This window comes from Triplophysa rosa, linkage group LG23, assembly GCF_024868665.1.
Source record: "Triplophysa rosa linkage group LG23, Trosa_1v2, whole genome shotgun sequence".
In the NCBI taxonomy this organism is placed as follows: Eukaryota; Metazoa; Chordata; class Actinopteri; order Cypriniformes; family Nemacheilidae; genus Triplophysa; species Triplophysa rosa.
This window is the reverse complement of record NC_079912.1, coordinates 6,336,360-6,408,448: the sequence shown is the minus strand read 5'-3', so window position 1 is coordinate 6,408,448 and position 72,089 is coordinate 6,336,360. Positions and strand designations below refer to the sequence as shown.

General features: G+C 37.9%; 4 protein-coding genes across 11 annotated transcripts in view; 2 read left to right on the top strand and 2 right to left on the bottom strand.

The window, feature by feature from the left end:
* Positions 1-9,366, bottom strand: part of LOC130547228 (NLR family CARD domain-containing protein 3-like) — a 10,602-nt gene extending 1,236 nt beyond the window's left edge. The window contains exons 1-11 of one of the 5 annotated variants that reach the window (XM_057322997.1): positions 9,307-9,366; positions 8,841-9,102; positions 8,136-8,209; positions 7,849-7,965; positions 7,488-7,595; positions 6,824-6,904; positions 4,509-6,299; positions 3,539-3,712; positions 2,618-2,791; positions 441-614; positions 1-23 (exon numbers count right to left, since the gene is read on the bottom strand). The exon at positions 1-23 is cut by the window's left edge and continues 151 nt beyond it. In XM_057322997.1, coding sequence (XP_057178980.1) covers positions 1-23; positions 441-614; positions 2,618-2,791; positions 3,539-3,712; positions 4,509-6,299; positions 6,824-6,904; positions 7,488-7,595; positions 7,849-7,965; positions 8,136-8,185 — 2,692 coding nt within the window. In that variant the 5' untranslated portion in view covers positions 8,186-8,209; positions 8,841-9,102; positions 9,307-9,366. Of the gene's footprint in view, positions 24-440; positions 2,309-2,617; positions 2,792-3,538; positions 3,713-4,508; positions 6,300-6,823; positions 6,905-7,487; positions 7,596-7,848; positions 7,966-8,135; positions 8,210-8,840 lie in introns of those variants that run through there. The other 4 variants (XM_057322996.1, XM_057322998.1, XM_057323000.1 and 1 more) reach the window with 4 other exon arrangements.
* Positions 9,367-13,650: 4,284 nt separating this feature from the next.
* ccny (cyclin Y) lies at positions 13,651-62,562 on the top strand. 4 transcript variants are annotated; one of them, XM_057323004.1, is made up of 12 exons: positions 13,651-14,232; positions 42,266-42,340; positions 42,783-42,803; positions 48,663-48,697; positions 49,016-49,039; positions 49,372-49,475; positions 49,741-49,776; positions 52,623-52,680; positions 52,769-52,888; positions 55,376-55,542; positions 56,571-56,733; positions 58,805-62,562. In XM_057323004.1, the coding sequence occupies exons 1-12, from the start codon at positions 14,079-14,081 to the stop codon at positions 58,919-58,921; spliced, it is 1,074 nt and encodes a 357-aa protein (XP_057178987.1). In that variant the 5' UTR covers positions 13,651-14,078; the 3' UTR covers positions 58,922-62,562. The 4 variants fall into 4 exon arrangements, with proteins under 4 accessions (XP_057178987.1, XP_057178988.1, XP_057178989.1 ...); XM_057323005.1 differs by lacking the exon at positions 42,783-42,803; XM_057323006.1 differs by lacking the exon at positions 49,016-49,039.
* Positions 62,563-65,140: 2,578 nt separating this feature from the next.
* On the top strand, positions 65,141-67,563 carry gjd4 (gap junction protein delta 4). The gene is made up of 2 exons (XM_057323002.1): positions 65,141-65,204; positions 66,380-67,563. The coding sequence occupies exons 1-2, from the start codon at positions 65,141-65,143 to the stop codon at positions 67,561-67,563; spliced, it is 1,248 nt and encodes a 415-aa protein (XP_057178985.1).
* A 3,975-nt stretch (positions 67,564-71,538) lies between these two features.
* fzd8a (frizzled class receptor 8a) overlaps positions 71,539-72,089 on the bottom strand; it is a 2,582-nt gene continuing 2,031 nt past the window's right edge. Inside the window, exon 1 of the mRNA XM_057323001.1 lies at positions 71,539-72,089. This exon is cut by the window's right edge and continues 2,031 nt beyond it. Coding sequence (XP_057178984.1) covers positions 72,023-72,089 — 67 coding nt within the window. The 3' untranslated portion in view covers positions 71,539-72,022.

Genomic DNA, 72,089 nt, shown 5'->3' with positions numbered 1-72,089 from the left:
CTGTGATATTACACTTCCTCAACCTGTAGAGAACAGAGACACAGATAGATCAAATCTACAGTGAGTTGAATATGTTTCTCTTCTTGTGATATTTAGTGTTTATGTACATTTTTATTTTATTTTCATTGATGTGTGTTTGTTTTTTCATGAAACACATTGGTGAGATTTTAAAGTAAATGAACTAGTCTCTATGTTTATATTAATAGTAATCAAATTGGATTCTTTCTATCAGACATCACAACATTTTTTGTTATATGTGTCTCATTCTGAATGATTTTGAATAATGTTTATGAATAAAATTACGTTTCTGTTATCAAACACTAATACTAATCACTGAGATTTAAATGATACACTGTAAATCCATTACAGATGTTATGGTCTCCAGAGTCTCACTATAATCGTTATGTGATTTCTGTCTGAGCATCAGAGCATACTCTTACTCCAGTTTCTCCAGTTTACAGTGAGGATTCTCCAGGACAGTTGAGATCAGCTTCACTCCTGAATTTCCTGGAGAGTTATCAGACAGATTCAGTTCTCTCAGGTGTGATGGGTTTGATTTTAGAGCTGAAGTCAGAGCAGCACAACCTCCATCTGTGATAGAACAACGCTCCAACCTGTAAAGAACAGAGCCAAACAATTCGGTCTGTCAGTTCAGACACGCAGATGTGATGAATGATGATTCAGACTCTGAACTGAATCAGACATGAAGATGATCACAGTCATGATAAGTGTAAGACAGCAGGTCATGAGAAATTAAAAGTCTTTAAATGTGGACATCGTCTGTACTGTATTCAGGTGATCAGTCTCTATTTCTCTTACCACAAACTGCTGAGAAAGCTGCCCCTCATAGGCCGGACCCCCTCAACTGAACCCTCCTCATGACATCTGACCCCCTTTTTCAGTTTGCAGAAAATCACCACAGAAACATTCTTTCACTTAATGCACGGAAAACTGCAGGGCCAGACAGCATCCATGGACGCGTCCTCAGGACATGTGCTGGTGAGCTGGCATGGGTTTTGACAGACTTATTCAACCTGTTCCTAGGCTGAGCTACGGTGCCCACCTGCTTTAAGACTACTTCTATCGTGCCACTACCAAAAAACTCTCCCACAACAAGACTTAATGATTACCACACAATAGCGCTTACCTCCATCATCGCTGAGTGCTTTGAGCATCTCCCATCCACACTGGACCCTCACCAATTTGCTTACCGTGAGAACTGGTGGACGGAAGATGCAATTTCCATAGCGCTGCACTCTGCCCTCTCTCATTTGGACAATAACAACATTTTAGGCCAGAATGTTGTTCCTTGATTTTAGTTCAGCGTTCAACACTGGCATTCCATCCACGTTATCACCAAACTTAGAGACTTAGGTGTTAGTATTTCACTCTGCAATTGGCTATTGGATTTTCTGACCAACAGACCCCAGTTCATTTGGACCACCACTGCTCTTACTCCCTCATTCTTAATGGTGTACCACAGGGCTGTTTGCTGAGTCCTTTCTTCTTTTCCCTTTTCACTTACGTCTGCGATCCTGTACATGGCTCTTATATCATTGTCAAGTTTGCAGATGACACCACAGTGATCAGACTCGTCAAGAACAACGAGTCAGCCTACAGGGAGGAGGTGGACCGTCGGGCTGCATGGCGCACTGATAACAACCTGCTGCTCAATACTAAAAAACCCCAAAGAACTCATAGTAGACATCAGAAAGGAGAACAGTGATGCACCCATCCACATCAATGGAGAGGTGGTGGACTGTGTCACCAGCTTTAAATTCTTAGGGATTCACATCTTCAACGACCTTACATGGTCAACTAATAGCTCCACACTGGTCAAGAAGACCCATCAGCGCCTGTTCCTTCTAAGGACTCTGAAAAAGAACCATCTCTCTTCAGAAATTCTGGTGCACTTCTACCGATGTGCCATCGAGAGTATCCTGACCAACTGTATTACCATCTGGTATGGAAACTCTTTATCTGGTGCACTTCTACCGATGTGCCATCGAGAGTATCCTGACCAACTGTATTACCATCTGGTATGGAAACTCTTTATCAGTCTGGAAAGCACTGCAGAGGCTGGTGAAAACTGCCCAATGCATCGTTGGCGTGGCACTTCCAACCATGGAAGATATTTACAGGAAACGCTGTCGCAGGAAAGCACACAACATCATAAAAGACTTCTCCATCCCTGCTCATGGACTGTTTGACCTCCTACCCTCTGGGAGGCGTTACAGGAGCCTCTGGATCAGGACTAGCAGGTTCAAGAACAGCTTTCTTCCCTCAGCTGTTTCCATGCTAACATGAACTAACAATGAACAATAAGTTTAAAGCAACCACAGTTAAATATGAAATTGAGTCATTTTAAAAGATAATAGTTTTGTTAACAATTGTTAATGGACAATAAAATGATCAACTGCATTTAGATTTATGAATGTTGTAAGAACGTTTTCTATTGGTAGTTTATGTTAGTTAACGCATTCACTATTAACAAATAGAACCCTAATGTAAAGTACTGCCTGTTTAGTTTTATTCACTTATTTACTTATTTTTAGTTGTATTATCTACTAGTCATTAGTTGAAGGAAGAACAAAGAGAATGTTTTATTCAATCTTACATCAGTTTCTCCAGTTTACATTGAGGATTGTCCAGTAGAGTAGAGATTATCTTCAGTCCTGAATCTCTCAGATTATTATCAGACATATTCAGATGTGTCAGGTGTGAGGGGTTTGATCTCAGCGCTGAAGCCAGAGCAACACAACCTTCAGCTGTGATAGAACAACCACACAATCTGTGAAGAACAGAGACAAACACTTCAGTCACATACTATAGATAAGATTGGTAATATATACCAATGTAAACATCATTTGAAATATAACTGAAAACAGCATTTATGTGGCAAAGCCTCACCTGGACCGAACCCATTTCTATAGCCCTTCAAATTCAAAAAACCCCATAAAGACATAATGTGCTATTTTTATTTCCCCTAGGAAACACTTTATTTACCTAAAGTTATGCAATACCCATATCATCTGGTTCTAATGACTGACACTTATGACAATGACCAAATAATATTTATTAATATTATCTTTACGTATTTTACAGTGCTGCAGAATACTTGATTCAGACTGGTCAGTCATAACATTCCAAGGTATGTTAGATATTCCGCTATACCAACCACCTAAATCTAATCCAATTATTGCCTAATTAAAAACATTTATTTGAATATATTTACTAATAATTAAGGAATATTGCATGTTTATCATAAATGTGTGTCTAGGATGTTTTTGGTTGTAGGTTTGCATTAGTTACAAATTAGCTAATATTTCAAATTGTTACACTTTACACATGCCTTATTAACCAGCCGGTTGTTATCGCAAAATAAACCCCTTCAGTGTCATACAAGATCCTTCTCTTCGTCTTGGGGTCGTGATCACCCTGTCTGGGTTTATTCTGCAATAACAACCAGCTTTTTTATCATTCACTTCATAGTGGAAGAATGCTTGAAAAGGGTTTTGAAAGATTTATACAATCTGACCTGAGTGACGTCAGTTTACAGCGAGGATTCTCCAGTACAGTAGACATCAGCTTCACTCCTGAATCTCTCAGATTATTATAAGACAGATTCAGATCTGTCAGATGTGAGGGGTTTGATCTCAGCGCTGACGCCAGAGCAACACAACCTTCAGCTGTGATAGAACACCAACTTAACCTTTAATGAAAGGCAGTAAATGAAAACATAGTGGCTGAAAATTAAAAATAATGAATACAACACTGAAGAGTTTTGAGTTGTTGTTGAAGAACATACAGTCTTCCAAACAAAACAAAACTGTTGATAACACAATCTAGATAAACAGCTTCAAACTGTGATGTGAGATCTTTACACTTATCTGCTTATAATTCACACATCATATATACTGAAAAATTCACATCAAATCTCTGAAATAATTCAAAGAATTGCTATTGAAGCTATTTTACACCCACATCAGAGAAACAAGACCCTTGATACTCTTCTGTTCGACGAATTCGCTTCAATGTCCGGTGTGTCATTTTTTGGAGGATCTATTGACAGAAATGCAATATAATATACATAACTATGTCTTCAGAGGTGTATAAAGACCTTACATAATGAAGCTTTATGTTTTTATTTACAATCAGTCATTTCTATCTACATACACAGCGGGTCCCCTTGCATGGAATTCACCATGTTATTTCTATACTAGCTCTAAACGGACAAACTGCTCTACAGAGCGTGTTTCGTAAATATATTATCTCATTCTGCAAAGAAGCGAAAACGCGACCACCCTGTGTCAGCCACCGTAGTGCTTTGAAAGGGAGGGGGAGGGGTGGAGTGATCCGTTGGTTGCAATTTACAACCTCACCACTAGATGCCGCGAACTTTCATCCACTGGGCCTTTAAACAGCGAATTATCCAAATAAAATCATAATAATTAAAGTAATTGTATTATTATCTCAACAGTCAACTGATTGCTGTAAGTTTTACTCACTCAAGCTTTTTAGATTCTTTAATCACAGGCTGCAGTCTCACAAGAACCTCATCTGCTGTATTTTGTCCTCTAACAAATGTACTTAGATCAAATTCGTCCAAATGCTGCTCAGACATCAGCAACACAAAAACCAAAGCTGACCACTGTGAAGAGGAGAGTTTGGACTGCGCCACCGATCTAGATGTCACATAATGTTGAATCTCCTGAAGCAGTGAATCATCATTCAGTTCATTTAGACAGTGAAACAGATTGATGGATTTCTCTGGAGACAGATTCCTCTTGATCTTGTGTTTAATGTAGTCAATGGTTTCCTCTTTCTTGTACGAGCATCTTCTCATCTTTGTAAGTAGATCCCGTAAGAGAGTCTGGTTGGACTCTAGTGAGAGACCCAGAAGAAAACGCAGGAACAGGTCCAGATGTCCATTCTTGCTCTGTAAAGCTTCATCTACAGCTCTCTGATGCAGCTCAGATAGTAAAATCTCATTTTTTATCATATCCAAAATCTTAGAAAACAATCCGGGTTTAAACACATTTCTGTTGTTGTTTGTGAACGAGAGGTGAGCATAAAGAGCTGCGAGATGTTCCTGAATGCTCAGATGAACAAAGCAGTAAACTTTCCCCTGATACAAGCCAAACTCCTCTCTGAAGATCTGAGTGCACAATCCTGAGTACACTGATGCTTCTGCTACATCAATGCCACACTCTCTCAGGTCTTCATCATAGAAGATCACATTGCCTTTCACGAGCTGCTCAAAAGCCAGTTTGGCCAGTTTGAAGATCATGTCTTCATCATTCTTCTCATAGTCCTTCTGATGTTTGATGTGTGTCTGAACGATCAGGAAGTGTGTGTACATTTCAGTGAGAGTCTTGGGTATCTCTCCTTCACTCTCTGCTTCACTCAACATTCTCTCTAGAACGGTGGCTGAAATCCAGCAGAACACTGGGATGTGACACATGATGTACAGGCTCCTGGATGATTTGAGGTGTGATATGATCCTGTTGGCCAGACTCTCATCGCTGATTCTCTTGCTGAAGTATTCCTCCTTCTGTTTGTCAGTGAAGCCTCGTACCTCTGTGACTCGATCAACACACTCAGACGGGATGAGATCAGCTGCTGCTGGTCTGGAGATGATCCAGATGATAGCAGTGGGAAGCAGATTCCCCGCCATGAGGTTTGTCAGCATCACGTCTACCGAAGCCGATTCATTTACATCCAACAAACTCGGATTGTTGTGGAAGTTTAGATGTAGTCGACACTCGTCCAGACCATCAAAGATGAACAACACTTTATATTCACCACTGGAGATTTCTATTTCTTTTGTCTCAGGGAAGAAAAGATGAAGAAGATCTAAAAGACTGAGTGTTTTGTCCTGCATCAGATTCAGTTCTCTGAAAGGAAGTGGAAATATGAGGTGGACGTCCTGATTCGCTTTCCCTTCAGCCCAGTCCAGAATGAACTTCTGCACAGAGACAGTTTTTCCAATGCCAGCGACTCCTTTAGTCAGCACACGTCTGATGGGTTTGTATTGTGCGGGTAAAGGTTTAAAGATGTCACTGCATTTGATTGGTGTGTCCTCTGTTGCTGCTCTCCTGGATTGTGTCTCAATCTGTCTCACCTCATGTTCATCACTGATCTCTCCACTTTCACTCTCTGTGATGTAGAGCTCTGTGTAGATCTCATTTAGCAGTGTTGGGTTTCTCTGCTGTGATGTTCCCTCACACAAACACTCAAAGTTCTTCCTCAGATTTGATCTGAATATGTTGAGGACTTCAGTAAGATTAGACTTATGGCTGTAATATAATAATACCAAATATTTACATAAATTGTAGAAGTAAATGCAAAAAAATGGTACTATATAGTAGGTTGGTACTATATAGTAGGTTATTGGCTTATAATCAAAGGGGAAGCACTTTAAGTGCTATATAGAACCATATCTTGGTGCTTCAGGGGTACTTCAGTGGTTCTTCAGCGGTTCTTTGGGATGACTAAGGCGCTCTATAGAACCGCTGAAGAACCATACCGGGGCTTAATGGGTTCTTTATACAGAAGCGATGCTATATAGCACCTCAGTCATCCCAAAGAACCGTGGAAGAACCTCTAAAGAACCACTGAAGCAGAAAGATATGATTCTAGATAGCACGTAATGTGGTTCCCCTATGATTACGAGCCAAGAACCACTTTTAGTGCTATATAGCACCATTTTTTAGAGTGTATTTTTGTTGCGTCTTAAAACATTGGACATCAGCAGGTTTAATAAATGTGTTTGAGTATTGTGTGTAGCATCTCACAAAGCAAATCAAATCCTACAATTTACCTGAATCCAGCATTCACATCTTCATTAAAGTCTTGTGGTTGATGTTCCAACTTCCTACAGATGGGTTCTGTTACGAATGGTCTGGAGGTCAAACAAGAAAATCAACACAAGAGGCTTTTTGTCAATATCTTATATCTTTTAGTCACAGTATGTATACATTAGTGAATGTACATATTCGGGCACAATTGTAATACAATTAATCCTACTCTTTGTGGTTTTTTTTGAAGATTTACTGGATGTCAGCCAGTCACAGAAAGATTGCTTGTTTTTGATAATTGAATAATCAACATAATCTCATGGCAAAAACAGAATTATTTTACAAGGTGGCTAATTTTGGCTAATTCGTATGAAATCGTATGATCTCGTACATTTTAGTAGGATTTGCTTTCGCGCCAGTGACATTAAGTTTAGGGGAAGTGTTATGGGTGGGGCTTCAGTATTGCTTTTTTGCTAGTAATCGTACGTTTTTGTACGTTTCACAGCGTACGAATTCATACGAATTAACCATCTCGTAAAATAGTTATGAATTCCCGTGAGATCAGGTTGGAATAATTCTACCCACTTTTACGCATTACAGGTGTGTTTACATATGTTGTGTGCAATAAAGTATCTTCATACTGTGTAAAAAGTCATTCTACAATGATATTTTATATAAAGGTTATACCTGAAAGCAGGGCTTGTACTAAATTTGAGTGGCACATCTATAGACTCGTCACTCTTCATAGACACACAGCTGATGTCAGGTGAGACTGATCTCTTTTGATGAACTGAACTATAACACAACAGATTACAGTTAATCCTGTCGTGAATCGCTGCTTTTGAAGGAATGTGTCTGTGATTGAACAGATTATGTGTTTTAAATATTTGTATGAGAAACACTGTGTTAAAAATAACAAAGAAAAATAGACGTGAAGTATTTTAAATATCTTTAAAAAAAATTCAATGCAAAAATGCTAAATACAATTTAGTTTACTAAATTTTTTTATTTACTAAATACATATGTTATAGAGATTTATTTCATATACCTGAGAGCGGGGCTTGTATGTCCATGACTAAATTTGAGTGGCACATCTATAGACGAGTCACTCTTCATAGACACACAACTGATGTCAGATGAGTCTGATCTCTTCTGATGAACTGAACTATAAAACACAATAGATTTAATACTTTAGTTACAGTAATTATTGCTCATTTTTTACTATTATAAAGGATTCCTTATTTACACATAAAGGGGGCCAAATTGAAAACAAAGACTGGACAAGGAAACTGTTTTCTTTTTCAATAATTAAAATAATATTTAATTAGAAAGTACCTGCATCCTGTACAGAAACCTCCATCTGGGGATGTTTGTGTTTCGTTCATGAAGGAACTGCAAAAGAGGTGAATCTGATATACACAAGAGACACTGAATCAAAATGACATACAGACATTCACAAAGTGAATAAACAGCCATTATAATTCAGATTAATAATTCCTGAGTGTTCAAGAAACGACTGTTTCACACTTCAACTAACTACACAATATTAGCTACTCACATTAACACAATATTAACACACAAAGTGTGTTTCTTTCGGAGAATAACACACAGAACAACCAAGAAACAAATGAAGAGGTCAGATGCAAAAGACTCTGGTGCTGTACTGACATTTTATTTAAAAAATATATATTTTTATCAGGCTCTGGTTTATACATTAAAAGTTATTTCACTTTGTTGGCAAAGAGGACATATTCATTGCCATTAAATTGAAATCACTCATCAATAACATATTCGTTCTGAATTTAAAATATATTATTAAAATATTTATTTGCAATCATCTGAACTCTTCAAATATGAAAGAAAGAAACGGTCTTTTGGAGAAAGAATGAGGAAGTAAAAAGCGTAAAAAACACTCAGCTGAGTTTCACGTTCTTCAAATCCTCCAACGTTTACACCAAATAAATACCTACATATGCTTTTATAAAGAATTATAATAAACTTTTGATACTCCACATAGCTAACGTTATATATCGACTTTACCTGCTTAAAATGTCAGAAGATAAACAATAAACATTTTCTTTCACTTCCCCTTCAGTCACAGTCAGATGAACTGTGTAAATTATGATTTCTTCACGTGCTCTCGGAATTATCGGAAATGTGAGTTGCGGAATTAAAAATTGTACATGAACGCCCTCTGATGTCGCGTTTCCCACTGGAAAGTTGGGAAATAATTTTGAAACCCGAGTTCCCGAGATGGGCGGGCCTTACACAATCAACGTGGCGGATGGGAGAAGGATCTCTACTGTGACAGAAAAGATTGATTAGTTTTTCCGCAGCAGCTTCATTGTCTTGTCGTAAAAACAGTACATATTTACATATATGAATAACCGTTTGAAGCATACTGTATGTTTTATACACTGCGAAAATAGCGTATTTCACCAATATTCCAGAATAGCTGAACTAGTAAAACTATACAGTAGGATGTACGGTTGAAAACTATTATTACCATATAACATTTCCCATGAATCTGGCGTCCTCCAGTCTTTCCGACAACAAACACCTGAACACAACCAGCTCGGAATCATGACATCACAAGTAGGAATTATCAAATTTACGACAGCACGTGAAGGGTGCATTACTTGCCCAATGTTCAGAAGCAGCACAGTCAAAACAGGATCGCCTTCCGGTCTTTATGAATTTATCTGAGATGAGAGATCAATTTATATCACCATCATCATTAACAATCTGTAATGTATACAATGCTTCAACATTGCCGATGTTAATGGTTAATTAATTTGCGAAATAAAAAAGTATTAATTCTAATAATACTTTATACACCTGACCTCATTTATCTTGATGTTATTTGTAAACTAAAGTATAATATATGTTTTAATCAATATTTGTCATATCTGCACAAACTGGGTTAATGACAAAACCTTTCATATATTTTTACTGTTTAACAGTTCAAATGTCTGTTTCTGCATTATGACCGGATGATGGCGATATTCGCGTTTTTAAATAAAGATCAAATTAACCTTTCAGGATTTGTTACCAGTCATGTCGTGTATAGATCTTTTAGTATGTGAGTTATGTGTGGAATAAACCAAATATAACAAATGCATATGAGGGGCAATGTTTATTATTCTGCTTAAAAATATTAAAAATGCCTGTGGACATCATACATGATTTTCCTCACTGTAATTTATCACAGGTGAAAACCTCATTTAAGCACAAGATCAGAGTTATATTAGTCATATCAGAAATTTGATTTTTCTCTTATTATAAATAAAATACAATAGACTAGTACAAGCATACACATGCGTGTCAGTTGTGTATCATTTATTATCTTGTTCATTATGACTATAATAATGTCAGATGATAATGATGTCTGCAAGAATGCAACAAAGGGTGATGTAAAGATAATGTAGATGTAATATACAGATGAGTTCCTTGAACGTTTGTTACTTTGTCTACTCTTCAAGTATACTTGTAACTTGTGTATTTATGAAATATTGCTACAATAAAAAAATCCATAAGGTGGCACTTAAAATTAGAGGTCTATACAAACAAAATTTTATCAATTTGGCTGACTTTTGCAAATAACTTTGTTATTATGTGTCAAATTCTGGACAGGTGGCTTGAAGAGGTCTTTAAAGATAGACGCAATTGCTAAACTTACCACCACCATTTATTCTCACCCATAAACAGTTCATATCTCTAACAGCGAATTCAGCTTTCAGCTTTTAGATTCAGCGTTTTAGTTAAGATTCTATCTAAACACAACATTTGTGGACTTGTATAAATGTGGTAGGCTAATGGCCATAAGGTGGTTCCAAGAAAGCGAGTGGATGACACTGCAAAACAATTTGTCAAACAAAAATCAATCAATCTGACAGCACGATCAAACACATAAAAGAAGGGGAGGGCTTTGACAACATCGGCAATACAGAACACACACACATACTGTGAATTTATTTTAACGCTTACATTGGGGAGAGCTGCAACTTTCAACCAAACCACTGTTTCTTTACAGTTCAGATTTGTCTGTAAGCATATTTGGGCATATTTGCGTAACCAACACAAATGATTTTAAAATAATTCTTTAATTTAGCCATTTTTGGTCATTGTTATTTCATGTTTAAAATGTCACCACAGACCTCCCCCTAACACCCCCCCCCTCCTCCCCCAATGTATGGCGTTATGGATTTTTCCCAGTTTTTCTAGTTACTGGAATTAAGATTTTTTTTAAGTGAAAATATAATATTTTACATTGAACAGATCAATTGAGTAATTTTAGAAGTAAATAAGGGCAAAAATATAAATAAATAAAATAAACAATTTTCACAAAAAATTGCATAACTAATTTGGCTCTAATTACTCTCTACATAGTGGGGGGGGGGGGGGTTCATGGCTGAGTGTGTGCATAATGTTAATGAACTTCATGAAATATCTGCAAGAGCAAATCCATGTTCTACCACGAGATGGCAATCATGCAGTACAGTATATTAGCCCAGTCTTTCCCAATAAAATGTACGTGGCTGAAAATAGTACGCCTACTTAGGAAAAGTTTTGCTTTGCGAAATAACTTAAAACTGAAGGGCTTTCAATACACTAAAAGAAGCATTGCCTTAAATTATTTCATGGAAATGTTCATCTGCACCTCATGACCTTCAGAGGGAAAAGTGTTGATAAAGGATAGGATAGGCTACTTGAGCTTTACTGGGCTGTGTATGGGTATGACAAAAGACAAAAGTTAAACCGTTCATAATGTGCTGAACTAGCCTTTAGAAATGTGTTCAGTCTGACATCGCTGTGTCAATAAATTCATGTCTTATTTTTAAATCTACTATTAACATTCCAACTTTTTTAAAGGGGTGATATGACAGGGCTAAAATGAACATTATTGTTTGATTCAGATGTAATGCAATGTGTAAACATGTCACGATTTAAGGTTCGAAAACGCTGTATTTTCCACATACAGTGCATGTTTGTATCTCCTCTTTGCCCCGCCTCTCTGAAACGCGCAGATTTTTTTAACAAAGCTCATCGCTCTGAAAAGCGAGGTGTGCTATGATTGGCCAGTTAACCAGTTGATTGGTCGAATACTGCAAGCGTGTGACGGAAATGTAACGCCTCTTACCATATTTGGAACATCAGGTTCCAAAGCAATTCCAACAACTCTGTCTTTATAATTATTTTATATCTATGCAACTGTGTGTGAAATGAACTAAATTCTGTGTATTCTTCTTTTCATTATTAGTTTTATTCTGTCTGTACAGAGTTTAGAAATATGTATAACCTTATACAGCAGTCATTAAGTTCAAACTGAGTGTTATATTGAAATCCATATTAAATGAATTACAGACAACAAGGTGATTACAACAGTTTGAAAAACTGGTAACAAATAACAGGACAAAACACCTTCCATCACACATTCTTTAATGTATTTTATTATTTATTTTTTCTACTTTAACACCATCTTAAAACAAAATTGCAATAGGGTTAAAGTAAAATGATGTTTAAATGACATTTGCCCTGAAATCCATCCCGAAAGCTTTGAAACCTTTAAACAAGAAAAAGACTGCAGCGAATGTTTGCCCTAAACATCAATCTATTAATACCTTTTATATGAAAGAGTAGTTAATTTAGGATCCTGTTGCTGTTTCAGATCTGTTTCATAATGTGTCTTCTTTTATACTTATTTCTCACTTTAGATCCTCTGTATATTTAAAGAGCCATCTGATGTCATCTAATTCCTACTTTTAGTTGGTTTGTTAAACTAAAGACAGTTATTGAAATGTCTCATACGATATACAGTACATGAAGTCAATGGCATCAAATCAAAGTAGGCTGTGATAACATAAACACAGCAGTGTCCAATTTGAACTGTTCATTAGAAACACATTTTGTACACTTCTTACATAAAGCCTCTTTGTTGTAGCTGATAAATGCCATGAAACCTGGAATCTTATTACGTTTTGCTTAGGTCCATGTTGTTTGCAGAGATATCGTGGGTGTGAGTAATATTCGATAGATTTTGTTGATCTTCAAGTGTTCTGCATGCGCACACTGAAATGCATCCTTAAAGAGTGGTTAAGTAGGACAACCGCTCTCAAATAATAATTGACTAACACTATAATAATGTAAATGTGCATTATACCTTACATTAAAAAATAAGGCTTTCATATGTTAATACAAACACAAAATGTAGCATATGTCATATATTTTATTTTTCTAAAATATCGTGTTTATAGTAATACTACATGATGTGATGTGATACACATTTACTATAATAAAACCACGGTTAAAGGCAATGGATGTTCACAAACAAGACATGAAAACAAACATTGCTTCAGAGTATAATAAAGACGGAAAAGGAATTAACCAATCCAGATCACATTTAGTATTAACTAGGTCTAAAGGTGCAACAACATTATTACATTTTACATACTTATATATGTTGCTGAGATATTTGAATGTATTGTGTATGTTTTACTGCTTCAACAGATATGGTTTACTGTTCTTTTTTATTTATTTTGCAGTGATAGACCTATTCAATTTTTATTAATTGACAAACACAGAAAAGTCAAATTAGACCTTGAATGTTGTCAATTCTATAGCAAGTTGTATTTATAATAAAATGTTAGTAAATATTATTAACGCTATGACATTAAATCTGTTTGGATATCGGTACCATTTCCCCCTCTGAAATACCGTCATACTACAGTATAGTGAACTAGGTATCGTGTATTGTATAGAACCGTGAGCAGTGGAGCTACACCCCATTGCAGTCTTTAGTGTTGTAGACACTCAAAAGTATATATCTGTGTGACGTCAGGCGCTGAACCGGAAGCTGTTCCGTCCTAGTCGCGGCTGTATGTGTATGCGTGTGTAGCTTGATTGTGGGCTCGGCGATACACTGACAGCTGAATGATACAATGTAACGGCGACGCGCGGAAATGGAATAATCTCTTGATGCATACACACACATGTGAACAACACACAGAGGCGTAATTATTCAGCGGTTGTTGTTTTGATGAGAGGGCGGAAAGTCGTTAAACAAACAGCGCCGATCGGTGATTTAAATGCATTTCATTTCAATGGCTTTACGTGAGCATTTTAATCCGCTCGGCATACTGCAATGATCAAATAGCGGATCGCGACTCCAGTGTTTGATCCCATCATCCGCGGCTGTTACGCCCCATCATCCGTCGGGTGGGCTCCGTCGATCAGAGGGCGGATATTTATCAGCGTTAATATCTCCAGACACCAGGAATCATGGGGAACAACACTTCGTGCTGCGTGTCGTCCAGCCCGAAGATCCGGAGGAACGCGCACTCGAGGCTGGAGCCGTACCGGCCCGAACCGGAGCTCAGTCGAGAGGACACGGGCTGCAACCTCCAGCACATCAGCGACAGAGAGAACATAGACGGTGGGTGTGTTGCTCCGGCGTCAGTTGGAAAAAAGAGCTTATCTATTGATTTACTTCTGTTCTCGGGTCAGTGTTCGCAGGATAACGGGTCAGGTTAGTAGAGGACCAAAACGTGCCAAACAGTATAACGTTATCATTATTGGATGTGGTGCAATGGTGCCACCAATACCCTAATTATACCATAAAACCAATGCTAACACTGTGGTCTTTGGTAGCATGTATTGCAATCGTTCAGTAGCCTACCATGGTGTGTTTAGTCAGTACAAACACTGTAACATGATGTCACCACTACTTTCATGTAAACCAATGGGACATTAGCTAGGCCTATAAACACATCGCAAACAAGTGCGCTACAATGTTTAGGTGCCAATAATCTTTGGATTTACAATGTTTCGGCGTTTCAAGTAGTTACAGTGCAGACTGTCGTTATTTTGGGGACAACCCCTAGTACAAAAAGTGCCAAATGTATTGCTACTCAACCTGCCTGTTTTTTAGGCATGTTCTATGACAGGACCATAATAGTTTTGGAAGTACCTAGTAGTACCACAGACATGGCAATGGTACATACATTTTATTAGTATGATACACATCAAATAACATCTACCACTCTACCATCACAATGAAAGTTTTGGAAACACAACAGTGCACGAATATATTCATGAATAATGCAGTATATCCCAGTTGCAGTATTTTCATCCTGTACTATCGCTGTAGTACCAATGCTCTTTGATTCTGATTGTGGATCCTTGTTGAATGTCATTGTGCGTAATGATGTTATAGCCTACACATCACTACTGCTAAAGTTGGCAGTATTTGATCATGTCTGTCCTTCGCTGTGAATTGAACAGTAGGTGTGATCTTAGATGTGCAGATAATGGAGCTTACGTGCTGGACATCTGTTATGGTGGAGATTGGATCCAGATATGTTCTAATGTAATTGAACATCTGAAAGGAGAGAGAGGGGCTGATGGAGGTGTCATGAGACCGCAGGCAGACATACTCTGGGCAGGGCTCAGACATGGAAGCTATCTGTGGGAGGCCTGGGAATCTGCATAGCCTGAGAGCCTGGAAGTGATGAAAATGCTGTTGTAACCTTAAGTACACTTCATGACTGACACCTTTAATTATGGTTAAAGAAACATAGATATACTTAGTGTGTCATCATAGCGTTATAGTTCAGTTTTTCTCTCAGGGATGAGAGGGGTTTTGTTGGGTAAAGATACTCTCTTGAGCGTGAGCGGGTTCTGTGCCAGTCTCCAGAGATGGGTAAGGAACTGTACTGTGATTAACACAGCCCATTGTGATTCACACAGCTACTGTGTGAATCACATCCTAGAGTATGCTGTCAGTTCTAGTTCCTCATTGTTAAAAGCCGCCTAATGCTTCGAACCCTAATGTTTTTAAAGGGGTCATATGGCGCGAATACGTGTTTTTCTGTGTCTTTGGTGTGTTATAAGTTGCCCATGCATGTATTCGAATGCAAAAATGAAAGTGTCGGAACAAAAGATGCATTCTATCTAAAAGCGAATGCTCACCCAGACCTGCCTGAAACGCCTCGTGTAACCACACCCCCACAAATCCACGACAGTTCGTGGTATGATTTGACTAAGACCGCCCAAATGTATATGTATATGCAAGTAAGGTGGGCGTGCCTGTCGGTACAATTGCTTTGGAACCTGATGTTCCAAATATGGTAAGAGGTGTTACATTTCCGTCACACGCTTGCAGTATTCGACCAATCACTACGCACTGGTTAACTGGCCAATCATAGCACACCTCGCTTTTCAGAGCAATGAGCTTTGTAAAAAATCTGCGCGTTTCAGAGAGGCGGGGCAAAGAGGAGATACAAACATGCACTGTATGTGGAAAATACAGCATTTTTAAAACCTTTAATCGTGTATACACATTGCATTACATCTAAAACAAATGATAATATTCGTTTTAGCCGTGTCATATGACCCCTTTAATAATGATATCTTTATATGGAGTGTATTGAATTAATATAGGGTAATTGTATGACAAGTATGCAGAATAACACAATACATAGCCTTACTTATGACAATAATGTTTCTACTTTACTTAGTATCTTCTTAAAGAGTCTTTATAATTGAGCTGGTTAAAGACCTAGTTTCACATAGCTCACAGACCTGTCACCGATCACCCGATGCACACAAAACCGCAACACCCGTTTCACACCGCACGCGTAAGCAGCGCGTATTTTTTTCGGCGCACATGTTAACAGATGAGAGCATTCATACCGCACGCGTAAGCAGCGCGTGCTCGCGGCGCAGAAGCGGCACGTAAGCAGCAGTGCAGCGATCATTTCGGCGCCGAGTCTATTTTTGCTGCGCTGCTAACGCTCAATTAAAGCGACAGTGCATTCTTTACAGACAAAATCCACATGGATTGACAGGAAAAAGTAACACTTTTACCTTTAAAGCACGTAAGTGGTGTCTAATGTGTTTTTAACAGTCGCCATGAGTTTCAAAAAGACTTTTGCCATGAGTTTTTTTGGCCAAAACCACAACAGCACATTTAAAGGATTTATAATACAAGTATATCTTAGATGTTATGCTTATATTGCAAATGAAGGAGTGGGAAACGATCGCATTAAGCTGTCAGTGTACTGTCTGAAACCCACTGTCATCATAACCTTCTGAAAAAACAGATAAAACTACACAGACATCGTGTTATATGCTTATATTGCGTATGTGTGAGAGAAAAGCGATCGCATCACAAGTCAGTCACTCTCTCCTATGGTGAGTTAACCTTAAGTGACTTCGTATCCTTCAAAGCACGATGGCTTTTTATTTATAACTTGTACTACACAGATCTAAAAGAGCATGAAACAGGCGGATATAACAAATCGTAGTTATGCAATCTACTTAAAAGCGCTTTGATGAAGTTCTGGAAGATATTTTGCTCATTGATGTATGTAAATAACGTAATGTGAAATTGCATTGTTGTACTGTGGTAACAGTTACCCAGGCAGCGCGGTGCACGGTGCATACGCTGCCGGTATTAAAGGACAATGAGCACGCGCTGCTAACGCTCTCCCTACACGCTGCTGCCGCTCCGCCTATGCTCTGCTTACGCCTGCGGTATGAAACGGGTGTGAAGGGGTTTTCTGAAATCACCATTCAAATCTAAACAATATAGTACACGACAATTTCCATTTTTTCCAGCAAATGCATTCTCTGGAAATCAAACGCCTGACTTTAGCGTTGGCATCTCCATGCCCTGCTGAGGCGAAATGCACTTTTGAGATTAGTTTATGGTTTTCACTTTTCCACAGGATGTCATCAGACCGCGTTCATCTGATTCTCAATCACTTCTTCTCTGTGGAGGCACCGGCAGCGCAGTGTGACTGTGGCATGATTGAGAACGCAGTACAGTAGACCGTTTGTTAGTATGGGTGTGTGCGTGCATGCGCGTTGCCTCAGGCTTGTGTTCATAACTGTGACTCCCCCATACAAATGTGTGACTTGTGTGAAGTCAGACATCAGGTCTGCTGACTGTGGACCCTAAAACATCCTGCTTGAATACCTCATATTTCACTTCACCAAATCTGTCATATAGGTTTGGCTCCTTTTTGCCCATTGACCTCGGCATCCTCCTTATCTTGTCAGTGTCGCTATATGCCTGGAGTTCTTTTTCTTTAGTGCGTCTTGAAGTTCTCTTCCACTCGGTTTATCTGCAAGAGTTTCTCTCCTGCTGTTAGCATTTCTTTACTGATGGACTCTCCTACTGTCAGTGTTTCCATAATCTCAGATTTTCCTCTCTTAGTATCTTCATACTTCCTCTGTTGCATACTGCTACTTCTCATTGGTATTCAATTTGTTCTAAATGGTTTTTCTAATTAGAAATTGTCCCACATCATAGTTGAAACGAGTATACTGTACTTAATGACTTAACTAACTATATATAAATGACCTGGATAGTCCGCAGTTTCGTGCACACTAACGGAGCTAAATGGAATAGAACTTAACCACAATGTCATCACAACGTTAAAGTAACGTCACATGGACCAAACGAAGACTAACTGGTGACATTGTCAGAACGTCCTGTGTTTGCTGGTTCTACAGTAAGTAAAATTAAATGGTACATAGTTGTATTGTGCTGCGTGTGATTTTAAACAATCACAATGTGCGTTTAGGAATCAACGTTTAGGAGTCACTTCCATTATTACATGTTAGTGCTTGCATACTAGTTCCCTACAAATTTAGTGCATAGTAGCAAGTAGGCAAAATGGGCACTCCATTCATAATTCAAACTCAACATTAGCATAAGCCCACTTACTGCCACCGCGTATAGGAAAACCAAAATATTTATTAAAAAGATACCAACAAAAATGTAAAAAGTTAAATGGGTACTGAAAATGAAAATCATCTCATGTGACACGAGCAAACTCAAAACAAGGCTCATTTTAGCCACAACATGCAGGCGTTACATATGCTCTGGCAGAAATGATAAAGAGGTTTGTGTTAATTCCTGCTTTCGCAACAGAGTTCAGGTCTGGCGATTAGTAGTATTTTAAATCCTCCTGGATTAGCACAGCCTACCGAACATACACCGAAGAAGACAGTGAGATTTTCTAGTTGTGGGAATATACATATACTGTAATTTTTTTAGGTTTTCAAATGGATAATGTTTGGAAACCACTTTTTTGCTGTGAGGTTGGGTAATGAAAATATCTAGTTAAATATTAAGGCAATAAAATAATAGATTATATCAAAAGAATCAAGGCATTTTCTTATAACAAAACATTTTTAATTGAATAAACACAAGGGAAGTTTTTATTCATGGGTCAAAGACGTTAAGATGTCCCCATCAAAAGAAATGTATTTCATTACATTAAATGTTAGTAAAATGTCTATTTTATGGTGTCAACTAAGTTTTTGGAGAATAAAATGTCAAAATTGCGTTGAAATAATGTTACATTGTCATTCAGTGTAACACAATATTTATGTACAAATTTAAACAACATGCTTATTCTGACTTTTACATATTATAAACATATAAAAGAATAAAGCAGCATATTACATTTTATTGTGCTTTAAATGAGTAAAAAATTCTTATTGACAAATGGGCAAAACCTAGGTTAGTGGCAAATTTGAAAAAAAAAAAACGTTAAATTACAACTAATTAGCATTTGGCGTGAAAGTTATTAGTTTTTTTAATTAGGGCTGTCAAACGATTAATCGTGATTAATCGCATCCAGAATAAATGTTTGTGTTTACATAATATTTGTCTGCACTGTGCATATTATTTTTATTTATATACACATACATGTATACATATTTAGGAAATATTGACGTATTTATATGTATTTATTTATATTTACCAATAATTTAAATTATATATGTTTATAAATTTGTATATTTGATATTTTTCTTTAATATATGCATGTATGTGTTTGTGTGTGTTATACAAAATTAATATGTACATTGCACAGAGATATATTATGTAAACACAAACTTTTATTCTGGATGCGATTAATCGCGATTAATCGTTTGACAGCCCTACTTTTAATATGTCATAAATAGATTTTTGTTGTAAATATGCCTGACAAGATTGCTACACTGAACGACATTTTAGTGGGCGTCTTCTGTAAACCAGGGAAAAATGTATGATATTTGTTTTTTGCTAAGAAAAACAAAAATGTAATTAAGTTAAACATAATTTTTATTTTTTATTTTTTTTGAACAACAACAATTTAAAGCAGTATTACACTTATTGTTTTTACGCTTAAACCCTTTTTCGTCTTTGACCCTCATGTGCACAAGTATATGACACAAGTGCACATTTCTTCGCTACACACTCTTTTGGAAGTTTAATAGCCAAATTAAAACCACATTAAAAACATCACCATATTCAAGTTGTTCTTTCATTTTATGTTACAGAATATATAGGACTGAATATATCCCCAGCATAATTTAGTGTCACCTACTGTTGCATAGTTTTTCTAAATGTTTGCAAAGCAATAGTGTTGAATATTCTGGAAATGTAGTGGAGGACATTCGGAGTATGTCAGAGCTGTAGAATAAAGCTCTTCTGCATCTAAATGTTGCAACTAATCTCAGCACAAATGAAAGAGCATCGTTTTATGAGTCCGCTTTAGAATGTTCTCTAATCGTGCTTAATCACTGTCATGAATGAAACGAGTCCCGCGTGACATTTGGCTGAGATTCTGTCTGTGATATTCTCATTGTGATTTCTATCCTCTGAAGGAAATGACGTACAGGATGTGCATTGGTTTCCCTTCCTCTTCTGCGTCCGTGTGTTAGATTGTTTCGTGCAGACTGTAGACGCTTAAGAAATGTGAAGGTTTGTTCTTGGTCTGTGCTCTGAAATTGTAAGTTACTTTGAAATATATTTTTTCATGAGTCAGAAAACCCGTTTTCATTAACCCAACAGCATATCCTTGAAACGGTTTGAGCCAAACATACAGTACAAAATGAGTCCGACTCTATTTATCGAGTGCATGATCTGCAATAACTTAAAAGCCCATTGAAATAATTGCAATATTTATCAAAGCCCTTTCATTTTATATGGCCAATAAAATAATGTTACATGTATTTTGTTAACTCTTATATTGCACCTTTTGAAGTTATTATATGGAAATGTTCGGCCTATATAACCCAGCCCTATACTCAGCATAGCCTAGGTTTGTTATGTATCTTTTCAATGGTCTTGCCACACAGTTCAGTTTCTTTGATGTTGTTACTCATGCTTGATTTATTGTCCTTTAAAAAACACCATCACTTTCGCACCTGGTCAACAGACCTCTTTCACAGATTCTCTCCTACGCTGACCCTGTTATTAACGCCCAGTCTTTTGTGATTGAATCACACAATTTCTTTGACCCCAATATCACATTTCACGTCCTGTTCTATCATAACTTTGACGTGGCTACACTTGCTGCAGAAAAAAAACATCCGTCTATTTTGTAAACATCAAAGGTGAGCCTGACTGTTTCCTCAATGGAGGTGTCTTGAGGAGGCCTTCGTAGATTGCTGTTGTTTGAATAAATTCAGCGCTTAAGTCTTGTAGTCCTGGAAACCTCTCATAGTTCCAGCAAGGTGCTCTCGAAGCTTTAATGAAGTGGGGAATATACACTCACCTAAAGGATTATTAGGAACACCTGTTCAATTTCTCATTAATGCAATTATCTAATCAACCAATCACATGGCAGTTGCTTCAATGCATTTAGGGGTGTGGTCCTGGTCAAGACAATCTCCTGAACTCCAAACTGAATGTCACAATGGGAAAGAAAGGTGATTTAAGCAATTTTGAGCGTGGCATGGTTGTTGGTGCCAGACGGGCCGGTCTGAGTATTTCACAATCTGCTCAGTTACTGGGATTTTCACGCACAACCATTTCTAGGGTTTACAAAGAATGGTGTGAAAAGGGAAAAACATCCAGTATGCGGCAGTCCTGTGGGCGAAAATGCCTTGTTGATGCTAGAGGTCAGAGGAGAATGGGCCGACTGATTCAAGCTGATAGAAGAGCAACTTTGACTGAAATAACCACTCGTTACAACCGAGGTATGCAGCAAAGCATTTGTGAAGCCACAACACGCACAACCTTGAGGCAGATGGGCTACAACAGCAGAAGACCCCACCGGGTACCACTCATCTCCACTACAAATAGGAAAAAGAGGCTACAATTTGCACGAGCTCACCAAAATTGGACAGTTGAAGACTGGAAAAATGTTGCCTGGTCTGATGAGTCTCGATTTCTGTTGAGACATTCAAATGGTAGAGTCAGAATTTGGCGTAAACAGAATGAGAACATGGATCCATCATGCCTTGTTACCACTGTGCAGGCTGGTGGTGGTGGTGTAATGGTGTGGGGGATGTTTTCTTGGCACACTTTAGGCCCCTTAGTGCCAATTGGGCATCGTTTAAATGCCACGGCCTACCTGAGCATTGTTTCTGACCATGTCCATCCCTTTATGACCACCATGTACCCATCCTCTAATGGCTACTTCCAGCAGGATAATGCACCATGTCACAAAGCTCGAATCATTTCAAATTGGTTTCTTGAACATGACAATGAGTTCACTGTACTAGAATGGCCCCCACAGTCACCAGATCTCAACCCGATAGAACATCTTTGGGATGTGGTGGAACGGGAGCTTCGTGCCCTGGATGTGCATCCCACAAATCTCCATCAACTGCAAGATGCTATCCTATCAATATGGGCCAACATTTCTAAAGAATGCTTTCAGCACCTTGTTGAATCAATGCCACGTAGAATTAAGGCAGTTCTGAAGGCGAAAGGGGGTCAAACACCGTATTAGTATGGTGTTCCTAATAATCCTTTAGGTGAGTGTATATTAGCCTGTCAGAGTAATCCTTCCCTGCTCATGCTGATTCGTGTAATGTTCTTCAAATGAGTGGAAAACGCATAAACAGTTTACTGCCATGAGGAACTCTGTGGGATTATTATATCATTCATGTTCATATGTTCATTCCACAAATACTTTCTGTGCATGTTTTTTGAAAACAAACCGTTACTGATTTCATTTTGTTTGCTTTGACTAGATGAGCTTGTACATGACAAATAATGGGGATAGTTCACCTGAAAATTGTGTAGTTTAGTTACCCTCATGTTGTTCAAAACCTGTGTGTGGCGCTTTCTTCTGTTGAACACAAAAGAAGATATTTTGAGACACGGTTTATTGTTCATGCAATGGAAGTAAATGGGGTTCAATGTTGCCTGGTTACCAACATTCTTCAAAAAAATCTTCTTTTGAGTTCCGCAGAAAGAAAGTTATACAGGTTTGAAATGACATGTGAGTGAATAAATGGAAGAATTTTCATTTTTGGGTGAACTATTCACTGAGCCGTGTCTTCTGCAGAAAAGCAGCTTAGCCTTTTACTTTTAACCTGATGCTATACATGATAAGTCAATATAAGCAGGTCCAATACATGGGTCAAAGACGAAAAGGGGTTTTAGCATAAAAACAGTAAGTGTAATACTGCTTTACATTTTTGTTGTTCAACAAACAAAACAAAACCAAGTTTTCTGTTTAATTTAATTGCATTTTTGTTTTTCTGAGCAAAAAATAAATATCCTACATTTTTCCCCGATTAAGACGCCCACTAAAATGTCATTCAGTGTAACAATCTTGTCAGGCATATTTACAACAAAAATCAATTTAGGGCATATTAAAACACTAATTACTTTAACCCCAAATGCTAATTTTGCATTTTTTTTAATTTGCCACTTTCCTAGGTTTTGCCCATTTGTCAATAAGAATTTTTGTACTCATTTAACGCGCAGTAAAATATAATATCCCTTATTCTTTTATATATTTTTATTTATACTTTATATATTAAATAAGTCAGAATAAGTTTCAATTTGTACATACATATTGTGTTACACTGAATGACAATGTAACATTTTTTCAACCAAATTTTGACATTTATTCTCCAAAAACTATGAAACCATAAAGTAGACATTTTACTTAAATTTAATGTGCTTTCTATGGACATAAAATGACTTTTGTAAATTTCTTTTGACGGGGACATCTTAACGTCTTTGACCGAAATACTTTTTAAATTTTTAATTTCAATAAATTGTTTCACTATTTTTTTTACATAGGTTTTGGATAAAGCACATACAAGGTTCATTGAAGGTGCTCTGAGGGCATATTAGAAAAGGTTATTTCAACCAAACAATCTATTTCCTATTCATCTTAAGAACAGGAAGTGGACTTCAGTGTGCCAGGGACCAGCTGATCTCCTTTGCAAGAACATCTGAGTTACAACTCACATTATTTTACGCTTTACAGTAGTTACATGTATTGCATGGTGCATATTTACAGTGCAATCACAAATGTATATAAACAGACATTACATACATTGTATAGGTGCATATGTACAGCATAAATACAACTGGGTCCAGTTGCAATTTACAGCAGGAGAGAGTGTCTGTAGACAGTATATAGTATTGTTTTCAGTACAACAGTAGACTCTCGGAATATCGTAGAGACGTACGGCTTTGGTATAGTTCTCTTTTTACGCATACGCGAGGGACAGCGTACAGTGCGCGTGATGCAAATTTCGTCTTCAGAATAGTACACGCACGCCGGAATTTTGTTACCTCGCATACAAAGTATGCGCAGGTCGCGCATGCGCATTCCATTTCTTGCAGTAATTAGTTTAACCACTAGGTGGCAACCATGTCCTAGGAGCATCGATTCAAGGTAGTAGAAGAAAACCTGACCCCTTTAGGCCCAGAGATGTATAGCAATATGTCGCAATGCGCATGCGTCAATACCTGAGTGTACGCGTACGAGTCGAAAGCAGTATACTTTGCAAGGCTGCGCGTTCGGCTGTACAAAAAAGAATTGTGCCACAGGCTTTATGGTGAGCTTTTCTACTATGGGCCACACCATAGCAACCCTATAGCAATGTGCAAAAATGACACAAAACATCTTTACGTAATCGTTCACGTTTATTTAGATGTTTTTTCTAAGAGGTCAAAAGAAAGAAATCCGGGAACAGATTGAAAGGGAACTTACAGGAACTACATAAAACTGCAGTAGTTGAAAAGGATTGTGGGAATGAATGTGACTCGTAAAGCAGCAGTCACTGGAGGAGGGAAGCCCGAGGCACAGGACGAATCTGTTTGAACACTCGTCATCGCACAACATTTTAATGCATTTATTATTTAGTTTTACCACCGCTGTGAGCTACTTGAATATTGATGAATACTCTTAAAATTAAAGTTTTTTTCTGAATGATACGATTTTTTAGGAAAGATTTTAAAGTGAAATGCTTTCAGTAAGCGAGAGAAAAGATGGTGGTGTGCTGACAGCTGAGTTAAACGCGGGGTTTACCAGGGCTCAGATGAAAGACAGGCTGCAGGCCCACTAAATAGAGTTGTGCAACGTCTGTGGTGTCCAGTAGTTTTGAAGCATTGAGAAATAAGACCTTCAGGCTAACCTAGAGCTTCTTTGAAAATCTAGACACCTGACATAGTGCCGGTTAATCAGACATTGGGAATTTGATCCGAAGTGGTTGATCCTTTGTGTGAAACCTTGTGGTCAGAAGAGAAACTTTGATCCTGTCAATTGTCAACTCAACTACAACACTTCATGTTTTAGGTGGTAAAGAATACTGTGTATAGTACCATTAAGGAAATCAAATACAGCAAAGGCCTATAATAATCCAACAGTTTTAGTTTATTTGTATTTTTAGCTTATAGGCCTAATATGGAACGACACTTTTTAATGAATGTTTTGTTGTAGGGGTACAGAGTAACTTGCATTACATTCTTTTAGCAGTCAGTTATAGGCCTAATTAATATAGGCTATTCATGAAGGGAGAGGGCTCAATTTTTTGTTTGAATTTAGTTTGTTTTGCTCAATTTTATATTAAGTTGTATTGTATTTTATTGAAAAGCAAGACAAATTATAAAAAGCACATTTTGACTATTCAGTTTGTGCAATAGTGAAAAAAATGGCTTAATAAATAGAAGAAATGCAAAAAACCGTGTTCGGTATTATTCGGCCTTCGGTCAAGTGTTTCACATCATGATCTGCTTCGGCCAAGAATTTTCGTTTCGGTGCATCCCTACATGAAATTAAGTCTTAAAATTACCTTCGCAGACTACCAGTTGAGCTAAATTAAACTTATATAGACAGTTTCAAAGCAACAACATAAACAAATGTTACTGCGCATGAACGCTTTTGTGTCCCGAACGTAACTTCCGATACACATCCGCAGAGAATAGTTCCTGGAGATTCCTGCAAGCAAAAGATACCGAGAAGAACCGTTACTTGGCTAAACTTGCCTCTCCAATATTTAGAATTTAGAATGCGATACCAAGCTCAACCACTAGATGTCAATGTACCATACGGTTTCTTCAAATGCGACAAAGTTACACGACCCATTCAACAAATTGTTTATTTAGTAAAATAAACATACAACCAAATTCAACATAGCGTTTATTTATTACAATACTATACAATAAAATTAAAATAAATTTACTATAAATTAAATTAAATAAAACATAAATAGTTACATTAACAAACACAGACCAGAAGTTAACGTAGGGCCAGGCGCATGCATCCGATGAATTCGTATATAACCAGGTTTTCAATCAATATGAAAGTCACATTGCTGTGATAACTAAATTTAGTACATTTTAGTTTCGGTACGTCAGCCAGACTCCAACTGTTCCTTCTCTCGTGACTGATTTAGTGCTTTAAGCACTAAGAGCCACATGAATCGAAAGTGAATCAGATTCAAGCTGTTTGTGTGCTTAATCATTATTCTAATTGGGTCCACTTCACAAGACAAATGTGCTACAATTAAATACATCCACTAAAATCCTGCCTGTTGGTTTTGTAAAGCCAAATGACCGTCACAATGATCCAAATAGGAGGATGCGTTTAGCAATAGCTCTGGTAATTTGCATAGCCGTCATTAAATGATGAAAAAATCCTTTGAGCTGGTCTGTAAAATGCTTTGAATAAACACTCCAGTCAATAACTGCATGTTGGTTAACCACATTTTGTAACATTTTTGTATTATTTGCAGAAGGTTCAAGTGTGACACTGGCTAACGTGACCACAACATGATACTTGAAAGGTGCAATGTGTAAAATTTTTTAGGGAGGTGCGAGCGTAATTTTTTTTAGGGAGGGGCAGTTTGCAACCTCACGGCTAGATGCCGCTAAATTTCACGTTCAACATTTAATAGAGAGATGGAAAACTTTTGACTCTATATTTACTTATTTTACACATTTTGCTGCTGGTTTTACCCAAAGCGACGTACATTGTTTATTTGGCATTTAATTAGTATGTGTGTTTTTTGGGATCGAACTCATGACTTATTCGTTGCATCATAATGGGTTGCAGGACGTGAGAAAGCCAATGACATTTAGCACCTTTGGTGACATTTGAGACCTTGGCAAAGGACAAAATTTACATTAAATAATGACTTTAATTTCAACCTAAAAGCTGTTGCAATATAAAGCGAAAGTCATGTACTACTTTTATGATCCTGGTTATTTTTTGGACCTTGACACTGTGTACTTTTGTCGTATTAAAAAAAGCTGTGGCCTCCTTACAGTGTGTCATAGACGAAAGTAAGTCATTCAGGTCTGAAATGACACAAGGGTGTGGAAATGACGACAGTTTTTCTCATAACGCAGAGTCTGTGTTTGGTTTTGTTTGCCGGCGGCTGCATCAAATGCGCGGCGGGCGAGTCTGTGGGGGCCATTGTTAGGCGGGTGTAGGAGTCACAGCCCAGCTTCAGAGATGTGCATAAATATCACCCAACCCTTTCATTAAACCACACAGACAACAGCCAGCTGGTGAAATCCCCCTTTCTTCTGATCTGAGCTCTTTTCTGCCTGTCTAGCTTCTCTTCCCTCTCTCTCTCTCTCTCTCTCTCTCTCTGTCTGTAGCATGGCTACAGTAATGTGTCGGCCCTCCTCTGTTAACAACTCTATGGAAACCCATACCGGCCTTTTGAGCATCTCAGGCTAATTCTAGTAATTATTCATGCCACTTTAGGCCGATGCTAATCAGCGCAAGAAGCACGCTGAGATTTTTTTCCCTCAAAGCGGTTTTGCGTCAATATTTGCTCTTCTGTTTTAATACATTAAGCGTCTATAAAAGTAATATTCTTAAGTGACGTGTGCTCTGAAAGGTTAGCCGTTGAGTATGAAGTTGCTCAAATGTCAGGTGTAAAGAGGTACAGAATAAAATGCTGTGAAAATGGAATTTAGTTACAAATAAATTACTTTTGTCTGGATTTGTGCCACATGCAAAGACGGTACACAAAATAAAGGTGCTTGGAACCATTTTTGGTTCCACAAAGAACCATTCAGTCGGACGTTCTTTAAAGAACCACCTCTTTCTTACCTTTTTACAATCTTGAGAAAAACTTTCGCCTTATTAAAGGTTCTTCGTGGAACCATTTAGACACAAAAGGTTCTTCTATGGCATCGTGGAGAACCTTTATTTTTAAGAGTGTATTTTCAGGCGATTTCTAGATTTGTGAAGCAGCTGAGATGCCCAGGAAGCTGTTCCTGTGAGATCATTGCAGCTGTTCGGTGTTGTTGTGTGAGAAGATGCTTCATGATAAAGAGACCTTATGAATATGCAGTGGGGGGGCGTGGCCTGTGAACATGTTTACAGCACCTCTGATGACCTGAATTCAAAGCTCTCAGAAGAGAGGCTGGATGGGGTTCACAAATGGACAGAAAAGAGCAACTTGGTCATATCAAACAGGATTTTTCAATGTAGTTACAACCAATACCAGTGAATTGGTATTCTTAATGCTAATTTTACCGCAACAAAATGTGATATTTATTTACACAACTGAAAACAATTAAATGAGTGAAATTGTTTGTTAAGCACAGCTTTCAGTGTTGATTCATTCCTTATTGAAACAAAAAAATGTGGAATTAAAAAAGGGAATGTAGTATTTGTAAATGTTTCTCAATTAAGAGAAGTGTAAAGTTACGAAAAAATATTTAATGTTATGAAAAAACGTTGGTTTAATTATTGCAAATATAATGTCATATATGTTATTAAAAGACATTTATATTTAACTTTTGTGTAATATTACTGTCAAAATGATTCGCAGCATCCGGGTTACCATGTGTTATTTGTTTTGAGCGGTTGTTATCTGGGAATATCAGACCTTGGAATGTAACGATTGGCCAAGCAGAAGCACAGTGTAATAATATAAAATCATATATTGTTGGAGTGTACAGTGGTGTACTTGTAGTCTTGAGTAGAGCGTGTAATGGGCGTACTGCATTCTAATGCCAAGTTTAAATGTCAGGAAGGCAGTGTGGTGCTGACACAGATGGCATCACAGTCAGACCTGCTTCCTTCACAGCGTGAAACACACACTTACATTCACGCTGCAGCAGAGACCCATTCCTTAAGTTACTCGAGTAGGACTCGCTCAAGATTCACTCAAGATATACATACTGCTGTTAGCTGTTAACACTTCGCTTTTTTTGTGACTTTTTACAGACCTACATTGGTGCACGTTCTTCAGATGTTTGAACTGTTTTTAACAGCAATAACACATTGATGTTTCTTTGCCAAAAAGTGTAAAAGCTGTGGCAATGCTTTTCATTGATTGATTGAGCAGCCCAACAAGCCTGACATAGTGACATTGACTTAACCAATGGAATTAGTCTGGGGGTGGGGCTATCTGTTTAACCAACCAATGCGAGATCTAATGTTTTGTGAAACCACAAGTGTTATTAGTTTTGCAGTTTTGTTTAGTAACTCGTCATAGCAAAATTGCACACTTTACCCTTTAATTAATCTTTCAAAAGTGTTCATATGAATCGCACTCAATTACAAACCATGAGACTTATTTTTATATTCCTAGTGTTTAAAAGTTTACTATTTAAAAGTTTTTAATGGTTTTGGGGCTTTTGGCACAGCTAGTTCTCATGTGTCTGTATTGCTTTTCTTGAAGCAATTACCGGAAAAATGTTGAACTCGCAGCAGCCGTCAAGACAAGAGGCTCTAATTATGGTTAAGAAAATGTTTCTCGTAACATGTATCCAAGCTCAGCATATGTGTGAAGCTTCATTGAGTTTGTGTTTTGATCACAGGCACATGTTAACACAACGGCTCTGTACTGATCTCAGATCTAGGCTCTGATAACTTCAGCAGATGCTGCTGGACACACATTAACACGACTCACAGCTGCCACACTGCACTGGCACTATTTGGACGGCCCTCAAACACTCAGGGGAGGGTCTCTAATATGAGCTGGGCAAATTAATGTGCGATGTTAGTGGAAGCTGCAATCTGTGCGATTTTATCGATTTATTTTGTTTGATTGCAGAGTTACCTTGTTCTCCAGCTAAATTGATCAGGGAACGATCTGCATGTAAGACAGCTGTTATAAAAATCTTTTACATGTCAAAGCATACGCTATATGTTATTTAAAGGGAGAGTTCCACCAAAAATAAAACAATTGTCATTATTTATTCACCTTCATGCCATTCCAAACATGTATGGCTTTTTTTCTTCTGCAGAACACAAGAGAAGATATTTTGAAAAATGATGCGTTTGGCAGACGCTTTTATCCAAAGCGACTTACATTGCATTATACTATTGTTTATAAGTCGTATGTGCAATTCCTGGGATAGAACCCATGACCTTGGCGTTGCTAATGCCATGCTCTAACCACTGAGCCACAGGAAAGCTGTTTTAATTACAAAATTGTCTGGGGTCACATTTTAATCATTTTAAAATCATTTTTGCCTGTTTACTTTTGTAATATTTGCAGTACCTCACACATGCACACCTCTGTCAATTGAAATTTGCATACAAGGAAAGTTTTCAAGACAAACTTTGAATGGTGTTCCCACAGGACAAGCATATTGATAATTGTGTATACTTTGAATGCACTGTTAGCTGCTTTGGATGAAAGTGTCTGCCAAATGCATAAGGGTTGGCTTGACAAAGCATTTGTCTTTGACAGTTTTAAGGTTGGATAGCCTAAAGAAAGATTTAAAGGTCCTGTTGAACGCGCAGTTTTGGCCAATCTCATATTAATCTTGAGTACCTATAGAGTAGTATTGCATACTTCGTATCTTGGAAGAGTATTTAGTTTGATCACATTTATAAAAGATAGATACAGCTGTACGATTATTTCAGAAAACAAACAACCTCCTGGGGGTGTGCGTGGGGAGGAACAAATCACCCCTTTAAAGTTTTGAAGCGGCCCTAACACACGCGGTTTCTGCCAATCTCATATTAATCTTGAGTACCTATAGAGTAGTATTGCATACTTTGTATCTTCGAAGAGTATTTAGTTTGATCACATTTATAAAAGATAGATACAGCTGTACGATTATTTCCGAAAGTATACGGCGCGTGCGGGGGGGGGGTAGGCTGAACTAAAGCACATTGCCAACAAAACACAGACATCAGTTTCACTCACCGCATGCGGTTCCGGCATCTTTTAGCGCTGGGACGGCTCCATATATCAGTTTCAAACGATCTCCAAATCCAGCGTTACATCCACCGTTTATATAACATTCATCACCCAAATGCAGTGAACAAACAAACACCTGAACTTCGCGAACGTATGCTCTCTCTCTCTCCTGCACACAAGTGAAAGTGACGTCTGTGCATGCTCCTGCTCTCCTTGCTGCCGCGTGCTTTTCCGGGAGAGTTGTCCAATAAGGGACTAAGAAAATTTGTTGTGAAACAGTTTTATATGTTCGAAAAAAAACTTTCCAAAACCTGTACGATCGCTGGGTGAGTGTATCGAGCACAGAAATACTATGTAATACGCCCAACTCGTTTTTTGACTAAGTTGACTGTTAAGCAGCACGTTTAACATTGTAAAGAAGTCAGAATGCATGACACACCGTTGCACCACCCCTTTAAGGGATGTCGTCCTTAGGACAATTGCTTAGGTGTTCTGAGTGGTTGCAGTACAGTTGCTAGGGTGTGCTAGCTGGTTGCTAGGGCCTTGAAAGGCATTTTTAGGGTGTTATGACTGGATACCCCATTCGACACAAATGGCAAACATTTTTACTAGATATATCACATTTATTGGGGCCAAAAGAATTCACGATAACAATCTTTATTTAACGATCTTCATTTGTCTATCTTATCTCTGAATAACAGCGTAGATAACACACTCGTCATTTTATTTTAGTACTACGTTTAACTGTTATGTTGTAATTTATATGCTGTGCGTAGTGCCTGGAGCTTCTACTAAGCTCATACTATAGGGGTGGGAGAAAAAAACAATTCACATATGTAATCGATTCAATTAGCTAGCGATTCGAATTGATTCACAAATTTAAAAAATCGATTTTTTTAAACGTTACTAAATAAAATAACGTACCGCAGCTGACTTGTCTGTAAGTGCAAAATAGCGTTTTCCAAAACCTGTCACTGTTTAGACTTAAGAACATGAACACACGTCTGTAAATATGCACAGTTTGTTAGCCAGACGGATGCGCTGGGTGCATTGCACAGGACTAATACCCTAATTTTGGTCTAATGTCGTTTAACATACAGCACTAATGAGTTGTGTTTCATTACTATTATGTACCGGTTTTAATGTCTTGACAGCAGAACTGAATACGTCAATGAGAATGGATTTACTGGGCACTCAGTTGTATTAAAGTCCCAGTGAAATAAAAAATGACAATACCTATTTTTTCATGAAATATTGCAGCTTTTATTGTAAATAGTTTATCAATGTGGGTCATTCTCTTTTTAAAATGTGTGTGCCCTCATAATCTTTAGTTAAAATCTGAAAATGCACTTCCTTCCTGTAATTACTAACCATCTTAATTGACATATTTTAGACGGTTTGGGCAGAGCATCCGTTAACTCCTCCCCTTCAACTGTCAGTCTGCTGCCAGTTCCATTACAAAATGCAAAGGCTGTTTTTATATATCCAATCAATATCGCAGAGAAAGACGTTTTTTTATATATATAAAGCCACTATTTTTCTCAATAGAAATTCCGTTTCACTCGGAAATTCGTCAAAATACGGAAGTAAAAACGATCGTAATTTCCGGTTCACGAGGACTTTAAAATCCAATATGCGACAGAGTAGAAGCCAAAGTGCCAACACTAGTCTGACTCTGAGCGCAAACGTGACGCGATGACATATTAAATCTTAAATATGCGAATTAGTACATCAAGAATCGATTCTGAATCGAATCGTGACCCTAAGAATCGATTCTGAATCCCACCCCAAAGCAAACGATTCCCACCCCTATCATATTATGAGTAAATCATGTCAGTTTACTGTGTGTGTGTAATTAGTGTTAGTCCATTGAGTCTATGATACTGGCCGAAGCATTAGGTGAGAGAGACAAACTGTTCTGTGTCTTTTATCTGCTGTTTCCATGGTGCTGCTGCCCAGGCGACACAGTCGAGGACGCGACGACAAGACAGAACAAACGTATTACCACTGGATAATTACTGCTTACTTCAACCCCACCCCTCCCTCTCTCTCTGTCTCTCAAACACACACACAGCTTTCATCACCCATGTGTACATACATACAGTACATGTACAGTACAGTACAACAGTCATTTCTAAAGAATGATCACAATTTTAGCTTTGAGATGTTTCAAGGGACTATTTGTGGGCGAATCTCATTTGAGAGGGACAGAAGTTTATGCATGTGAGAGATTTGACTGTATGAATCTGTTTGAATGTGTCATTTGTCTCTTTCTCTGTCAGGCTTTATAGTGTTGGAAACACAATTGACTTTCTTTCCGGCTAATGGCTGAAGCACGTCAGTTCAGTCACAATAGGAAGGCTTTGATTTATTTAACCCTTGTTTCAGAAAGCATTACAGGAAATGAGGAGGGGTGTATAGAGGGAAACTGAGAACAATTGACCATCCACTTTTGTGTGTCGTTGTCATTAATTGAATTGTTCTCCCCCAAATACCAGTTGTGTAGTTTACTAACCCAAATGTCATTTAATACCCATATTACTTTTTTCTTTTGTAAGAACAGATTTTAGGCAATAATGTCCAAGCTGTTTTTTTCCCTAATGAAGCCATTCAGTATCAAATGACTTTAATTTCCATCTGTTCTTCACACAAACGTTTCATGTGACTGCTTCTGTACTTTTCAGAGTCTGACAAAATTGTCCTTTCTTAGTATGGAAAGAAACAACTTAGACATTTTGCAACTTCTCCTTTTGAGTTCCACATAAGAGACAATCTTATAGAATAGAAACTAATGACTGAATATTTATGTCGGGATGAACTAATCCTCTAAATCTCACTGTTACCTCATGCCATCTGCATTGTCCCAGTCTGTTGTTTTGTTGTTCTAAATCACTGTTGTTTTTTTATAAAAAGTATCATTGTTTGCTCCTCAGCATTGAGTGTCTGCCGAAACGTGTCCAATGAGAGGATATGATGTCGTCTCCTGACAGGAACTGGGCTCACAGGAAGTATGATTGGGGCACAGAGGCATGTGTCAGGTCACAGATGGCTCATTTGCACCAGCTAATGACTCGCATTAAAATATCATCGCCGTCCAAATGTCTGTCTATTAAAATTTGAGGGCAAAAAGGCAGATTTAGAACGTAGACAGTCTTTAAAAAATATCTATTATCTTTATTGATGGTTATCATAGATGTTTTCCTGTTGTTTGGTCTGCTGTGTTAAGTGGACACCTTATGTGATAGTAAGGACCCATTTCTACTGTTTAGTGTGCAGGGAAGTTGGTGTGTTTTGCAAGCTAAATTGACATTTATGCATGACGTTTTTATCCAAAGGGTCTATAGTATACACTTGAACATTGTGTGTTCATTTACGAACATACGTGTTGTGAACATACCTGTTACAATGTTAAAACCGCTTTATTCTTAGTTCCTATTATGCTACCAGACTTTGTGCGTTATTTCGAAATGTGGGTATTTTTTCCATGGCTTCGTTTATATTTCAGTCCGACCGCACCAGAGTTTGTTTGGGAGGGGACTAATGCCGGGTTCACACCAAACGCGAATTAAGCGATTTGCATGAGTAAATTACATACAAAGTCAATGCAAAGACGTGAATAGACGCGAATTCGCGGCAGGCGATGTGAATGACGTGAATGGCACGTCAATCTCGTCTTTCGCGCAAGTTGAAAATAGCTCGCGTCACTCACGTGAAAATAACGAACTTTTCCCGCGAGTAATAAAGAACGTATAACGCGGTTGTTCGCGTTTGGTGTGAATTCAGTAGGGCTGCAGCTATCGATTCTTTTACTAATCGAATATTCTACTGATTTTTCCATCGATTAATCGGGTATTCGGATAATAAGTACTTTTTTTTATTAAAAAGCAATACTAAATATACAACAGAAAATAAGACAGGTCTCTTAAAATGAACAACTAATTTGTTTCATTTTAAGAAAACATAAAAATTGTATTGCTGAAATTTCATACATATCTGTGAAAAGTTAACCCATTTAATACATTACATTGCCATATTACATTCAAAATGCAATATAATACAAATATATAAATAAGAAACATGAATAAAAATAGAAAGAATAATTTCAAAGGTAAACAACTAACTTCAGCTTATGCATGATGCATTTAGTTTATCTAAATTAGTTTTAGTTTCTTTTTTTTACTATTAAATAGTAATATATAGCCTTTGACTTTGATTTTGGCAGGTTGTCGGAAGACGCTTATTTTTTTGTATGTCTGTTTCTTCACTCAAACAATAACATGTTCGTGAAATAAACTATCAGAGCAACTCTGGAGGTGAAGTTCATGTCCTCATTCAGCGCAGACGCAGACAAATTCATGAGCATCACGCGTGTAGCACGTTAAACTATGCAGTTCATTCACTCAGACACGCCGAACAGCCAGATGGCGTGTGTAAATAACAGGATTCGGCGTCCGCGTCTGGTTTTATGGACTCAATGCAGCCGCAAAACAAGTTTCACTTGCAAAATAGACTAAAACTAAGTAAAGTGAGCATGAGAATTACATGTGAGCGTGTGAACAGACTAAAATGCGTGTGTCTCACGGTGAATGCGAATGAATTTAGCAGGATGTGCGTTAGTAATAACGGTCCGTGGGGAAACGCAGCTGTGTGTACTGTAGTTAAATGGATTAAACAAAGCTTCAAAAATAAACAAAAATTGCCTCGATGATTTTTTTGTATTCAAATTAAACGAGTTACTCGAGGAATCTTTCAGCCCTAGAATCCAGCACAAGACCCAACTTTTCAGTTCTCTGTCCGCTTTTTTGTTGTGCACCCAAGGTTCTGTTAGAAGCGCTCATAGATATTCAAAAGAACCACATTAACAGAGTAAGCATACCAGCGTTTGTGTTGAACAAAAACCTCTCACGTGTGAACACACCCCAATATGCACATTCTGCTCAAGCGCCTGAGCAACAGAAAGAGGGATGTTTGTTCGGTGGTGTGTATTTCATCAACCTTGTGTTTATTTTCAGCCATGAGAAAGAGAGACCATGGGGTCTCAGAGCTTTTTCAGACTAGTGTTTGAGGAGTCATGTGACATCATGTATCATGTGAGAGTTCAATGTGTGCATTAAGATATATCCTCAAACACAGAAAACCTCCATAAATGTACTTATTTATTCAGAAACTTCACACCCTCAGGGTCTTTTTGGGTATAGCTAAATGATCTTACAGGAATGTTTCGGGTTCCGCATAAGTTAAAGTTCAGCATAAGCTCTGTGAAATGATGGTAAATTGTAATGCTGGTGATAGAGATCAACATTTATTGATGTAGAACAGTTTTTTATTTTCGCTGAAACTGTAATCCTACTTAAGTTAATGGAACAGGCCTGTAATAAAACCAGTTGAGCCTTCATAAAATAGAAGGAAATATTCAGAATTTCCTTGAGCAACTGTGAGTTTGTAGGATCTTATCATGTGGTTTTGTGTCAGTGTTTGGTAATTATGAATGATGGCCAGGTGGCACTTTCCACATTTCTGTGTGTGTTTGTGTGTGTGCTGTGAGCATGATGCCCAGAAACTGTCCTGTTATCTCGCTTCTGACACCAGCTGTCTTTACACACACACTCAATGATTTATTGCACCATCATGTTGATGTTTTATCGCTGTATTATTTGGCTCTGGTTGTTTTATGGATGATGGATGTCTGTTTACACTTTTAATGCCTTTTGATCGTCTTGCATTTAAAAATTATTCATTTTGTCTTAATTATATTTACATTTTTATTTAACACTTCACCACCCCAAAATAAAAGAAATGGTTACTATTTCCACATCCTAGCACCCCTTACTTTAATTACTTTACTTGACTTAACCCACCTGAATGCACACTCCTGATTGGTTTACCTCTTCACACGTGATTAAGTCATGATACCTGGGTTTGCTTTCATATTAGAAATGTTTCCAGGAGCTCTAAAGGATTTGAATAAGCCGCTTTACAGTATTTTCATAAAACAGAGGGGTGGGTGGAATGCAAAAGTATTTTTAGATCATCTTAAAGATTTTATAACGGTGTATGTTTTTTTTACACTTTTTAGGAATATATTCAGAAATGTTAATATGTAATCATGTGCAATGCCTTTTGTAGAATCCAGTGAATTATGTGCGTTAGATTATTTGTTTAGCATTGGTGCACATGCACACATGCACACGAAGCCCTGAAAGCAGTAACACATTTTAATATATTTGGCTGAGCTGTCTTGAGATTTTCTTTAAATAGCTGATGTACAAGCTCCTGAGAAAGTGGTAGGAGAGGTCAACAAAGCTGTTCAACACACACCGAGTAGACCACTTTCTGCTTGATGGTGACATCATTTAACAGTATGACCCTTTTCAAAATACTAGTCAACTTATTTGATGTTTATTGTGACTTCATTTTAGACAGAAGTCAACATGTTCTTTGTTTCGTAGTTGTTTTAATAAAGGGCAGTGAGTTCAAAACACAGAGAGGGGAAGAATTAGTGTTTTTACGTTGGATTCACATTTGATTTCCGCACAAGGCTCAGTGCAGCTATAGTGGCAAAATATTTATCAAAACTCACTCCTTCAGTCAATTCACAATTAAGTTGGCTTAGATAAAACATCAGTTCTCTTGCCACTCAGGGCTGCAGATTCTCCAGAAGAAAACCTGAGGATTCTCCAACCAAAACGTCTTTTTGATGCGGCATCAGATTTAGACGAGTAGGTGTGTTGGAGATAATGTGCCTGTGCCATATTGCCATACACACATTAGTGGCCATTTATCTGGTCCAATCCTGGACATCATGTGGTTGTGTTCTTCTCTGCTGGTCTGACACTGTGCGTATCCTGTATGTGTCAGTCACTACGGGGGAAATGCTGTTAGCTTTGGGCACTGGTACCAGGCAGGCCGCTGGGTATCAGCTGGTCATACACACAGGCAGATGCTGTTTGGCTGGCCGATGTTAGGGCACAGCTGGTGTGTGGCTATACTGAGCTGTAATTCAGGTCAGAAACATTTATTGACCTAATTGATGGGTAAAAAAACTAAATGTATACAATTTTCTGTGTTTTAAAATGCATCACATTTTACATGATATTTTACAATATCATTTTACTAAAAACCCTTTCATGCATGCATAGATGTCACTACAAATAGGGCTGTCACGATTATGAATTTTGGCTGACGATTAATTGTCTAGTAAATCATTGCGATTATGACGATTAACTGTCTGTTGTAGGGCTTTGACAATTATGACGATTAATTGTCTGTTTTACAGCTTTGACATTTAATTCTCATACATTCAGCTTTGAAACGACCATATTGTTCTGAATATAAAAAAATCTGTTTTTTTTCTTGGAAATACATCGGAAAATATTGGTTTATCATATATTTAAGGTTTAGGCTTTTACCTGTCAATAATACAACCGCCAAATACTTGTAAATTAAGTCAATTGATCAGGAGTGAAGCCACCATTAAAATGCTATCAGTCATAGAAAAGCTTCTAGTCTTTTTTTTCTCATTTACAAGACTAGAATAACATTTTACTTCTATGTTAATGAAATTTTGGTAGACTGGTTTTCACACTGAGATTAGCTTAAATAATATTAAATTGCAGGTTATTTTTGTGGTATATGCTTTAGTTTTTATTGTGTTGTGGTGGTACATTTTACAAGTATTGCAATGCTTTAGTTACGACAAATACACTAAATATGTAATATGCAGGCACTACAGCTCCCCCTAGTGTCTTCTATAGAGATGTGCAATAATTGCGATGATCTGAAACCATCGCGATGAGGTCAAACAATCGCGAAGAGACGATTATTTAATAATCGTGACAGCCCTAACTACAAACAATCTTTTCAAACAAAACAAACAACTGGAAATCTCTCTGAATATCGATTCGTCTCCAGGAATAGGCGCGTTCAACTTCATTCGGGGCTGCGGAGATTGCGTGGTTTATCTCACTAAAGTACCGCGAGACCGATTCAAAAGCACCCGGAGCAGTCCGCACTTGAATTGCTCTCGTGGTACTTTAATGTCATACACCCATAGATTTGCGCAGCGACGTGTTGAGCGCGCCTATTCCTGGAGACGTTGATTAGCTTGTTCAGGTGCGTTTTATCAGATTTGGTGCTAAACTCTGCAGGAAATTGGATCTCGCAGGCCGGAGTTGAGAATCACTGCTTTAAAGGGATAGTTCACCCCAAAATAAAAATGCTGTCCTCATTTGCTCAACCTCAAGTTGTCTTTGTTCTGTTAGACACAAAGAAAGATATTTGGGAGAATGTTAGCAACAGAGATTTTGGGGGCGCCAGTGACTACCATAGTAGAAAATATGAAATGGTAGTCATTGGTGCCCCAGAACTGTTTGCGTTCCTAAATTCTTCAACAGAACAAAAATATACAATCATTTTTTCTACTATGGTAGTTAATGGTGCCCCAGAAATCTCAGTTGCTAGCATTCTTTCAAATATCTTTGTGTTCAACCAAACAAAGAAATGTATACAGGTTTGGAACAACTTGAGGCTGACTAAATGATGACAGAATTTTTATTTTTGGGTGAACTATCCCTTTAATAGTAGTTCTACTTGCACAGTGTTTAGATGTAACGTAAACGTAATGCAAATGTAAAAAGCTTAATCACGATGCTCAGAATGTTTATTTTGCCAGCAAAAAACAAACAACATTCAATGCATTGTCAATTTTCCAATACATCGCTCGGTGGGAATCATATAGACCGTGACTTTATTGGATTGTAAAAAGTAGTGAGGGTGTAACCGTGTCATGGTTATGATCCTATTGACTCTGCTAAATTGAAAACTGCTAATATGGACACATACGTGCATGCTGAATCTAATTGGACATGTACAGATTGTGTAGTGTGTCATCCATCGTGTGTGCTGGAGTAGATCCTTCTGGGGTGTATAGACTCGGCTCTCTCTGAACCTCTAACCTCTCTTCACAATATACAGAGGGTGGGGACACGGGAAAAGAGGAAATGACTCACGTCATAGAAAAATCTGCTCATACCACACAATGTGTGCACACTTATTTTCTCAATCAACAGAAAACATCATGTACACTAATTGTATAGAGTGCATATGTCAACCATTTAAGACCAAACTATTGCCCAGCCATAGCTAATATATATTTTCTAATAGCCACAGACCTTTCTGAGACCAGCCACACATTTAATGCTTTCTATCACCCTTTTTCTCCCGGACAAATCCTCTATATGTCTCGCAGGCGACACTCCTTTCAGATTCGAGTGGCTCTCCCACACAAAAGACGCCGCTTCAAAAGACTACCAACACAATACACTCGCCCGCTCAGATGGCCGCTGTCTGTGAGCCAGGCGATGGCTAATTTCTCGATCACAGTTTTCTAATTTTGCAGATTTTAGCATGCGTCACAACTGTCACACAGACTCTACAGTATGGAAGACATTCAGAATCAGGACACTGTGTTTAGCATCGACTGGTTTACGTTTAGAAGCTCTGACCTCTTGGATTTCCTTTTTTCTGGCTGGGGCGTGCCACTTTTCCTCTCATGACATCATCTGTGTGCATGTGCTGCTGAACAGGCGTGAAGTCACAATGTGTGTGAAAGGGTGGGAATCTGTGAAAGACAAAAGGAAGTCTCCGTTGCACACTGTATTGGTGCGGTGGCCATGTGTTAATGTTTTTGCTTAAATTAATCTTTCATTTCCTTTATGGCTGTTTCCAGTTTAAAGCAGGGCTATCGTTGGGAGGTAACAAAACAGAATTGTGTCTCACGTTGTGTGAGGCCCAGACTTAACATATTTCCCTAGTCTAAATTCAGGTTTATGAAGTGAACAGATTTTTTATGCCTATTAGTCTTTAATACTCAAAGCACACTATAGCCCTTATTTTATAGACTTTATTTAAGCTGTGGATCATATAGTCATTGCTCTGCCCCCTAGTGTTTGAAAATTGCATAGCCAGGGTAACGCCCAATGATACGGTGGCAGGTGTATTTGGATTGGCATGTTACTGTAGTACTCCTTTATTTTACAGTATGCACTTTGAGCAAAGTGTGCAAATTTTTATTTGTCTGGAATATCCGAATTATCTACAATATTTTCATAAATATGCATAATGTGATGATGACCAAAGCTTACTTTGCAGAACACTGTTTCCTATGTGCTTTTCTGTACTTTGCATTTCAAATATCATCAGTAAACGGGAAACTGTATGTATTTTCATAAAATGACAAAATTGGACGAAAATGCTTTTTTTTAAAAGCAACATTAACAAAAATCTGGTGTGGTGTTCATACAATTTCAGAGACGTACCAAAATGTATGGCTTATTTACTGAAAACTTTGTCTTCAAGAAAATAAGTTTTCAGTGCAGGGCAAGATTTGGATGAACATCACAATTTTTCGGGAGTGCACACACAGCCATGGAAAAAATGAAGACCATTTTCATTGTTTCATCAGAATTTACTATTTATAGGTACTTATAGGTTATTTTTGTTTTATTCTGTGAACTACTGACAATATTTTTGCCAAAAAGATTGTTTCTATTTGCAGAAAATAAAAACTGGAGAAACAGGTGAAAATACCAGAAAAGATGCGCTGTGTTTTTTCAGACCTCAAATACTGCAAAGAAAACAAGTTCATATTCACTTTTTTAAGTACAACAGCCATATTTGTACATGTATTTAGGAAACGTTCGAAAATGATTTTATATGTGATAAAAGTCCCAGTCCCTTGTCATGCTGTCAGTCTTTCACATTCCACATGACTTTGTCATTCCTGAGGTTTGATTTTATTGAAATTCAACAGACACTGGACTGTAATGACCCCAATACATCTAGAAATGATGATTAAATGAACATTCGGGTTGATCTTTTCATTTATTCTGCGTTTCTGTGTCCATACTAAACATACAAAACTGCTTCCCCGACATGTATCTTATCTAATAGCTGTGTACACACAACAGCTTGTCAGTGTTTTGGTTTGCCTGATTCAATGCTTGCCAGCATTTCCTTAGAAACAATGTTTTGATCATTCTATTACAAACACAAGCCTCAGTCTTAAATAGTCTTTTTTCTCCCCTCCTCAGAACTCAACATGGAGTACAACCCTTCGGACCACCCGCGCGCCAGCACCATCTTTCTCAGCAAGTCCCAAACAGACGGTGAGAGAGTGCCCAGGTTTCCTGACTCACAGATGAGTGGGTTAGATTCCCTTTAGGACTGCACGCTGGAAGGGAACGTTAATTATAGCGAAGGTTTCGCTCGGGATGCCTTAAATTCGGTGCAAACGAAAGGGGCAAGAACACAGATGGCCGACACTTAGTCAGACCAAACATTCCCTCATCAGAGATCATTTTTGTTGTATTTAATTTGATGCCTCTGGGCGATGATGCTTTGTTGAAAATGTCTGCGTTAGCCAGCGGGCGATATTTCTAGCCGGTCTAATGTTATGATATTAGCCTTGTTTCTTAGGGAGTTATTAGTGTGATGTTATGCGACTGGCCCATGGCTTCAATGACATTATAAAGGGATAATTCAGTAGATAGAAACTGTTGTCTGTGTTTGAGAATTTAATTTAGAAAAAACTGCCCTCTTGTTTTTCAGTTCTTTTACCCAACAAGAAAGGTACGTTTAGCCTCAACGTGTCTGTTAGTCTGCTGCTATGTGTTCTGTTGAAGCTTTATAGTTTGATATTATGAACTATGCCTCAGGCTGCTATGCGTTCATATTGTACAGTAGTGTTAAGCCGCGGTCACACTTGACTTTTCCCTCCATTGACTTCCATTCATATGAATGTGACAGACCGGAAACGCAAGCTCGTCCAACGCTATTTCACATTTCGCTGCGTGGCAAGGTTCAAGTTTGGTGAACTCTGACCTGCGAATTCGCGTCACGTGAGTGTGTGAGACCAATAGAAGATCAAAACGTCACAGCGTGACCTTTCGACACAGAAATGTAAAAAATGGAGGAATCGCGCCCATTTTCGTACCACCGTCCGAACGATCTTCGCATGCTCAAAGTCAAGTCTTACCGCGGCTTTAAGCAAGATTAATTAAAGCGCACATATCATTTAAAGTAGTTAATCTGTGGTTACGCTTTTGCAAAAGCAGTTAAGCTACTCGACCAATCGAAAAAGGCTGAGCATCTGCGTTAAAGTTGTTTAAAGAGACTATTAAATACATGGCCAAACTTGATTACGACATTATTACTTAATACAAAGCGAAACCGTTCTAACACTGTGTCTACACCGGACGCGACAAAAGACAATAGAATGTATTAGAACCCATTATAATTTTTTCTTTTTTCCACACTGGATGCGGCGCGACGGAACAATCCCATTAGAACAAGTCGTGTCATGTCGCTTTTGAAGCAAAATTAAAGGAGTTTCCATCTATTCTGCTAGCTTACAGCTAACAATAAGACGAAACGATCTAGTTCAATGCAAGTTTCCAAACCATCGCCATGCCAGAGCCAGCAAAAAAAAACTAAGAGGAAAAGAGAGAGAGTGATCGGACATGAGCCCGAATCAATACCTGATGGACTTACACTCGGTGGCGCGAGCTGCAAGAGGCAACGGGTTTGCAAAATGGATGGAGACCTAGCCTTCCTGCTACTGGATTTGAAAATCTTATATGTACATTTTTGATTACTGACCTGTACTTTTGAGCTTATTAGTTTATTATTAGGCTATGCTCAGGTTGTTTATTGGCGCACCAACGTTACTGGTTCACAATTTATAACCGTAAGGTAGACTAGAGATAATGTAATGTTGCCGGGTCTCAATAGCTTACGTAGCATGATTGTGCCTCGTCACGGATTTAGTGTTATGCTTGTAAACGATGATTACCAAACCACAATAAATGTTTTATGGTAAAAAGTTGCTGATTCCTTAGTTCATGCACGTAGACTAATGTTATCGGTATCACAGTTTTACTACGATTATGCTTAATACACTGCGTTCCAAATTATTATGCAAATTGGATTTAAGTGTCGTAAACATTTAATTTTATATTGTTCAATTAAACTTATGGATGGTATTGTGTCTCAGTGCTCTTTGGATCACTGAAATCAATCTCAGACACCTGTGATAAGTAGTTTGCCAGGTGAGCCCAATTAAAGGAAAACTACTTAAGAAGGACGTTCCACATTATTAAGCAGGCCACAGGTTTCAAGCAATATGGGAAAGAAAAAGGATCTGTCTGCTGCCGAAAAGCGTCAAATAGTGCAATGTCTTGGACAAGGTATGAAAACATTAGATATTTCACGAAAACTTAAGCGAGATCATCGTACTGTGAAGAGATTTGTGGCTGATTCAGAGCACAGAAGGGTTCGTGCAGATAAAGGCAGAATGAGGAAGGTTTCTTCCAGACAAATTCATCGGATTAAGAGAGCAGCTGCAAAAATGCCATTGCAAAGCAGCAAACAGGTATTTGAAGCTGCTGGTGCCTCGGGAGTCCCGAAAACCTCAAGGTGTAGGATCCTCCAGATGCTTGCAGTTGTGCATAAACCTACTATTCGGCCACCCCTAACCAATGCTCACAAGCAGAAACGGTTGCAGTGGGCCCACACATACATGAAGACTAATTTTCAAACAGTCTTGCTTACTGATGAGTGCCATGCAACCCTGGATGGTCCAGATGGATGGAGTAGTGGATGGTTGGTGGATGGCCACCATGTCCCAACAAGGCTGCGACGTCAGCAAGGAGGTGGCGGAGTCATGTTTTGGGCTGGAATCATGGGGAGACAGCTGGTGGGCCCCTTTAGGGTCCCTGAAGGTGTGAAAATGAACTCTGCAAGGTATGTAGAGTTTCTGACTGAGCACTTTCTTCCATGGTACAAAAAGAAGAACCATGCCTTCCGTAGCAAAATCATCTTCATGCATGACAATGCACCATCTCATGCTGCAAAGAATACCTCTGTGTCATTGGCTGCTATGGGCATAAAAGGAGAGAAACTCATGGTGTGGCCACCATCCTCCCCTGACCTCAACCCTATTGAGAACCTTTGGAGCATCCTCAAGCGAAAGATCTATGATGGTGGGAGGCAGTTAGCATCAAAACAGCAGCTCTGGGAGGCTATTCTGACATCCTGCAAAGAAATTCAATCAGAAACTATCCAAAAACTCACAAGTTCAATGGATGCAAGAATTGTGAAGGTGATATCAAAGAAGGGGTCCTATGTTAACATGTAACTTGCCCTGTTAGGATGTTTTTGATTGAAATAGCTTTTGATTTCAGTAAATATGACCTCCTAATGCTGCAAATTCAACAAATGACCATTTTCAGTTTTTTACAACCTATGAAATGTTTTCAAACTCTGTTGTGCATAATAATTTGGAACAGTGCATTTTGAGTTTTTCATTTTTTAAATAAATACTGTTGTCAGTGGGAGGTTTGTTCAATAAAATTCCAAATGTACCCTAACTGTTGATTACTTGAAAATTATACTGACTGTCATTTGCATCGACAAATTAGGAAAACCAGAGAAAGATATCATTTGCATAATAATTTGGAACGCAGTGTAAGCTGATAATGTCGAAGTCATGTAAAACGCGTAAAACTGTTTTTTTTTTATCGGGGAAAGCTCTTAAACGGCGTAAGCAAAACCCGCTCGGCAGAGGTAGTTTTTTGCCCACTACTCCGATTTCGCGCTGCATGTAAACGTCTTTACCGGTTTTCTCTCAGTTTTGTTTCTGAGCGCATGTCTCACAACGCAATAGTAAAAGTCCCAAATGGAAGTATTAGTAAAATACCGCATAAAAGTCCGCTCTCGAATCATGCAGTTGATGTAGAAACGTCAAAATGAAGAACTATTGCAGGTACTGCGGACATGAGAAGAGATATAAAAATACAGCTTCTGACCGTTTTCCTGCTGCATTTTTAATTACTAAACAGACTATCGACAATGACGTCACTGCACACGAGAGACCCGGAAAGTCCATGTAAACGCGGTTTTCTGCGTAGCCGGCTTATTACTATGCATAAAAACAAGTGAAAACAGGTTTCTTTTTAAGCAGATTTTTTATATATATCTGTTTATTTTGTGCACTCAGTGACAGGATTAGTGGTGTGGAAAAGTCAGAAAAACACGACTTAGAGCTACTACAAAAATTCTGATCAATATTTAATGTACAACAATAATAATAAGGTAATCAGCCATATAATAACCAGGACAATGTATGGCCAGCTGGTTGTTGCAAAAGAAACCCGTTCAGTGTGATACAAGATCATCCTGACAGAGTTCATTCCTTGATGACAACCATCTGGCTGTACGCTTACCTAATACAATGCTGGTGGTCAAGAGGCATAACAAGTAAAGTTTGCCACAGAAATGAAAACATCAACGGAAATGTGGACTGTGTACATTCAGATATAAAGTCATTCCCCTCTATGTTTTCACACACGACAACAGTGTCACCGCAGCTGTTTAAAGGAAACTGACGCATAGTGACATCACAGAGTTTACCGGTATTTTGGTGCTGATGTTTAAAAGGTATCTTAAAGTTTTCTGGTAAGTTTACGGTAGTTTACCAGGATTACTGCATGAAAGGGGCTATTAGCAATGTCAGGGACTTTTGGGAACACTATTGAGGTCTATTTTTTTCCATTTCATTAAAGTTGTCAAGTAAACAAATTCAAAGCATGTTGGCAGTGCTTTACTTAACGGCTCTGTTTGTCTGGCTTTGCAGCTGTTGTATTGGTTTGTGTGTACGCTGTGATGTCTCTGTGGGTCTCTAGTACCATCGTTTAGTTCAACAAAGCGGATGTTTAATCTAAGATTTGTGTGCTATCCAAAGTCATGGACTCTTCATTTTCACCTTCACTCTCATCTGTGCGATCCATAAAAACTATGGCTCAGTCTGTAAACACATCGTCTGTCAATCAAGTTTACAAGCCCCACCCACTCAGTCCATTGGAAGATAATCGTAAGTTCATTTCTTCAGGTTTAGGCATTGTCATTTTTTATTTCACTGGGACTTTAAAAAATGTATATGCAAATGACTTCTGTTATGATTGGTTAACCAGTCATAAGCTCAAGGTACTGTTTTATTAACAGTGCTGTTGGACTGGAGAGGAAGCTTTGCGTGAATTTTATAGTCTGTTTATTTAGTATATCAAACTCTTATTTTAAAGAGCAAAGGAAATCTGGCCCCCGTATAAAACACTGACACTGGAACGAGACCTACAGAGCTCAATAAAGACCTGCGATGACAAATAAATAAAGAAAGCTTCATGAAGCTTTGCAGCTTAGTCGGCGTACAACATCAGTTCAAAGACTAAACCCTGTGAAAACATCACCAGAACACAAACTCTTTAATAGGTTATATTACACCTCCATACTGAGCTATTCTCAACTCGGCTCGTGCCAGCAACACTGCTGTCAAAATCCCTTATGAGTAAAAACATTGCCACACAGGTTAATGTTAGCAGGAAACCAACCGACAGTTATTCATTTTTTATACTGCGGCGTATAACAGAACCTTATGATGGAGCTTAATACCAGTGTTGGGTGTAACTAGTTACTAAGTAATTAGTTAGTGTAATTTAATTACTTTTCCCTTGAAAAAGTAAAGTAGGGCATTACTCTTATTTTTTTCTGTAATTTAATTACAGCTACTTCTGATGTAATTAAACGAAATACTCTGTGTAATATATGCGTGTGCAATAGTGGAATTGACATCAAAATTCAAAGTCTAACTTTAAAATCCGTGCTTTAATGTATAATTCTCACATTTGTAATACTTTGGTCAGTTAATAAGAGTACTTTATGTAGTTTAATATTATTTATTTGAATGAATTAAATAAGCCGTTTCATGTCTGTCCTTGAATCACTTAACTAATCAAGGCGGATATAGGATATAGAAAGTAATTAGTAATAAGTAACTAAATACTTGTTGGAGAGAGTAATTTGTACAGTAATCTAATTACACTATTGAATATGTAATTATTAACTAGTAATTAATTACTTTTTCAGAGTAACTTACCCAACACTGCTTAATACTAAGAACCAAGTCCCACAACTGTTCGCAAACATTTGCGGTATAGTCAATACAATCTTATATTAATTCGTAACTTTTTTAGTTCTAGCATATTGGTGGCTAATTTGTATTAATTTGAATGATTTCATGTGTGCGTTTTGTTTTTACAATCTGCTGCTTTCACCCCCTTGACGGTTATGTTTAGGGGTGGGGTTAGTGTTGGGCTTTCATTCTTACAATTTTTAATAATCATACTTTTTTATGATTCACATCTTGCCTCATAAAACAGAAACATAAAAAATAAATCTAATAACATAAGTGAAATATTAACATTTTTCCTGCTGTAGTCTGTTTTGGTCGCCTACTCTTGAGCACTTTTTTAGCGAGACAGGAAAGGCTGCCCCCTATCTGCTGCAGAATCTAATTACAGCACTTACTGTTAGATTCCTAAAACCTTGGTACTGTATTTTGATTAGTGTTTCGTAACTCTTTTTTTTTCTTTTCAGTTCGGGAGAAAAGGAAAAGTCTGTATGTCAACCATGTAAGTACCATCAGTGATGTTGGTTGTTTCATTTGTGCCTGCAGTAAAAGCATCTCCCTCGAGTGTCACAACACCCACAGAACTAATCAAATCCAACACCTCTGAATGTAGAAACTCATATTGCATGTCTCTCATAGCTCGTTTCTTGCACCTTTACCAGCCTTGCACTTCTTTTAAATTCTTCAATTCTATACATAATTCGGTTTGCATGGCTTCATTTTCTTTATTTCATAATTGCATGCTATTCATACCAATGAATACTTGCAATGAACAGCTTACGCTTTGTTCCTGTTTTAACGTCTTTTATTATTTTGCAAGTTAACACACATTGCGGAGTCGAAGGTAAAGTATATCAAGCAAATATTGCTCTTTATTTCCTTTAAATCTGTTGTATCTGTTTTGACATTGTAATGATTTATTTGCATCAGTGTTGCTTATAATAGCTTGCTTGATATCTTGCTGTAAAAGTCTTGGCAAGCGGCATTTGTAATTGAGGTGTGTGTTTGTTGTTGCACACACGTTCACACATAAACACATTAAGTGAGAATCAGTCAGGTTGAAATGAGAAGATAATGGGTTCTTTGGGGCTCTAGGTGGCCTCATTTTAAGGCCGTTTGTTGAACGTTTGTGTTTGTGAACTGATGTGTTTGTTTGCATTATATGTATCCTTTCAGCAACATCCCTCTGGTCCGATAAGACGCAAGTACAGCTCCTGTTCGACGATCTTCCTGGACGACAGCACCGTCAGCCAACCCAACCTCAAATACACCATCAAATGGTACTCAAGCCGTCCATCCAAACAAACACAGAGCTTTATTTTAGCACATATTAATATGTACAGGACAGAATTTTCACACATTTAAACAAATATGATTGAGATCAAATCTAAATGTCTTTAAAAGATTTAGGTCGTCGAATCTTTATGCACCATATTTGACCTGGTTGAGTTTTGAGAGAGAGCTTTAGACCAAATGAAGATTTTTAGCGGATAATAATTCATAATAATAATCGATTATTACACATGCTTTTTTCTCTGTTTACAGCGTTGCCCTTGCAATATACTACCACATAAAGAACAGGTATGATTGCGGTCTCTCTCATCAGATGTTGTTGCTATGAGGTCCGTAAAATGTGAATGGCACAGCGGGAAAACCTTGTTTCATTTGTACCGCTTAATGGAGTTGTGAAGTCCAGCAGTGTGGGTCACATTTTAAAAAGACAGCCTGTAGTTTCTGAAATGGATCTGGACTCACGGGTTGCAATAGCACTCTGGACCACATGTGTGGCAGTGCACTGTGGGTAAGAGACATATCGATCGTCCTGATGTCCGCAAAGACGTGTGCCAGTTTGAGAAGGGTTGTAGGTTCAAGTTATGACAACGAATCACAGTTTTGCAGTAATATTTTACCCATAATGCGTCACAGAGGTACTCGACCCTAAAAGCCAGGAGAGCCACATTCAGACTACAACAAGCAACAAATGCAGTTATACAGTGGGTGGAATTTGGTCGGAGACCACGCTAACAATCTGAAAAACAAAATCCCCTTTTAACGTGGAAATACACAGTATTTAAAGTAAACTATCATTTTTATAAAATTTATATTGTAACATGAATAAGCAACATTTTAAACGTAAAACTGCAAGTTACTTGACTGACTTATATTTGTGTTGAAGTCAAATGACGTCAATCTGACATTTTATTAAAAAATAACAAAAAATATTATTATAAGGGTAAGGTAAGGAGATTTTTACACTGATTGTTTATTAACTTATTTAAGTGTATTAAAATTAAAAGTTTGAAAATGTTTCTGTTTATTGAAATCAAATAAATACTGGCCTATTTTTTTTTACTTAAACTGAACGAAAAATTGTAATGTTGCCTCAGAAATAAACTGAAACGAGTTTATGGCACTAAAAGTATAATAATACACAAAACACTAAAATAACAATTAAAAATTAATTAATCTTGTATACCAACATAAAAAATAAATAAATAAATAAAATGCCAAAAGCATGTAAGAAAATTGCTAAAAATGTACATAAATAATGTAACATACAAACTAAAAATCTAAAACAGTTGATTTAAAATATTAATAAAACTAAAAACAAAACTATAATAACTCTTGATACTCATTCAATGACTAATCTTTGTTTAGTTTTAACCAAAAAAGTTACAGATTACAGCTTTAACTATTTTAGTATTTTGATCAAATAAGAAAAATGTGTCATTGTTAACTACTCTGTACAAATTGTTAGATTTCCACAATAGATCATTCTGAGATGAAAGTAGTGATTCTCAGTAAAGATCACACAATGAATTAAAAGTGATTTTCACTTTTGGAAACTTTTAGGAGCTAAATACAAGTATACATTCATTAAGTTCTAGGGGTGTCACAATATACCAGTATTGACAATAATCGGGATATTAATAACCACAGTTTTCGAAAATCTATACATATCGTAATTCATTCAGCACCCATTCAAAATTTCGCCAAAACAGTTACAATGGTTACAAACTCTTTCTCTGCCTTCATACACTTTTATTTTAAAGCAACAACGAGCCGTTTTGGTGTATGGTTACCCCATGTGGTTGATAAGCGCAATTGTCTGATACGTGTGTCGTAAATTCTGTCGGAAAGTTTCCCCGTTGTCAGCTCAATACACGTGAATTTGTTTACAAAGCTGATGTAACCGGCGTACCCAGATACGTCGTTTTGAAACTATGTCCACCGATCAGGTAAAGTAGCCGTGTTACCATATGTTCTTCAGATATCATTACAAAGTTTTATGTATTGTTACTCCATAATTTACTACTGTAATGACAACAACTCGCGACCAGGCGTTGTGTTTTGTGTAATAACTACACTCAACTCGCTATGAAAACAGCGCATAGCATATAATTATACATAACGATAACATTAGCCTACTCAACGACTGAACTGTTCAACAATTACGTGCATAACTGGTCTGAACTATGAAATCTGCACATTTTTACCACAAAACGTTTATTGTGGTTTGGTAGTCTTCATTTACATGCATTACACAAATTTGTGACGAGAAACAACATGCTAACTATCAACACCGGGGCAACAAAATATTATCTCTCAGCTACCTTACGGTTATACAGTAAATTGTGAACCGGTGGTGCACCAATGAACAACCTGAACACATCCTAATAACAAATAAGCTCAAAAGTACAGGAGTGTAAGAAAAATGTACATATAACACTTACAAATCCAGTAGCAGGACCACTAGGTCTCCATCAGTTATGCAACACGTTGCCTCTTTCAGCTCGCGCCACCGAGTGTAAGCCCGTCCGATATTGATTCGTGACCGGGCTAGTGTCCGATAACTCTCTCTCTTTCTTTTCTTCGCTTCTGCCGACAAAACCCTCTTTGTTTTTTTGCTGGCTCTGCCATGGTGATGGTTTGGGGACTTGCGTTGCACTAGATGGTCTCGCCTTATTGTTAGATGTTGGCTAACTTCACCCAGGCTATGAGTAAAACGTGACGTATGCCGTAAAGCAGGTGATGGGCGGGACTTGGGATCCTACCCGCAAACCAAAGTTACAAGTGTGATTTCAGCCGATAGAGGGCTGCTTGTGTAGAAGCAGCAGTAAAATTCGTCCAGTTAAGAGTTGTCCTACTACTAAAATAATTTTAGAGAGATTATTTTAAGGTCGAAAAATGGCTCGTTGTTACTTTAAGAGTGATTCATTGACCAAATAACAGACAAAATAAAAATGAATTTCACTGATCGCATCATTTATTTCTTTTTATAAACATTTTGATAACGCGACAATATCGTGATAGCCCTATTAAGTACATTTCATTTTTAATTCTTAATGTCTTCAATTTTGTATATTGCATATCTAAATATCACCTTACACATTCTGCCTTATCTAATGTCACTCCTCTCCCTTCAGAAATGTTGACGGTCGAATGCTGTTAGACATATTTGATGAAAAACTTCATCCGCTTTCAGTAAGTCTTTCTGCGTTTTGTTTGTAATACGAACATGCTGTATATGAACCACCCTGCAGCATTCTTCCCCACTTGTCTCTTGTTGCAGAAATCAGAGGTGCCCTCAGACTATGACAAACACCACCCGGAACAGAAGCAGATCTACCGATTTGTCCGGACGCTCTTCAGTGCCGCCCAGCTCACAGCCGAGTGTGCCATAGTTACTCTGGTGAGTTTCAGGTCACGTGACTTAGTGGTGGTCCAGTTAGATCACTCTCAGCTGTGTCATTTTCGATTGGCTGGTGAAGGCGTTGCACCAGGTAGCACAAGTAAAAATAGCATTTACCATCAGTGAAGTGGATTTACCATCACCTCGGTTAAAAAAAGGTTGTCGTATTTATCGCTTTATTAGCAGGCGCTAAGCCTAGCAGCTGGCTTTGTGGTAACTGTTCTTTTGCGGTTATAAAATCCTTCTTTAGAGGGCCATGCCGCCTTATTTCCCCAACCAAATTCCTTTATGGGGTGTCATGAAGCACGCTGTAGACATATCAAATGAGTCCTATTTGTGTTTTCCGATAAAGAAATAAAGTCATACAGGTTTGGAATGACATGAGGGTACATAAATGATGAAATCATTTTGATTTAATGCTGACTCCAAACTGTACTTTCACAAAGAAGATATGGTTTTATTTCTTTTGTGGGTCTCTCTTGCGATCTCTGGGTTTGAGTTTGCGTACGCTTGATGTGTTCTTCTGCGAGTTTCTGTGTGTCTGTGTCATGTTGCTAAATGTAGATTGTGACGCATTGAGTTCCTTGACCCGTAGGGGGCAACAGGAGGAGAGATTCCGGTTTAATCCACCTGGCTTTCAAGGATTCTTCCATTATTGATGAAAAACTGCAGACGGTGAAGAGATCCTCATGATTTCCCTCGGGTATCCACTGGCGAGCTTTGTGCCGGCAAACTTTCCACCAAATCAGCCACTTTAACCAATCAATCTGTGCTTTAAACCTTAATAGGCTTCATTGGTTTAGCTTCATCTTTTGAAAAACAGGATTTGTGTTAATGGCAAGTGTATGCACCCGAGTATTCCGGCTGCATATTTGATTTCAGTTTTGTTGTAAATCAGAGCAGCACTATCATCAATACTGACTGAAGAACTGCGTGTACTTTAAATGATGAAGTTCTGTTATTATGGAACTTTGAACAATAATTGATATTTTGGCCTCAAAGTAAAAGTAGGCCATTTTTGTATTTCTTGATAGACTTTTTATTTCTTTAGTATACATTTAGTTCACGTTTGATTGAGTTTCTCTACACTCTCCACACTGATGGATGCTGTGTTTTCTTTTGGACGTTACCATAGAACTACTATGGTATTCTTGAATGTATCTTTGAGTACTTTGTTAATGTCAAGTCATATCGTTTCATGGTATAAATCGACCCTGGGATCTGATACCATCACATGCAAAACAGTTCTATGGTACTGTTATGGATTTTAGATTTTCTCAGAACTCTACACAAACACACCAGCATATTTAATGTACAGCTGTCCACAGGCGAGTCCGAGATCCCTGAGCAGTGAAACCAATTAAATGTGTGATATCCACTATAAACATATAAAATATGCCTAGCCTGTTATTGGATTTCTTTGTTACCGAAGTGTGAAACTGATGTTATTTGTCATGCTTATTCCCTGTTGAGTGTGTGTGTGTGTGTGTGTGTGTGTGTGTGTGTGTTTACACTGCACAGCCTTCGTCTCTGACGCCGTATGCATCATGCGTACTCATTGCATTCATTTCATAAGGACGTCTTTGTTCATGTACTTTCACCAGCAGCGTTCACAAATGCTGAAGACGCCCATGGCTGTCACGTACTGACAACAGAACACAGGCTCTCTATTCAGCCGCCGAATATGAGATGTTTCTTTATAAGTGATCTTCATCAATTCATACAATACATTTATTAATGGAGTTTGGGTCGAGCATCGATATTCCAACAAAGATGAACAATTATGCAAGGAAGTCATATACAGGTTTTGAATAACATGACGGTGAATACATGATGAAAGAATTTTTATTTCAGGGTGAACCGTCCGACTTGCATTGAATACTGAGTTTCCACAGGCAACACTGCTCGCATTCATACGGAAAAAATGAGATTTCTCAAACAAATTAAGCTTTTACATTCTGCTGTGTTAAACAGTCAAATTCCAGCTCATGCAATCTCGCAGCACAGACAAACATTGAGAACCTATGAGCACCTCAGGAATGACTTTCATCAGGATCGTTTTCCCTGTCTGCAAATTTAAGGCATCTGAAGATTTGTGGAAAGAGTCTGTCGGATGGATTTAAGAGTCTAATGAGCCGGGTGAATTTTGTATGATGGAGTGGATGGATTCACCTCATCCCTTAAGAATTGTGGAATATTGGTGCAAATGTTGAGATAGTTTTGGCTTCAGGGTTTGACAAAAGGCTACACTGTGTATTTGCTTATTTTAATAAACATGTCAGACACATCCAAGATATGAGCCTTGCATATACAAGAAGTACTGTGGTGGTACCATCGTATTAGATGGTAAAAAAAATGAAACTTAGACACCAGAATCCAAGTTGACTGACAGATCTCGCATTATTTAAATGCAAATTAAAGTGTTCAATGAATGTGCGTCGAGATTATCGTTCATCGTCTTTTAAAAATGTTTTTCTCTCTTCTCAGGTGTATCTGGAGAGATTATTAACATACGCTGAGATTGACATCCTTCCTGCTAACTGGAAGAGGATTGTGTTGGGTGCCATCCTGTTGGCATCTAAAGTGTGGGATGATCAGGCTGTGTGGAATGTCGACTACTGCCAGATTCTCAAAGACATCACGGTTGAAGACATGTGAGTGTGTGGATGTTTTGTCTTTACGGCAATTCAGTGCTTTATTTACTATATTTTGTATCAAGAAATACAAGATTTGTCATTTATGTAAATATTTTTATGTTTAATATTATTTAATTAGACAGTACAGCAAATACCTGATTATACGTCGATGCATTTTTCACAATGCAAATAATCCAAAAATGATCCAAAAAAATAAAAATAAGATTTTCTTTTTGCAAAACCAAGGCTTGGATGTCTTATGAACTAGCAACACATGTTTGCATTTCAATATTTACTTTTTGTTGTCCATTGAACTATTGTATAAAAGCAAAAAGCAATCTTTCACTTGTTATGGACATATTACATTTTTTACTTCTAAATTTTCCTATGGTAATAAATAGTGTTGGACATTGAAAGGTTTGACATTTATAATGCTTTGTGACAATGTGCAATACTACATCCCACAAATAAGGCAGCACATATCATATCCCCGAAAGCAAAATACTCAGACCTGTGAAAATAGCTGAAGATATTTAAAGGGTGATACCTGACACTTTTTCAGCATGTTGTCACATCTGCCCTTTCAACTCCAGCCGAACACACAGATTTTTTAACGACGACTTGACTCCGCGACAATCAAATGGTTCTCAGACTGCTGCAAAAGAAAACATTGTTTTTGTTGTCTTGTTGTGCGACTGGCTTTATTTATCAGTTCGATTTCTCCACACAATTAGAATAATTAGGTGGCTAGCAGGAAAGGATGACAGGACTTTGTTTATTTAAAACTTAAATGAGTTTAATTGGTGAGAATTTGAAAGGTGTAGGAAGAAGCATCTTTATCACGAATGGATGGGTTTTCTTTTCAGGGTCACAGCTTGAAATTCAAACACTTCACTGTTGTTTATATTACTTTCTTGTTTAAGAGATGCTAAATCAGAACTTCCTTGAATAGCAAACTGTCAGAATTTTCTTTTCATATTTCCACCCACAGACAAATGTGGAAAGGAACATGTGCAAAGCTAATTATCTTTGCTTGTTTCCACCAGGAACGAGCTGGAGCGTCAGTTTCTGGAGCTGCTGCAGTTCAATATTAATGTTCCATCCAGCGTCTACGCCAAGTACTACTTTGACCTGCGTTCGCTCTCCGAGGCTAACAATCTCAGCTTCCCCCTGGAGCCTCTTAGCAGAGACAAGGCCCAGAAACTGGAGGTGAGGGGTCGATACCTATCCAGATCATTTACTTGTGTTATACAGCTCTGGATATTTATCTGCGATTGTCATTCAAGATCTGGTTTGTGGCCTGTGGTATTCAAGAAAGTTCAATAAATTCAGAGTATTTAGCCTGCTAGCACTCTTCCGTCAAAATGTAAGAAGTATGACTGTAACAAAGTTCAATAAAACGGAAAGGAAGGAGGCGGGAACCGGCGAACATTTACCAAACTTTAATTCAAAAATAAATAAACAATAAACAGCAAATAACAGGCCGGCAGTCGACCGTGAGGTGGCCACACGAACACATAAACAAACTTAACTGTTTCCGGGCCCGGGTCCTCTCTCCCGATGGTCTGGTCGCTCGTCCTCTTATGCTCCCGAGCTCCCCCGTGAGGCATGCGGGGACCGGCGGTCACACAGCTGACACTCATTGCCACTTACACCGCCGGCCCCGCCTTACCCGCCCCACGGCTCTCGCCCCGCCTTCCTCGCTACAATGACTATGAAACTCCAAAGCTTGTGTTGTTAATGCATACTCCGTTGGTTCAGTAGCAGCTGAGTAACTACCCTGGCTGAATCCCCTTGTGTGTCTTTTGCCAACATTTAGCATTGATGCTGCCCAATAATAGTCCTGACAAGATAAGGCCTATGATGAATGTAAAGGCAAAAGTATAGTCCGGCTGAGACGTAATTTTCGTCAGGAGGGTCTGCGGTTGTCCGCGCACCCCGTCCGCGTGCAGCCCATTTTCTGAGACGCAACAAATTGTTGAATCAGCCGAGTCCACTCGGTGACATACTGCGCATGTGTCAGACTCGTCTTTCTGCACTTATCCACGATTGAGAAGGCTCAAGAAGCTGTGCGGACTCGTTTGTGCACAAGACGGACGCGGAAAGTTCAGGCATACTCGGCCCCACTAGCCTGTCTAGGGTCAGTGGTCCCCGAGTGGGGATCTTTGTCATTTGATTTCGGATCTTTTTCTTTTATGAGGACTGACCCCTTGTGCCATCTAGCACTGTTCATACACACCCCCACTTGCAATCAGATAGCGTCTCAAAATAACAACCACAAGTTCCCTCTTGCCTCAACATTGAAGCATTCTCCCACTTATTATTGGAGTCACCACTCACCAGGCACTTTTGCCTCTTGTGTGCCAGGTGGTTTTATCATCATTCTTACATCAGACAGCACAGGCTTGCCCCATGTTTATCGTGTGCTATCTTTAGCTGTATCAAAAGGATTTAACTAGATCCGTGTGTACTCAATAATATTGATAGATGTTATTGATAGATGCTATGAGATTATTATATTAACTCTTTCCCCACCATTGACGAGTTATCTCGTCATTTAAAAATCAATGGTTCCCTGCCAAAGACGAGTTATTACAGCAATCTGTGTTTGTACTGTTGTACAGCAGGTGGCGCTGTTACACACATTTGGAAGAAGTACAGAATCTTTGAATCTGGAACGTATATATTTTATCTTTTTTTGGGTTCATATTTTATCTGTTTGTAATCATCGTTCTGAGTCTAATCTGGGCAGAGTGTTTGACAAAACATGCAAATTATCTCATCTTTTTAATCAAAACGAGGCATCTTTGAAGAAACCTACCAATATTTAAGAGGTGATAAAAAAAGAACGAATGAAGATAGAAGAATACAGTTTCTTTTGTTTAAAAGCAGAGACTCTATTCTTTCATTTGATATATTGTTTGTCCATATATTCTTTACAGAAAATGTACTGTGAGCCCACAAATTTTAGTGAAAATTTTCAAAAACGCTGGAGCTGGCTGGCAACTTTAAAAAAAAGGCTGGCGGGGAAAGAGTTAATAAACAGATGAAAATAAGAGGACCTAGAACAGAGCCCTGAGGGATACCTTGAGAAAGAAGTGCATCGAGTGAATTGTATTTATGATTAATAATCTTGCACTGTACTGGACTTGTAAAAGATAAGGGAAAAGACAATTTTAAGTTTGCCTGTACTTTCAAAGACTACTCTAGGGAACAACTTTTGATGAACTGTTGACAAGAATTGACAACATACATAATAATTAATCTTCTTATGTTACAGGCCATCTCCAGGCTTTGTGATGACAAATACAAAGACTTGAGAAAAGCAGCTAAGAAGCGCTCGGTGAGTGCGGATAACCTGACAGTGGTTAGATGGTCCCCGGCCATTATATCCTAATAATGGTGGACTTTTGGGACTCTCACCTGAGACAGAGAGAAAGAGACTGTCGAAAGAAGCGTTCTCTAAGAGGACACATATGTGCTTAATACCTCAGCAGGACTCTTAATCCAGAGGCTTTTCTTCTGAAGATTGTCCTTGCTGGTCGGACGGCTGCTGTATATACAAAACGACAATGATCACTTTCAAACCTGTGGCTTTGAGGACACGGAGAAGGAGGATTCTGCTGCGGATCAGTAGAAATAGAGGATATTAATATGATAAAAGACCCCCAACGACAGGAACAGCATTCAAACTTCTCTGTGTCATATGTCATTTTCACGGCGTATTTCTTCACCCCTCGAATGGTTAGAAACATTTCATTTGTTGCTCGAGGCTGTGTCCTAACAGCCAAAAAACAGTATAGCCAAAAGTAACTTTTTTCTTGCAAGATTACCACTTCAGTTGCAGTTAATGTTATTTGACATTTTGTCAGGCAATTAAGATTTATCTAAAGTAGATCTAAAGTAAAAACATCCTAAATTACATGTTATTCATTTATAATTAGACTTAAACAATACTATATAATAGGAACATATCAAATCTGGACCTCAGTCATACATTCCTATATACTGTGTATTACAAGGCTGATTATATGTACGTTTTATTATTTTTACCTGGTTCTTGTTTTAAAGCATTATCAAGCCATTTTAGTTTCATGTTGTTGTAAAAAAGTAACAGAAGCTGGAAGGTGAGTAGATGAGTATTTATGAAGGGAAATATTAGGGGTGCTCTGGAGGTCTCAATGTGAAATTCTTGAAGCGATCGTCTTATGAAATTGATTTACTCATAATTCTTTAATACCATGAAAGCCCAACAGACAGAAGTTTCAAATGTCTGAAAGATGTGGAAAGCTAATAGACAGACTGAATTTGATGGTTTTATCATCAATGACATTTCATTCACAGAGCCCATAAAGGTGTTTAACCTTCACACTGTTGTCACGGTTATATATATATATATATGGCTGCTTCACCAAATGACAGATATACACATGCTGTCTCACGCTCAACTCAAATTCTCCCAAATTCTCAAAGCAATACACGCACTGTGCTCCAAACAATATAATTTCTGCTTGACTGATTAAAGCTAGCAAATGAAAGGTCTATGGGACATGAGATAGGATTTTGAAGTGTATTACAATTGGTGACAACATAAAAGTGTCATTAATGATGATGCCACTGCGATAAAAATGGTGAGACAAGACTGCAGCGTTTTATTTTTGAAAATTGAATGCGTCGAACCATTCAATTTTGTGATTTGTGAGGGAGTCCTGCTGTATCCACTGCCATGCGCTTCACCCACAGTGCCTGCATTTCGCGGGAATAGGGCCTTCGATGTACCCTGTGAAGATTATTCTAAAAACTCAATTTTATCAACAGTTTGCTTTTAGTTTAAATTCAAATCAGTTCTTCCCATTTCAGAAGATCAGCAAGTATTGAATTATGTCGCCTGATATACAGTATGTGTGATTTCCAAACTATCTGTTGTATTATGCGGTTCACCTGCTATTTCAGACTGAAATTCTCCCGTGTGTGTAACTTCACTCAGAAATACATTGAGAATTTAGGATTAAAACTTCCAAAAATATTTTTATTTGTATATTGTACATACTTCAACATGCTTAAAGAAATTTGAAATTGAGATATTTATATGTGACCGATGTTAATTCTTAAATTCTGAACAGTGATGGATTTAGTTTCGAAGATATATATTGATTTGGAGGAATTTTAGTTGATGTTAAACTTCTTGAAATCTTTTTGGCGTCTGTCTTCAGTGAAGTTTATGGTTTTTTTCTCAACACAAAAGTGACATGAGCAATTTTGCAAGGTTACAGTATGCTGATGGGAATGTAACTCTGCAATAGCTTTTCTTTTTTCTTATTTTAACATTTTAGAAGCAATTAATTTGACGATACTCCTAAGAAATATCCAAATGTCCATTATTGTCAAGCAGTATGTCTCTTTATTTTCATTTTTGTGTGTGTGTGTGTGTAATTTATTTTTTATATATATGAGTAAGTAGGCCAAGTGTTATTAATATATCAGTCTGAGCATGCCAATGTCATACATTTCTTCCAAAATCTTAAAGGAAAACATTTTCTACACAAATAAATAGACTGCTTTTGGGACCATTAAGATTTTATGGGGTATTCTGACAATTAAGCATTCAATATTTTCATTTGATGGATTATTTTCATTACCGTAATACAGCATTTTTGGTACAGTACTTTATTATGAATTTACAATAAAATGATTACATTTTAATTATTAATTAAATAATAATTATTAATTACAATTTAGATTAAATAGCAATACAAAACACTTCCATTGTCTATAAACATTTTTCCTTATTTTTCATAGTTTTGATTTTGTATTGCTGTAATGGGGAAAGAGGTGCAAATGTTTATTGTCATCGAAATAATGCTTCACTGTACCATATCTTAATGTTCCTAAAAATGAAAATAAGAGAGCTGACTTTTTTATTTTGGGTTAAAAAAAAAAGAGCCGGTCATGTTCTTAACAAGTTCTGGGAAATATATCCACTCACCAAACCACTCAGATCCAGGTTATGCGATACCAGACAATGTGTGAAACTAAAACAGTGTTGCTTTATTTCAAAGACAGCGGAACTTGTACCAAAGTTATTCTCAATGAAGATCTGTTTGTGGAACTGGCATCTCTATTACACTCCCTTTGCATATTGCAAGAGCGTTGAACGGTTTGAAATCAAGAAGATGGTTCAAGAAAAGCATCTTTTGGAAAGCGATTCAAGATGAGAAGATTGATATGAAAAATGTATTCTATTTATTTCAAGTGAGCATGTGAGGGTCCTGCCCATTGTGGGGTCTTAAGAAAGTGTTGTAAACTCACGTCTTAGTGATGGAAGGCAATAGGCAGACGTGTGGCGTGTTTTAGCCGTCTGGAGTGAACTCTACCTCTACATAGAGTTTTTGTTTCTATTTATACCTCTTTCTTGCTCTCTCTCTCTCTCGTAATCTTTCTCATTTTCTTTGAGATTTCTAGGAAATTACAAATTCAACTCTTTCAAAACATTTATACTATAAGTGGTTTCCTGTGAAAAGAGAAAGCAAACTGCTGTAGGTGTGACTTTATCATTTTTTGTTCAGTCACTGGTTGTATGCCTGTTATGAATAATTACAATGTTGTTGTTGTCATTTGTTTCTGTTCCGAAGGTCAAACCCTTCCTTGGTATCTGTTTTCAGTGTGACAAAGGCTGAATCCTATCTTCTACTTATATTAGTTCATTCTACTTTCCGTTGAACTAAGTGAACCCAGCTTCCCTGCGGTGACCAACCCCAGGAGCTGGAGGCTACAATGGTCGCATGCAGTCTTCTGTTCTCAAACTATGATTTTAACTGATGCTCCCGGTTCAAGAAGCAATGTTTAGAAACCGCCACAAGAATAAACTTTTAAAAGTTGCAATAAAACTGATGTGATGCGTGTTTTTGTGTCTGATCACACATTTGTATAAAATTGAGATATGCAGAAAAATATAGGAAAGGGTTTTGCATGCAAATTTAAAATGATTTTATCTGAAATATACTGTTTGTGTAGACTCAAATTCACTGCCTGCTGATATTAAACTGAGCTAAACACTTTCTTGATTTTCTATGAAATTATTATGAAATAATAAGCATATCCTATAATCGTATTAAACAAATTGCTCAATCAACGTGTTTCTAAAATGAATGCAATGAACCCAATCTACTGTACTATAGAAGTCATTCTGAGCAGCATATAGCCGGGACGTTTTGGTCATAAGTCTTAGTACTCTAGGCTTTACACCTCTAAATGTGTGCCTGGAGCTTTGCCAGTGCTGGGACAAAATATACAGTATAGTTACCTGGAAATGTGTCTCCATCTAGCAGCTAAATAGTGTCTAGCTGCCCTTCTAATTGAATTACAGAAATATAAGGCAGGAAAGATATTTTAGGTCCGGTTTCACAGACTAAAATGAATGTTTGACCTGTCTTAACGGAATAACTTGCCCAGAAATATCTTAAAATATATCAGTGCCATTGTTTTGCCTCGAGATGCCCACCAGTAATGTATTCTTCGAAGGCATTTTTATAAAAGCGACAAAAATATCTTAATTCAACTAAGGCATAGTCCTGGCTTAAGCTAAGCCGTGTCTGTGAAACCGGGCCTTAAGGCTGTAATAATAGTCACCTGGTACATCATCTGTTTAAAAATCTGTAGTAACATAAAGTAACTCTTTAAAACATAAAGTATATGGCTTTATGGTTTATGGCTTAAAAAGAAGATACATTTGGTAGGACTTGCAAATGCTCTAACATTTCCACTGTCTCTTTATTGCAGAATAATATGTAACTGTGTGAGATTTCTAACAAAAACGTTGCTGTACCCCATGATGAATCATACAAACAGATTTTAAAAATACATTGAGCGCATAACAGAAGTGAAGTTATACATTTTTGCATAAACATTTTTACCAGTTTGAACTCATTATACAATTTTTTGTGTGTGGGCATGTTCAGCTAAAGCGGGGTTCCCCAAACTGGGGTTCGTGAACCCCTGGTGGTTGACGAGGGAATTGCAGGGGGTTCCTGAGGTACACTATATGTCAGTGCACAAGTTGTTTCCTCATTACATGATTTGAAATAACAATAGTTGTGTAAAATACTACAAATAAAAACCACAAAACATGGTTCAACTTAAAAAAACAAAAGTTACCAGGTTGCCTTAACATTTTAAGTTAATTCAACTTAAAATATCAGTAATCAATAATATTTTTTAAGGCAACACGGTAACTTTTTTTAACATGAAACAACAGATAGTTTTTCACAGTGTTGAAATATTTACTTTCTCAGGGGGAGTACCTCTCAGGGGGTACCTTAAGTAAATGTTTCAGGTCAAAGGGATCCGGCTGACAGAAAAGTTTGAAAACACATGAGCTAAAGAAAGGAGTTCTTATACATATCAGATTAGATACGAATAAATTATGAGAGCATTTTGGCGTGAACTGTTCCTTTAATTTTCCTGTCTAAATAATGGCTTGTTTTTATGTTTAAGGTGACACCAATGTTATAACAAACATAACATGTGAACTTTACCATGCTTGCTCTTTTGTACAAAAATCTAATTTTCTTGTCTTAAATACCACAATGTACCATTCTCAATATTCATAAATGCTGTTAAAGATGACATCACAAACATTATACTCGGTGTAACATTCAGAAATGTACTGTACATGTAAACATTAAACTGTAATTACTAGGCTCATGATATAATTTGTTATGAATGTGTTAGCGTTCATTTTTTGTCAATGCAAAATAGAACTCGTTTTCAGTGTTCACGCTATATAATTTGCCATAAATCCCCATTCATTAAAAGGCGAGTCCTTCAAACCTTCTGTCCAGATGTCCCTCATTCAGAGGTCGTTTGAACAGGGTTAAAAGCTTCTAGAGATTCCGCCAGGATCTGCTCTGATCCCATGGCATTCAGTCATGTCAAACCCCTCAAGGACAGAGCTAAAGAGGGGATTCTTTTTAATACTCTAACAGAATAACCTAGTTTATCATTAACAGAATCCAAGCTAACCTAAAGGGGCCTTATGATGTCCTTGAATCAAAACTTCATGAATTACATTTCTGAGAGATCATAGACATTTAAGACGTCAAGAAACAGATATGTAAGTGAAAAAACGTAAAAATAAACGATTGTGACTCAATGACCTGAAATTGAAATGTTTTCCATCATACACAAGAACTGAATACAAGTTATTTGATGCTGGGTCCATAGGCTGGTTCCATTTTCCTGTACGAACTAACAGAACCCAAATATCACAGCAATGTTTGCGTGCCGGCATGCCTTTGGTGGGTAAGAATAGCCCCACAATGAAGGCTCACATCTTTCGTCTTCTGTTGTCTGAGAGCAGTTGTTGTCAGGACAGTGGCAGAGGTAAAACAGGAGGCAGGCTTGGGAGCTACAAGTGTGTTTGCCAGCTTGGATTATCTCAGACCTGTCCAAGAGGACCATCTATCCCGAGCGGGATTCTGAGTGCTTGTAAAGGGGTTACAGTTTAATGCCTACTGGGACTTAGTTTAATACAGATTGTAAACTCTGTGGGCTGCGTGTTGACCGGTGTGATAGCCAGTGCGGTGGTCTCTGGTTTTGGAGGCCTCGGTCTGCTGGCATGGCAAAAGAGACTGCATCACAAATGATCTTCATGACACTGAACCACAACATCACCCTCATAGGTACGTGCACACTTTGTGATGTTTACATTACATGTATAATGGCCGTAATATAATGGCACTTTGAAATATATGATGGTAATTTGTTAAGGAGAGCATAAGCATAGTATTTGTATATTCACAAGAAAAACTTGGATATCTAAATTTTTTAAAAGAAGTATTTGGTTGTCACATGCTGGTGGCCCATACAATACACCTGCGATGACTGTACTAAGACACCTGTGACAACTGAGTACTGATTTCATACATCCATTCCACTAAATCAATGGTTTATTATGGTGCCAGTTTAAAAAAATAGCAAAGAAATTGTACATTTGTGGTGTAAATTTACTATTGTGATCAAATGAAGTCATTTACATTGCACTCTTTCATCGTATATGTTTCGGTTTGGTGAGTAAATCATTTTCCATTGCATCAAAAATTTTACTGATTCAACCTCAATATAATTTTTAATTCTTAATAACTTTATTTTACACGTGGAGTATATGTATTTATCCATGTGTGAAATAAAATGATAAAATATTTTAACCAAGTGTGCTTTATATATTGTGGTAAATTTACCACTTATAAAAAAATTGTAATTGCTGAAATACAATTAAATGTAAAAGCTACACTGACTCACAAGGATTTTTTTCTATGGTTTCTACATGATTAGTATTTGGTTAGATATTTGTATATAATGCAATGACACCAATACATTTTTGAATTTGGTTTGAGAGGTATATAATACTTATATCTAAATAACGACATTGGCTAACACTATACATTTCAAGGTGATTTGCTAGTAGAAATATAAATATTTTATAAACCATATGAAAAGTCTCCTTAAAAACACTGTAAAATACCAAAACAAATATTTTACTGCATTTCACTACATTACGTAACAAGGCAAGGTTCGATCGAGGTTTTGAGATATTGAGCTTCAAAGTTTTTGCACTTTGTAGATAAACCCTTATTGTTTTCTCAAAAAAGTCCCAGCATGTACACAACACAACGCAAAAGAAAAAAAAAACATAACAATGTAAAGAATATGTGAATAACTCAAACCTTATAACTCCAAGGTGACGATATCAGTATCAAATAGATTATATTTAGTTTGAAAGTATTTAGAAGTTTTTGAAGTGAGTCTATATGGTTTATTCACTAATCTAATCATATTCTTTCACTCCGCCCATTAGGGAAAGCATGGCTCATCCTGATGATACTCTCAAGGATCCTGATCTTGTTGTTTGCTGGATATCCCCTCTATCAAGATGAGCAGGAGCGTTTTGTGTGCAACACTATTCAGCCTGGTTGTGCCAATGTCTGCTATGACATGTTTGCCCCTCTTTCTCTTTTCCGCTTCTGGCTGGTGCAGCTCACCACCATCTGCCTTCCTTACTTGATGTTCGTCGTCTACGTCATCCACAAAGTCAATTCTGGTCCAGCTGTTGACAACGGTGCTTCTGAGTCCATCAAAGCAGATTCCGTCTACAAGATCCACCAAGAATCGTTCAGGAAAGCATCTCTTTGTAAGACTGACGTGACAGCCGGAAAGGGGCGCGTGCAGCATTTCACGGGAGCTTACATCTTGCATCTGTTGCTTCGGATGTTTCTCGAAGCTGGATTTGGAGCTGCCCACTACTACCTGTTTGGCTTCCGCGTCCCCAAACGCTTCATGTGCCAGCAGTCGCCCTGCACAACCATGGTTGACTGTTACATCTCCAGACCAACTGAGAAAACCATCATGCTTAACTTCATGTTAGGGGGGGCCGCTCTTTCTCTGCTGCTCAACGTGTGCGACCTGATCTGTGCCGCCAAGCGCTCCGTGAGGCAAAAAAGCAAACGAAAAATGCTGGTGGAGAAGATGTATGCAGAGGAACAGTATTACCTGTCGGGGAACGGGAGTCAAGTTCTGGACACCAGCATCTCACCGCCTCAAGACATGGTGGCCTCTGGAGGGTTCCGGAAAAGAGGGGCCAGAGTCTCAAATGGCGATGAAGTAGCTTCCATCCTATTGGACGTCGACCCTCCACCAGCATCAACTCTTGGAGGAATGCCAGGTTCCAACAACGATGATAGCGGTAGCTACCAACCCAACCAGGAAGAAGGGATGGTGCGAGGGGGCAGTGAGGTGGCGTTGTGTCCCAACGAGCCTTTGGGGACTCCCAGATCCATCCGGGTTAACAAACGTGGCCGTCTCAAGCCTCCGCCACCTCCGCGACGGGACAAAACAGCCGTTCAAGGGACGATGGATGTCTCGGGAGGGACATCGGTGTGTGCCAGGAGAATTGGGCAGTATACACTTGTAGAAATGACCACTAGTGATGGTATGCCAACTTGTGGTGGAGACGGGGAGGAGAAACGGTCCGAGTGGGTGTGACGGAGAATTATCAGCATGAATGAATATCGTTGAAATGCATGAAAGTTTTCGGTCAGGGATGCAAGGTGAAATATGAGGAAGACTTTGACGTCACGCTACATGCCAACGCTCAGATCACATATGACCTTCAACATCCACCTGTCACTCATGTTTGTGTTACAACATTCTCTTTCTTTCACCGAGCAGACAGTCCTTGACCTGCCTTCCCTTCAACAAGGTGGAGGGCCATTCTAAAAACAGGCCTGTTGCAACCACTCAAGGTCCCTGAGGTTGAATAGCTAAGACTGACATACATTCTGCTTCGACTGGGGCAGGCACCAAACAAGAATGGTCAAACAGACCAGTGGTAATTCCTGCCTTAAAGGGCTTCCGGAATCCTCTAGACTTCGAAAACACAGGAGCTGTCAAGTTTCACACGATGAAGCAATTACTGCTTTGTATTTATGGAGGTGGCTGTAACACTATTTCTAGGACCCACTGGGCTTTGGTTTGGAGGTTTACAGCAAACACTTAAAATAGAGCTCCATAATCTGGTGTAACACGAGAGCAAGGCCGCACTCGCCTTACAGACTCGCAGTATGTAAACGTTCGGACATGTTAGCTTTGGGCAGTCACCTGGACTGCAGCCGTCCTGTCTTCACAATGTCAGTCATGTGTCAAATTAGACATGCAGCGGGGACTTCTGGGATTGTCTTTTTATGGTCACAACCATATGTGCCAAGCCTTTCATCTTTACTTTTGAATATAGATTTGTCTTTAGATTGACGTTAATTGCTTTGATTCGCCTGACCAAATGTTACGCCCTCTGAGAGTAGTGAAGAAACAATATGAAGAGTTTGGTTCAAAAATTAGATCAGGTTAGGTTAGAGAGTCGGACTCGTGACCAGAAGGTTGCCGGTTCGATTCCCAGGGCCGGCGGATAACGACTGAGGTGCCCTTGAGCAAGGCATCCTACCCCTACTTGCTCCCCGGGTGCTGCATTGATAGCTGCCCACTGCTCCGGGTGTATGTGTGTTCACTACTCTCTGGATGAGTTAAATGCAGAGGTCACATTTTGGGTATGGGTCACCATATCTGACTAATAGGTCACTTTTACTTTAACACAATAAAACACAATAAAAACATGATAACATTATGAAAACCATGATTTTATCTCATTTTGGAACCAAACTCTTCATATACACTTTAATGGCACAATTCAGCTGCTGTTCCTACAAAGCATGCTGTTATTTTTTATTGTAGGTGGGTTCTTTTGGACAGGCAGACAACAGAGATATCTTTGCCAGAAAATATTTAGAAAGATGTTATTTGATGAATTGTTTCCTTCCTAGGCAACCTTAATATAGAAGTGACCATCGAACAGTTCAGATGAATAAGTCAATTTGTGAATTTAATATTTATTTAGTCAAATAAGTTTATGTGCCAACATATAAGTTCAATCTTGAAACAGAAAGGTGTGCTGTGGTCAGACATCTGATAAATGTCATTGGTATAAGTCACACTGCCCTCTCGTGGTCTAAACTGCACCCAATTCAAATGCTCAAGATGCACAATACTTGAACACTGCAGATATTTGCATACTAGATTCTTTTCACATCTATATTTGCATTATTGCCACTTTGTGATTTTGTGTTATTGGTATTCTATTCTATTAAAGTGAATATATGTTATATGAGATTTCAGAAGATACCACAGTGTATAAATCCAGAAAAAAATACAAATAAACCGCCTTAATGCATCGGATCACATGTAAATGTGCAAACCCAAAATGTTATTTGTATTATTAATTTGAATGGATTTTATCGTAAATGAATGCACCTTATGTAAAAGTAAAACTTTGTTTGAATTGCCTCTATGAAAATCCAAATGCATGACAGATTGCTATGGTTTTTGAGTTTTTAATTTTTACATATTTCAATATTTAAAGTTAGACAATATTTAAAGTTAAATACTTTGTTAGACAATACCTTTACATATAAATGTCCTACAAGTATTTGAGCTATTATCACTGAGCACTTGTTGAGCTTCAGAACGTAAGCTTCATGCGCTTTCAGTGAGACTTTGCCATCTGGTGGCAGAATCTGGATGCATGCAGAGAGAATAGGGGTCTAAGAACAGGGGAAAGCCCCGGAAAGTGTTCATTTATTTAATTTTATCCTGCTTTACTGTGTACTTCAATCCAACGGCTAATTCCTCACTTTTAGCACCTCATTATTGTCATTCAGATGTAAACTGATGCCAGGAAACGGCGATGTTTGTCACGTGACAGTACTTTTCTCAGCGACCAATTATAGCCTAATAGCCTCCGATCACTGGATTTTGAGTTTCAAAGAATACACGTGCGGACAGTATTAATTTATTCTACATGTTGTTCGCGTTACTTAGAATGAACAATTTGACTGCTTTGTGATGATTAGGCTTATATCCTACTACAATTCGACAGAAATTATCATGAGATAAATTGTGACTCATTAATTGTGGAATTAATTTTTTTTAAATAAAAATTACCACTTGCATATCCACCCCATATGTAAAAAACAACAGGCATCCTCCACACTTTTTGTACTATTCATTTTTATGCATATTCGCTGTATTATTCTGGGATAGGCTATTTAGAATATGTACGGATCAATGTAGAAGCGGTTGGTCTTCACCAGATTGAAAATGATAAACAAACTTTATCTGGGGTTACAGTCATTTGAATGTAGATGTGTAAATCAGCTCGCATTTTGGCAAACAGCAGAAATGTTTATTCAGATTGACCACTAGATGGGGATACACCACAAAAGAACGAGACATTTTCAGATAGGCCTAAAAGTGGGATGTCATCTGACATGTTTAAAAATGCATTGCATTTTAATATCAAAGTAATATCATACAGGTCAAATCACGCACAAATAATTATGAACACCTGATTGGTAAAATCTCTCCATTGTTTATAACTCTCTGAGTATATATATATTTTATATAATATTGTTTGAGTTTATGTGAAAACCTGTGTATAATGTATGAAGTTGTCTTTGAAATGTTCACAGGAATGGGAAATGTATTAAAACCCTAAAACCAACTGAAGTAACAGCCTTCAATAAATCAATGAAAGTAAATAAAAATGAGATTATATAATAATCTGTCAGAATTGTACAATAGCATGAGATTTCTTGCTACTTTGGTAGGCGGATTATGATCTCTGGTTCAGATGTGCTTCTAGCCTAATCATGCACCATTTTACAAATTTGCTGAGAGCTATGCTACAAAAACGTCTTTCTCTAAAAAAGAACTGAAGCAAGTGTGTTACCTATTTCATTGTAACTTCGTCTATGTCATTCTTTGTGTAAAGAACTCTTTTAGAGTTTCACAAAAAAGGCTCTGTGGATTACGTAAGAGACCACCTGTAGGTATCCATTCAATAGCTCAGTGAGTGTAACTATACTATTAATACCACAGCTGAAATTCAAGACGGACGTTTTGATAGTGATAAAAAAATCAAACTGTCACAGGTTCCTTCTAACAAAACATGGCTGGGGCCCCGCTTCCAAAAAAAATTCTATAATGTCGATCAAAGCACAACGGCTTCAAATTAGACCTTAAAAAACTTGGCGCATCAGTCTAAAGGTTCTATCTACATGGCACCTTTATTCTAGACTTTAAAAGAAAGATCAAAGTTTCCCCAGATGAAAAGGGCCCGTTCCCTGCATTTAAACCCCATTCACCGGCCCTCTTTTAGTAAATTAAGTAGCGAGCACGTGAAGAGTTCAACAATTATGGAGATTCTCCAACACAAGGCCCTTGTCTCTAATTAGGCTTCAGATAGCGAAAAGAGTTTCTCTCGACAGAATCCACAAAAGCATCTTTTGCAAAAGCATCTTCAATGGGAATGACCACAAAGAGCCGCTGCCTAGCACTCATTACCAGAACCCTCTCGGCATGGTCCTCAGCATTAAAGCATTTGGAGAAATTCCTCAAAAAATTCCTCAAAAAGTTTTTATTGTCAAAATAAAAGTCATATTTTGCTTCTCATGTGGCATCTACACTATGTACAAATTTACAATAATTTTATAAATCTTCTTTTATACACAATTTACAAGTTTGTACACAACCATTGTATAAATACATCTCGCAATTAAAAAACAACAACCCGTATATAATAATAATAATTTGTAATAAATGGGCACTAAAACATTAAGGCTTATTTGAACCATCTTTGATTGTTTAGACAATTTAAAACTTGTCCTACAACAAGGTTGTAAAAGTAAATGACATAAAATGCTGCAAGATGGAGACATTTGTGGTGCATGTCATGTCCATATCAATAGAATGGAATTAGCAAAAAGTAATTGTTTCTGCATTGCTGCATTGTTTCAACCAGTCCTTCAGCTAATAGAAACCATCAACAAGTTCATTTGTATGCAAATGGATGAACGACCAAGAGACCAGAAACAATTAGCGGGACTTTCTTGATTCAAACTTGGGACAAAGGCATCTGCTTGGGGCAGGAGACTGAGCTGGCGGTACCGGACCTCCAAGTT

Bases quoted from the DNA above. Each gene is read 5' to 3' on its own strand.
- gjd4 (XM_057323002.1), top strand. From the start codon at position 65,141: ATGGCAAAAGAGACTGCATCACAAATGATCTTCATGACACTGAACCAC. The intron at 65,205-66,379 runs GTACGTGCACAC...TCCGCCCATTAG, and splicing joins CCACAACATCACCCTCATAG to GGAAAGCATGGCTCATCCTG.
- ccny (XM_057323004.1), top strand. From the start codon at position 14,079: ATGGGGAACAACACTTCGTGCTGCGTGTCGTCCAGCCCGAAGATCCGG. The intron at 42,804-48,662 runs GTACGTTTAGCC...TTTTCTTTTCAG, and splicing joins TCTTTTACCCAACAAGAAAG to TTCGGGAGAAAAGGAAAAGT. The intron at 49,777-52,622 runs GTATGATTGCGG...CTCTCCCTTCAG, and splicing joins TACTACCACATAAAGAACAG to AAATGTTGACGGTCGAATGC.